Genomic DNA, 62,397 nt, shown 5'->3' with positions numbered 1-62,397 from the left:
GAAAACAATAGTGCGAGGTTACAGAAAACCCGACATTACCAGAAGTTCCTGCCGAGTTTACCATTTTCCAGGAAACCGCTCGATGAGGGGGGTTTTCGACCCTATTCGAGCAACATGGCGGCGGTTACAAGGCGGACCAGCAACGGTCTGTATCGACTAATAGTCCGGGTATTGACTAATGGTTGCTGCGCCAAGTAAGTAGTACCAGTCGGTGTCAGGACGGGCACAATCGAGACTAATAACGACGCTTTCTTTTATTTACCACGCTCCCTTAACAAGCTAAAGTATCATTCGCGATGTTAATTAAAAATGTTTCTTTCAAACACCAAGACATAACATAACGGTCCAACTTTACACGAAAGATCAATTAAGTTCTACGTTAAACGAAGTAATAACGACAACATGCGTTATTACTTCGAAACACGGAAAAATTGTTTGCAATGTTCTGAATTATGAAATTAATGAAAGTATCGTCTAGTAGCAAACTAACTATTTGGTAAGAAATTAATTATGTAAGCACTATTTGAGATAAGAATTATTATATTTTAACGGAATATTAATGCAGTACTATATCGAATAGTAAAAGAACTATTTGACGAACAATTAATTATGCGAAGAAGTAAAAAGAATTATTTTATTTAATGAATATTGAATATAATGAGATATTAATGCGATGCTACATAATATTAATTATGCGCGTAATTCAATGTATCGCTGAACCGTTTTGAATAGCGTAAATACTTTGGAAATATTTAAAAACAACGTCTTCCGGATTAGTATAGTTTAATTTGAGATTGTTTCTAATTACTCTGATGTGTCATTTAAAACGAAAGGCGGTCGATCAATGAAATCGATCGATGAAAGAGAGGTAAAGGATTATAAATAATAAGTTATGCCAGCGGTCATATTAATCGCGTGTTCACGTAAAAGCGAGGGTTAAGGCGGGTTTATGTAACCACTGGCTTGAAAACTCCTTCGTCGCGTGACCTACATTTCCTGGCCAATGTCTAGGGAAAAAAGGGGCCACGAACGCGCGCAACTTTATAGGCTATAAGCAAAGAAACTACCCCAGACGATTTTTAAATAATCATTTTTAGCATCAATCAGAGTGCTATGAACGAACCGAGAATTATATGCGAGCAAAACGTGTACAAAAAAACAAGATAAACTAGGACGAGCCCTTCGTTTCATCTGGATCCTAACGGAATCACTTTTCGCAATTAATTCTTTCCAAATTTATACTCGCGTAATTGATCAAATCTAACGACGTACCTCTAGGAAATCCATTTAAACTGTTTAAACGCATTTAAACTATTGCGCTTTCATATGGGAATCTTGCACACTATTAATTTTAAAATGTTAACTCTCGTAGTACCTGCGGTTGGGCGTTCACGCAGAGCCTCACAGTCGAGTCCTTATATTATTACTACCATTATTACCATTATTATTATTATTATTATTATTATTATTATTATTATTATTATTATTATTATTATTATTATTATTATTATTACTATTATTATTACTATTATTATTACTATTATCTTACCGTACTTTTTTTTTAAACAAACAACATACAGCATCGAGCGTCGAACGGTTATGTCAGGCCTCGAGCGCTGGGCCAGAGAAAACCCGGGCCCGGTACGGCGAGGGTGGAAAACCTCGGTTGTTGAGTTTCCGTGCAACATCTGTCACTATTGAACGACGGCGAGATTCTTCGTTCGCACCAATAAATACACCATAATTCGTTTAATAATGTATATTTAAAATTTTATTGCATTATATTTAATCAAAAAATGGCACAATAATTGTAGACTTTTTCTGGAGAGAAATCATGAACGATTCGTTGCTGATCAACAAATAAACGTTCTACGCCGCCGGCCCGATTCCGATATTTCACTGTAATAAGGAAATGAACGTGTCCGTAAAAACATGTGCTCGCATCCAACGTTTATCTTTGCGCGGTCTGCTAACAAGGATAGGATAAATGAATACAAAGCCTTCGAGTCGCAACATCGAGTGAAATTTGCGATATCTACGATCTCGCCGTTTATTATTGGAATATCATCTTACTATTCTATTCGCTAGGACAATAATCGTTAATATTGTACCGTTATCGTCAAAGTCATATCACGACGTATCTAGTACACTCGTTAATGCGCTCGGACAACCAGAATTGATTCCATAATCCTCCACCGTCTCGATTCCCGAGTCCCCTTTAATCGTTTCCCGCTCCTCGCAGATTTCTCGTTTTTTTTTTCTTTTTTTTTAACAGTGTCCCAAGGATGAAAGCACGCGGTTTCCGCATATTTACAACGCGCACGTTTCCCTTCTCTGCGTATATTTACATAGCACGGTCGCTGAAATTCAGTTAATCTCGTTCGAACGGCAAGACATACACCGCGCCGACGCGACATATTCTCTGATTTAACATGTGTATAAATATAACAGGTAACATCTCGCTTGCAACGCATGCTTGCATCCTATACAATCCGCCTTATGAATTAATTCATGTTTTGATTGCTTACGTGTGATCGAACATTTCAGCGATCAAACGAAATCTTCGTGGTTTCTAACGCGCTCGCTTGCCTCGGATCTCTTCGTTTTATCGTTCACTTCGCAACCGATATAACAAGGATGCCTTTCGTTTCTCGTCCGTATAGCTGGAGCGATTAGCGTGATTATGCAGGCATCTTTGCCTCTCCGTGTAGATATTGTCAAAATTATAATTATCGAACGTCGACGGCGACTGTTACAAACACACACACAGAAATATCTCGAGGATAATGTGTTGCGAGATACGCCTCCCTTTGCGACAATTCCTGGTTACATGGACCATATGTTACACCGGATCGAAGTTGTCGCGCGACCAACGGAAACGATCGATTCGTCTGCATCGTTATTATAATAATAATCGAATTGATTTCGACAACCAGGGTCGAAAGAAATACTTTCGGAAGAGGCATGTGTCGCAACACTTTGGACAACGTCGTTTCACCAACGAGTACGCGTGTCGCATACAAAATCAGTAATTTTCTCGATTTCGATAAAGACGAGCAAGTGCGTTGCGATACATTTGAACAAAAAAAGATGCTTGCTTATTCGTACGGAATCGTCGGCCACCGTATTTGAGTATCCGAACGTGAGCGGATGAAATCGTACGTCGTGTAACACGAGACAGCTCGCTCGCACGTTCCGTGTCCGATTCGTAAGATCCACCATGTATAATTATAATTTCAACAATACGAGTCGCTCTGTAGATAACGAATTCGATCACGCCTCTATCGTTTCCTCATTGTTTCCTTCTTCATCGCTGAAATGGTTCGTCGGAGCATCCACGATCATCTCAGGTGGAACCTCGATACGCCGCTTTGTGATCTGCAGAATATGATAATCACAACCGAAAATATATACAGGACGCCGGGCCGCCGGTGATTCATGGTGGAAACATACATAATGTCGCGTCGCGCGTGAAATCACGGGAAAAATACAGTAATGTCTCTCTAACTGACGCTCAGATTGTCCACAAGAATGGACAATTTGGGAAGAGGAGATACGATTATTCGAGCCTTGTACCATTTTTCAGCACAATTTCGGCGTCAATTAGGGAGACATTACTGTACTTTCTCAAATACTTTTCTAAATAAAGTCTCAAATATTCTTAGTTTCGATCGGTCAACGTTGCTGAAATATTCGTTTACTACAGTGATAAATCTTCGACACGAATGATCGAATTCAAAGACCATTTCGAGAGCGAATAACTATAAACACTCCCATGTTCTCGGTCAATTAATTCATTTAGTTCAACGTCAAACGTCAAATTATTTGTTATCTTATTTCGGGAAAGTACTTGAAATAATTTATTCGAATTAACTACAAAACGTAATCACTTTTGTATATATCATTTGTGAAATGAAAATAATAAAATATTCGGAATAGAAAGAAATTATTTCAAATTACAGTAATGTCTCCCTAACTGACGCTCAGATTGTTCACAAAGATGGACAATTTGGGAAGAGAAGATACGATTATTCGAGCCTTTTGTAGCTCGTTTTTATAGTTATTGACAATCGGTAATTATCAAAAAACGAGCCGCAAGGCTCGAATAATCGCGTCTCCTCTTTCCAAATTGTCTATTATAGTGCACAATTTGGGCGACAATTAGGGAGACATTACTGTAGCTCGTTTTTTATAGTTGTTGACAATTCGTAACTGTAAAAAACGAACCGCAAGGCTCGAATAATCGTATCACCTCTTCCCAAATTGTCCATTTTTGTGGACAATCTGAGCGTCAATTAGAGAGACATTACTGTAATTCGTAATTTAATACAGAATCGATATTACAGCGATGGACAAAAGATCGGACAAATTTAAAACGTAATAACGTTTTTGAAACTGGACCGAATGACTTGAATATTTTTGAGACATTAGAGGGTCTAGTTTACTGTACAACGATTGAAATGCGGTTCGTTTATTATAGTTACGAATTATCAACAACTATAAAAAACGAGCTACAAGGCTCGAATAATCGTGTCACCTCTTCCCAAATTGTCCATTTTTGTGGACAATCTGAGCGTCAATTAGAGAGACATTACCGTAATTCGTAATTTAATACAGAATCGATATTACAGCGATGGACAAAAGATCGGACAAATTTAAAACGTAATAACGTTTTTGAAACTGGACCGAATGACTTGAATATTTTTGAGACATTAGACGGTCTACTTTACTGTACAACGATTGAAATGCGGTTCGTTTATTATAGTTACGAATTGTCAAGAACTATAAAAAACGAGCTACAAGGCTCGAATAATCGTGTCACCTCTTCCCAAATTGTCTATTTTTGTGGACAATCTGAGCGTCAATTGGAGAGACATTACTGTAATTCGTAATTTAATACAGAATCGATATTACAGCGATGGACAAAAGATCGGACAAATTTAAAACGTAATAACGTTTTTGAAACTGGACCGAATGACTTGAATATTTTTGAGACATTAGAGGGTCTAGTTTACTGTACAACGATTGAAATGCGGTTCGTTTATTATAGTTACGAATTGTCAAGGACTATAAAAAACGAGCTACAAGGCTCGAATAATCGTGTCACCTCTTCCCAAATTGTCCATTTTTGTGGACAATCTGAGCGTCGGTTAGAGAGACATTACTGTAGTACCGGCCTTCGAATGTCGCTTGATTTCTCGCGATCTCGGGTGACGCGACACGTTGGCGTATCTTTCCACCATTGGTCTCCCGGTCCGGCGTCTCGCGCGACCCGTTTCTTTTCCCCTCGATTGTATCCGAACGAAACCACGAAAGACGAGCGTGAACGCGACAACAATGCCGCGCGGACCGTGTCGCGGTTTACCCTAGGAAAATCGTATCGACCGATTACGAGTAAAATACAACTATAGGCGATAATTGACTCGGTGTGTCAAACTCCTCGAACCGAAACGCAAAGAGAATGTTAACGTAAAACTTGTTCACCGTGTTCCGGTCGTATTTACCACACAAAGCAGAGGCTAGCGTCGGGACGATCATCGATTCTACAACCGCATCATGACAGCGAGCACGTGCCAGTGATCGACCAACCTTCCGTTTTAACAACCACTTAAAATATGCAATAACAGCATGTCCGGTGGTGAGGTAAGTTACAAAACTAGTACAAAACTAGCAGCTAGGTACAAAAATGTAATTAACCATTAATAATGGAGGCCGCCCGGAAAACTGCCAGGGACCAGCTTCGCGTATTTTTATTCTTTTTCTTTTTCTATCCCCCTCCCTCAACCACCTCGTCACAGACCCCGTTCCCCCCTTGCCATTTTCATTCGCGTTGCATCTAGATAAAAAAAAACAAAAACAAAGAAAGAAACAACGCTTCGGTACTTCTTTGTGTAACAACGCGAATACCCGTTAACCCCTCTTCCGCTTCTTCCTCGTCCGTCTCCGCTTTTTCAGCGCGTTTCTTTTCTCGAATTATTTTCTCCGCATCCCTCGTCCTTCCTCCCACCCTTCCATCGCGAACCCCACACCCAACCGTTCCCCGCTTCTTCTTGTCGCCGCATCGCTCTGCTCCCATTCCATCTTTCCCCTTGAGCGACATTAAAATATTTAGAATCTCGTTATCGCTGAGGAATTTAATACTGCTCGGTTTGGCGGTTTCCCGGGTGCACAGTGGCGCGTGGGCGTCGCTTTACCGTTCGATGAAATACCGCGGAAGCGGTGCCACGGCTTTGATAAATACCTAAACCGTCCATTTGAAAAGCAAGCTCGTCGCAAAGGCCAGACATTCTTACTTACGACGCTTTAGCGCGAGTCGCGGATTTATGGGTCGGTGTTTGGCTTCGAGATTGTTTCGCCGCTGAGAGTGTTTGCGCGCAGAATGATGGAGTGGTTGCGTTTGGAGACTGCATTTGTTCGACTGAGAAACGATAGGTCAGATTAACGCCGGAAACGGATTTGTATCGTTTATTTTGCGACGAGAGATGCCTCGTCGCTGCTATCGTACTTCTACGTGTTTCGCGCGAAATTCGAGAAACGAGGGCCAGTCGGATCTATTGCAGACAACGTTTTTACGCTTTTAGCAACGTTTTGTTTTTTGTCATTTGGGAAATGGATCGCTTGTTTGCGTTGTTCGACAATTTTGATATCATGTTATTACACTAGAAAGCGCAGAACGCGTAGAATCGAACGGAAATTGAAATAAATAAGTGTTTAGGAAACTTCTGTTTGAACATGCACGTCTAAGAACGTTCCTGTGAGATTTTTATGAAAATCTCCTTGGAACCGTTTTAAAAAGTGTTCCCATGGATTACACACTTTAAAACTTGTATAATAAAAATTCCACGGTAGCAAATTATTTCATGTTCGTTGAAACATATTCCATAAGAGAAACACAAAGAACACGAATAGAATGGAAATAAATAACATAATTAAAATATCAATTTAACCGTAATAATCGTTTAATATCGAATACACTGAATGTTCGATATCAATGAACAATTTGTTCGTGTTACGAATGAATTTGTATTTTTCTATTTTGTAAGTTCTGTTCAAACTAAAATTTTCACTTTCGATCATTTTTCCTTGTTCGTAATGTAGAAATGTTTTTTCAAAGAAAATTACGCGAATCTTTAAATTACATAAAATAAAAGATACGACACGAACATGAACCAGTGATTTCAAATTATTAACGAAGAACGATGCACGTTCGACGACAATCAATTTTAACAGTGTACAAAATTTGTTGTTTTATAAATGTCATCGGTAGACTTCAGATTTTGCGCATTTGCAACAAAAACGAGTATATATGTAATTTCAAGCAAGAGAAAAATTTGAATGATCGAAGAATATGTACCGATGTACATGGTAGTACTTTCAGCTTGCAAAAACGATCGGAGGAAAAATGAGATGCATATACAGTAATGTCTCCCTAATTGACGCTTGCATTGTCCACAAAGATGAACAATTTGGGAAGAGGAGATACGATTATTCGTGCCTTGCGGCTCGTTTTTATAGTTATCGGCAATCGGTAATTATAAAAAAACGAGCCGCAAGGCTCGAATAATCGCGTCTTCTCTTCCCAAATTGTCTATTTTAGTGCGCAATTTCGGCGACAATTAGGGAGACATTACTGTGTGTCTCTTACGTCCAGCAAATGAGGCAGGAAATTGTTATTCAGTATAAAGATTAGCAGCGATCGGAAAAAGACGATACTGTACGATCTCGCGTAATCCGATACAAATTGTTTCTACGTAAGTTATTCGTTACGAAGTTCGCAAACTTCCCATCCCTCGTTGAATTCCCTCCGAAGAATCAGAGCCCGTAAGCTTTCGATATGAATAATTGAAGCGAAACTATTTTCCAAGTGCTTCATCGATTTATCGCAACTCAACCTCAAACAACCTTCCAAGCAGCCACCCCTGTTTTCCTGCGAAAGAAATAAGTCTCGGAATCCGTCTATTAGCCTTTAAACACTTCGAAAGTTCCACGACAGCGAAAAAGGAGAAGTTCGAGAAACTCATAAAATCTTTCAGCCGACCGTCGCGTCGACAGCTTGGAGATGAATACATCTCGATAGCGGCAGAGAAGGATCACGGCATCGATCATGACGCTTTCGCAGGGTCCGGCTTCCGGTTCGGCCCAGGCCACAATGTGCACCCGAGAGATAGCATTATAGAAGTTTAAACGAAGTTTAAACTTGCAACGACGGATCTGGACGAAGAACCGCGTCACGCGCGATCTAATATGTACACACGCACACAACGAAGAGACGTTCGAAGGTGAAATCATAGTGTTCTTTCTTCTTTGATGCACCGCGTCCAACCCCGGCTAAAAATTCACGCGAATTCAAGGAGATCGGATACTCGGTGAAACGGAGAAACGTGTACACGTCACGATCTTTTTACATTGCAATTTCTGCTTTGTTTCCCGATTCGTCGACCCTTTTTTCTTCGAATTGGACATTTGTCACGCGAATGTTCAAGAATCGAGGGGGTGTTCTCTGTGGAAGCGTCGTTTTCAAATGATTATTAAAATGATAAATTTACAGAAGAACGATTTAAATCAGGTAGTTGCGAACAAAATTTGGTTCGAACTTGTACGTTTCGTTCAACGAAATATTTGATCCTGTGGAGCTTTCCGAAATGAGTTTGGAACATTTTCAAAAAAAGGTTCTCGTGGAACATATATTTTAGAACAAAGTTAACGAAGTTTAACGAAAGTTAACAGGAACACATTTTTCTATAACGTTTATTTGAAAGGCCTCTATAAAATTAATAAACCACTGAATTGTTATACGCTGGATTTATTTAATATTATAATATTATAATTTTTGGTTTATAACCAGAATAACTATTTGATATCATTATAATAATTCGTTTATATAAATTAACGAAATATCTGCTCCTGTTACGGAAGAATTTTTATTTTTAAATCTCATCGAATTTAATAAAATCAAAATAAAACCCTGATGCTTTCAGGGCATGTAAGAAGACTGCCGATGATTATAATACTTCGACAATTAAAAATTCTTGTTTAATATGATCTGTATCAATGCAATCTTATATCGCGTTATGCCAACGTTACGCTTGCCTACAAAAGTTATGAAACTTCGCATATAGTTAACATTTGACTGAAATTTGATATTTTAATAAATATACGTCTTATCAAATTGAAAGTACATGTTACAGTGATGCATATAATGCATCGTTTACATTGCAATATTGTTTTATTTTGTGCATACAACAAATGAAAGAAGTAATAAAAATAACAAAAGAATACAGAACAAGGAAATAAAATAAAGATAGAAAATTCAAAAATTATGAAAAAGTAAAATCAAATTTTCGTTGACACGATACAAATTTTTATCGCAAAAGGTTCACTACACCCAAGAGTACGCATCTGTTTTTCAGATGTTTCATCATTATGTTTCTTAATTTCTGTCGGTAAGCGTATGACATCTTATACTTTATTTAAAGCGTTAGTTACTGCTTCGCGAGAGTGAATACTTAAATCGGGAAGGTGTGTAATCAGCGTGAAAATTAATTTTCAAATTCGAGCGACTAGTTCCAATATGAGCGACGCGGCAGTCAAAGTGCGACGAAACTGTCCTAAAAGAAATTCTCCAGAGAACACCCCGTTGAAAACAATTTAATCGACGAGTCTGAACGAAGGTAGATATCGCTGCCAGTCGATTGATTTAATTGCCAAGATGCACGTTGGATTCGCGAAAGTCCGGTTAGTCGCGTCGGTATAGTTTGTTTTTAGCCGGGACACTATTTGTATAGCTAACGTTTCAACTATAACACAGTTAAAAGTTTCCTTTGATTCAGTTCTATAATTACGACATCGTAACACCAGAGAATATTGCCAACACATTCCCTCGTTATTTCGTATACGTTACCCATCATCCCCCGACACGTACCGCCTCTTTTCTCGACCTACTTAATCCGTGTTTCCCGGCTCGTTCCGATTTCTTCCGGTAAAATATCGAGAGAACGCTTGACGATTCGCGCGTCTATAGTCGTCCGCGTTTTGTCGGACCACCTCCGGGCACATTAACCCTTCGATCACCCTTCGTATATCAAAATGGCACGAGAAAATTTGTTTACCGTCGCGCAACTAAATACAGTAACCCACGCGTCCCCTGTGCGGGTTTTTCGCGTTTACCTCACGATTCTTTTTATTTGTTAGTCGAAGACCCTTACAGATTAGTAAAACACGAAGGCTAGGAGTAAAAAATAGAGTAGAAGCTGAGACTTTCTAGACACCGATTTGCGTAGTGGAGTTCTCATTTTTAAAAGGGTTAACGTTCACCACATCCAGGAGTTCTCAAGATCTGCTCACGTGGCTCCGTGAACGTCATTTCAGAGCGTAGCGGGAACGATCTTTTTGTTATGGTTTCTCTGTCCAATTATCTCCCCTCTCTCTTTCTCTTTCTCTTTCTCTCTCTTTCTTTCTCTTCCATTGTCTCTTTTCCGTTGCGCACTTACACTACCGTAAGTGTCCGGACACCTAGCAAAAAATAAATACGGTATTAATGATACATTAAACGTAAATACTATTTATCGCAATTTGTGACGTTAAACAATAGAAAAATTCGCACCATTTTAAATATAAACGTTTGTATACATATATATATAGAGAGATCAAACTCACAGGTATCCACATAAATGGACGCAAATAAACAAATGAAACTGGTATATATAAATAGAACAATGCCAATGTTGTCGGTTAATATCAATTATTACTAGACTGTGAATTTTATGCATTTATGACAATAATAGGCAAATTAAAAATAAGGAACATCACACTGCCTTCAAGTTGTTACATGCGGATAACTTTTATGTTGCACAAAGATCCGCAGTCTAATAATTACTAACATTATCTATTAGTAAATATTACTTGCGATGTTCGATGATAACACAATGTTTGTCACACGATAAATAATCGATATCAATGATATCGGTAAACAAATAGGTGTCCGGAGACTTTTAGGCGAAGGTGTGCTTTTCTAGGGCAGGAGTAAATTAAATATTAAATTTTGAAATAGCAATGCAGATATTCAAGCTTTGCGTATGATAATTTACTAAATAATCATTTTTCTGTTTCACGCTTTCTCTGTCCAAACCGAAAGTAAAATACGTCTGAAATGGAACATCCTTTTCATGAATCGACGATCGAACTGTTTCGTCGCCGCGGTTCTTCTTCTGAGAATGTTTTCAACTTCGAAAGGTCGTACGGAAATTGATAAAATTCACTTCGGCATTCGCGAGCCTTCCAGCGAGCTGAACGTACACAATACGATTTATTGGTTCGAGCCGAGATCTAGCATTAAATGTTAAAGTTCGCCGCGCGGCAACAATGGGAGAAACCGGGACTTAAAACTCGGAAATGAAGCTGATCGAAAACTTTTAATTATGTGCAGCGTGTTCGACGCGCGAGCTTCGAAAACTGTTGCGCGGTTTGTAAACAATATTCTCGAATAATGGAGGTGACGTGTCCAACGTTGCCCCGAGTGATTCAACTTTCTTTCCGTCGCCGAGCGAAATGTTTCGTGATTCATCGAGTCATAAATAATCTTAGAGTTATCGCGTTGTCTCTCTTATGGACAAATGTGTTTGTGCATTATGAATCGTTTCTCAGAGAATTGCTGCGCAAACATCGGTCCTATAAATCCGTTCCACAAGATTGTCCGCGTGTCCCTGTTAAATTGAGGTGACCCGGTGCATGTTCTACAAGCTGTTTCAAAACATATCGTCGCTACAGTTATGTCTCTCTAATTGACGCCCAGATTGCGCACAAAAATGGACAATTTGGAAAGAGGAGACACGATTATTCGCGAGCCTTGCGGTTTATTTTTATAATTATAAATTGTCCACAATTATAAAAACGAGCCGCAAGGCTCGAATAATCGTATCTCCTCTTCCCAAATTATCCATTTTAGTGGACAATCCGAGCGTGAGTAAGGGAGACATTATTGTGTATAGAAATCCCAAAGATACGAAACTAGAGACACAACGGATAAACTGCATTTAGATAATCGAATCTCGACGAGCGAACGATGCGTTTCTTCTACAAGCTGTTTCGATGAAACTGTTTTCATACCTTTCCTATCTTGCGTACGGTGATAAATGATCAGCAGATTTTATACGTTCATATGACATCCCATTATTATTAATTTATCCAGATTATTAACAAAAAAGAAGCATATGTCTCTATTCCAACGTTTTTCCTAGAAATTAAATAACAACTATTTTATTTTGCATAAAGTTCCGTGGTCTAGCTATAATACACGTTGACTGTCGCGTTATCGACACGTGGACGACAGAATTATTCGTTCACATTTAAAATGCCACTGTATTCCATGTACCAGGTAGTCTTATATCAAATATAAGAAAGTTAACTTTTCAATTTCTATTTCGTCGAGTAAATTGCTTCGATTTTATAGAATTTTTGTGATTATTAGATCGAAGTGTAACTGTGCTTTCTCTAAAAGAAGTTCAATCATTATCTCGTAAATATATATATAACAATGAAAATATGAAATTATTGATTTATATTATACTATTTATACACATATTATACCATTGATAATCGAATCAAAATGCTCTTTATTATTATATTAAATTTTACTTTTAACGCGCAGCGAGCGTGTTTCGTATCCTTAAAGCTATTCGAAAATTTGTCGAATTTTTATCAATTATACCAGGACTCTGGCAAACAATGTTAATAAAAAATTGTGTTTTGAAACAGAGATTCGAGATCATATTTTGAGTGAAAGTGTCCGAACAACATCAACCGTTTCATCTAACCTCTTATTTGCGTCGAGATATTTGCTCGGCGTTGTAACAATGATAAATTCCAATGGCCGTTTTACGATCGCGAACACACGGTAAAACGCAACGTAAAACAACATTTATGAAACAGCTTCTAAGGAGAGTCGCGGTTATAGGTGCAGCGTTTGTGCCTCCGCGACTTTATTCGCTATAGACCGTCGGGTTATAAATGAACTGCGTGTTTTATTTATAGCACTGCTTTCTCTCCACCCACGGAAAACCGTTTTCACCAAGTTTTTTCGCCTCCTTGCATTATCCCGCGTTTCTTGCAAGGTGATTGCCGTTCCAGTAGGAAACACCGGCAGCTTTAAAATTAGATTCCCGGTCAGCAAAAAAAAACTACGTTCCGATAGAATCGCTCGAATCGAACGGTTTCCTTCGTTCATCGATTCCTCGACGACGAAAATATTTTTCCCGTTCACCTTTTTTTCTGTATCGCGTTGTACACGTTCCAGCTATTTACATTGGCAATGTTATTAAGGAGAACGATTTTATCGATATTTACGAAACGATCCGAAATGTACCAGAGAGAAGCGAGCGAGTAAAAAAATTACGAAACGATGATTTAGATCGATTTAACAGATTTACGTTTGCGTCGATTCATTTTTAACAGAAGAACGAATTATACGTATTCGTCTAGCCTTTGTTTAAACACGTTTCAACTTCTTTGGGAACTTAAATAATTCTTCACGATGAAAATTCTTTTCAGACAGCGAGTTTCAGATTTTCGTTAAAATCGTGAACGAGACTAGAGCCGAACATTATTTCTTCGGAAACCATGATAAGAAACATAGAAATAATCTCTAAACTTTAAAGATTTCAAGAATTTCAATATAGACATGTTCCAAAAATTAAATATGCGGTCATTGAATTGTGAATACTTTCCAACGAACGAAATATAATAAAAAATAATAAATTGACGAAATACATTTATCACAGAGGCGGACACTTGAATCATCGACACTCTTTCGATTTATTCAAATTCATGATAACCTAACAAAAATTGATCTATTTTCGCTTATTATTATTATTATATTGTTACTATATTATATTTATTATTATTATTATTATTATCACTATTATATTTAATTCATGAAAACCTAACAAAATTAATCCATTTCCGTTGTCGCGAGAAGAATTTAAAGAATTGAAAGAAAGGAATGATATGAAAATAGCATATATATTTATTTCAACGGATTACTATACTCGAGATGGAGTCTAGCACGCATAATAAAGGACTGGAAGCTAAGCGCAGAAAAAACTTCAGCACTTCGGTGTAAACGGGCACGGCAGTTTGCCTGTCACTGTAAACATTTCGCTTTTACTCCGTGGGACCCTTTAATCGACGGCAGCATCGACCGATAACAACGTTCCCTCAGTGGTTGTACTTTTGTCATCAAAAGGTCAAAGTATTTATATACTTCTTGGCTACATACCGGCGACGGTGTGTGTGTGTGTGTGTGTGTGCAAGCGGTGAATATGTATGCGCGTACGTACGTCTTTCAAAGTTACTGTCGATCGATGTTGTCGATTAATATTGGTGTCGGTCAAACCTGCTTTCGGCGAATTCTTGTCGATCAAAACGGTGTCGGTGATATCGGTGTAACCTTATCCGAGAATACCTTCATTCGAACATCGAAAGTCGTTATACGTATGTCCTTATTAAGCCTGGTTATTTACCGTAACAGCTGTCTATCCACACCATAATCACTGCGAAACGATAGATAGCAATTGTATGTATCGAATTTGGTGAATAGGCTATTGCGATTGTCAGCGTATCACAGTTGTTTATCGAAAAAGCAGCACAATTCCGACATTCAGGGCTGTAGAATGTTGTACACCGCTGTCCGTTGAGTCACCGGACATTTACTTACTCCTCAAAATAAGCCTGTTCGTAGAATTTATTCTTACAATGTTAATATAAATTATTCATTTTAGCACCTAACATTTTTTCCAAAATATTTTCATAATTTTTTTCATAATATGTAATATTTTTGAAAGTTTCTAAATAAGTAATTATACCTAAAATATTTAAATAAAATATTCCCATAAAAAATAATATCCCTTTAAAGAATAAAATTAATATTACTAAAAATTTACAAATAAATATAAAACAAATACGAGATCCTGTTATATATTCGTATGTAAATATATTTATTTTTATTAATCAAAATTATAAGAGTTGGAATTGAGTAGCTGATAGTAAAAATTGTTGCAAAATATACCAATAATGCACCTATATATAATATCACTCATTATATAGAATAAAATTCTAAAATAATATGTTTAGAATAAAATCTATATAAATCTGGAGAACAGCATAAATTTATAATACAAAAAATTAAAACAATTCATTTTAATAATGCACCTATATATAATATCACTCATTATATAGAATAAAATTCTAAAGTAATATGTTTAGAATAAAATCTATATAAATCTGGAGAACCGCATAAATTTATAATACAAAAAATTAAAACAATTCATTTTAATAATGCACCTATATATAATATCACTCATTATATAGAATAAAATTCTAAAGTAATATGTTTAGAATAAAATCTATATAAATCTGGAGAACCGCATAAATTTATAATTTAAATAATTTAAACGATTCATTTTAAAGGATTTATATCAAATATTGCATTCAGTATCTGTAAATCTTGTGAATTTAAATTTGTTTAAATAAATCTACCAATGCACCATAAGTAAAATATCTGGTGATTTATGGACAGGGATGTACGTCAATTGTTTCAAACTTTCGGAAATCATTAAGCTGTGCAGTATCATGTAAATTCGAGTTTTTATGAAATAGTTACTTGAAACAAGAATCGTATAGAATATAAAAAATACAACTAATAAGTTTAATGAATATTTTTCTTTCGTTTGGACGAACCTGACGCTTCATTTTATTTCAATTAGAGAAGTGTATTGAATTTCTAAGGCATAGTTACCTAATGTTGTCGATATCACGCTACGGATTTTCCTTGTTCAAAACACATGGCAGTTCGATCGAGGAGTCGACGTTTTGGCAACTTTCTTCTATTGTGTAAGCATTTACACGATTTACTCACATACAATCTTATATACAATCTATATTTTAACTATCTATAATACACAACTATAATCTTATTGTTAGCGTCACTCAAGCGCTACGAATGAATTAGGAAGGGACCCATATTCGATTTTACTTACTTCCGTTACGTCAGCTTAACACGTTTCGAACAATTTGATATCTTTACTAAAATAATACCAGTTGTGTGCCAAGTTTATATACCGTGACGTAGATTTGGAGTTCAGAAATCATTCTCAGAAGCGAACCTCTTCGTGATATGAAATTTTGGGTCGGGCTCGAAACAGATTTTTAAGTGGATTGCATGCGATCTTTAAATATCTTCTCGTGATTATAAATTATTACGTTTCGTTGATTTCGATTGAAAATTGTATACAGTTTTGCGTGAAACTTATAAATGATGCGATTGAAATCGTAGCGTAAACGAACAGGAGGCGCTTAAAATTAATAAATTAAGTATTACTAAAGAGAACGAAATAAAATTTTGTTTGCTTGAGATTTCGACTTCGCGATAATCGAGTACGGAAGAACGCATGCTCGATGAATCTTCCGGTTCACTTTCGGTTACACGTTCTATAAACAAAAATGAAAATTATCACGAAAACAAATTAATTTATTCAGCAATAGATCAAGTTGAAGAGTGGTGACCTATTTTCTCGATAACATTAATGCATCGTGAATTTAGTTCATATCTATACTAAAATAAATAGTTGCAAAAGTAAATGGATGCGCAATTATAAAATTAAGCTACGAATAAACGATTTTGCGTGAAACTTATAAATGATGCGATTGAAATCGTAGCGTAAACGAACAGAAGGCGGTTAAAATTAATAAATTAAGTATTACTAAAGAGAACGAAATAAAATTTCGTTTGCTTGAAATTTCGACTTCGCGATAATCGAGTACGGAAGAACGCATGCTCGATGAATCTTCCGGTTCACTTTCGGTTACACGTTCTATAAACAAAAATTAAAATTATCGTGAAAACAAATTAATTTATTCAGCAATAGATCAAGTTGAAGAGTGGTGACCTATCTTCTCGATAACATTAATGCATCGTGAATTTAATTTACATCTACACTAAAATAAATAGTTGCAAAATTAAATGGATGCGCAATTATAAAATTAAGCTACGAATAAACGAATTATAGATTTTGTGAGCAAAAAAAAATAGAAATTGTTGAGGCGATCCATAGTTTAGAATATAGTGGCCTGTTTTAATATTCAGCAATATCTTTCTCTCTCCCTCTCCCTCTCTCTTCAATAATCCGAAGGAACGTCAAGATGGTAAAAATTTGTTTCCTAATTGAAATATCCGAACTGAAATTAAGAAAAGAGAACAATTAAAGATATGAATTCTGAAAATTAGAATTTGATTATAATATAAACCGGAGACAGAAGAGATCTGTACGTTGAAAAATTTGACACAGTTTCGCATTTCCTATTTTATAAATAAAAGAGAATTGCGGTGCGATTTCAGTAGGTTGCGATACAGTGCGCTGCGTTCAAACCAAACGAGCGAATGGTCGTTCGCCTCCACTTTGAAAAAATTGGTGCTCGTAACACAAGGCGAACGGTAACGAACTATGTACGCGAGCGAATGTTCGTGTTATTTAAATAGAGCATCGATTAATAAATTTTGTCGCGGCCGGGGCCGAACGAGCGTTCGTTCGTTTCGCCTAAACGCACCATTGTAATCGTTTCGATCAAAGTTGACCTGAAAATTGAAACTTCTTCATAATGTATTTACACGAAATGGACTCGTCTCACCTGAAATTAACGTATCTAACGATAACATCGTTGCATTCCACCGGTGCAAAAGTTCATGCCTGATTTCAATGAATGTTACTACATTGTTTATTTAACAACAGAACCCACACGTCGAACTTCAATTTGACCATAGCATCGAAAATTCTTCCGATAGATCTATTATTCTTTCCGGTGTTTCCAGTGTAACAGCAATTTATTCAATTAAATTTTTTACTTAAATCGAGTAATTAGATGACTTTTAAAATCGGGCACATTGGGTCAAAACGTACCGATAACCGCAATTCAAAGGTTAAATGGAAAGAAACACGACGTTCGTCTAACCTTCAGTTTCTTGCAATGCTTATGCTAACTTGGACGATGTTTATTTTGCGTAAAGAAACACAGTCCAATGATATGTATTGAAATAGGACACGAACTTTCGCACTGATTTCGAACCAACAATTTTGACAGCTCTAAAATGAAAGAATCTTCACCTGTTAACCGGGTGTGACGAAATATTTCGTCACATCAGAAAGATAACGCCAATGCGTATGTCGGCTTTTTTCGTCATGGCAATTTTTAAAAGTTATATATGGAGGGCATTTCGTTTTACGTTAAAACCTAGCCTGACCATATGGCAACACTTCAAATTTGCATAGTTTCGTTTCAAACACCGCAACAACGGTGTCATTTTTAACAGTGTCATCCCTTGGACAGTCATCATCCAACCAGGAACCATCCAGATTAATCGAAAGACATTTCGCCTAATTCCTCGAGAGCAAACGTAACCAATAGTATGTAATATTAATTACAGAAATATTAAACTTAATAAAAGTACTATTGCTTCGAGAAATATCATACCGCGAAATAATTATTTCAATTTGCTTTGACGCCAGAACCATTCAGATTAATTGAAAGACATTTCGCATAATTCCTCAAGAGCAAACGTAACCAATAGTATGTAATATTAATTACAGAAATATTAAACTTAATAAAAGTGCTATTGCTTCGAGAAATATCATACCGCGAAATAATTATTTCAATTTGCTTTGACGCCAGAACCATTCAGATTAATTGAAAGACATTTCGCCTAATTCCTCGAGAGCAAACGTAACCAATAGTATGTAATATTAATTACAGAAATATTAAACTTAATAAAAGTGCTATTGCTTCGAGAAATATCATACCGCGAAATAATTATTTCAATTTGCTTTGACGCCAGAACCATTCAGATTAATTGAAAGACATTTCGCCTAATTCCTCGAGAGCAAACGTAACCAATAGTATGTAATATTAATAACAGTAATATTAAACTTAATAAAAGTACTATTGCTTCGAGAAATATCATACCGCGAAATAATTATTTCAATTTGTTCAATTAATTCTTCGCGCGATGTAAATATTCTATTTATATATTTTTCTAAATACGTCATCAAATATTTTGTCGAAATAAATAATCAACGAGCGAAAAGCGATTTCTGTTATTACTTTAATCGCGACGATGTAATATAACTTCTCACTGCGACGAAACAAGTCCCCCATTGTGAAACAAGCTGAACGAAAGTTAATTATTTCAATTTGTTCAATTAATTCTTCGCGCGATGTAAATATTCTATTTATATATTTTTCTAAATACGTCATCAAATATTTTGTCGAAATAAATAATCAACGAGCGAAAAGCGATTTCTGTTATTACTTTAATCGCGACGATGTAATATAACTTCTCACTGCGACGAAACAAGTCCCCCATTGTGAAACAAGCTGAACGAAAGTTAATTATTTTAATTTGTTCAATTAACTCTTCGCGCGATGTAAATATTCTATTTATATATTTTTCTAAATACGTCATCAAATATTTTGTCGAAATAAATAATCAACGAGCGAAGAGCGATTTTTGTTATTACTTTAATCGCGACGATGTAATATAACTTCTCACTGCGACGAAACAAGTCGCCCATTGTGAAACAAGTTGAACGAAAGTAAATTCCCCGGTTAACAGGTCAAGCGCTGAAGAACCTTAAAGAACTTGAAAACAATTGTTTGGACCGGTCCGGTAAATCCAGCGTCGTTTCGTAATCGTTTCGTAATCTCGAAGACACGGAGAAGACGCAAAGAAAGAGCGAGAACGGAGGAAGGGGCAGAGAGAAGGGGCGAAAAGGGGTGTCGATTACCGAATCGAACGAAGGAAGAAAGCGTGAGTCCGCGCAATCGGGTCCCCTTCAGTGAATATCCATGGGATGGGCGTTCTACGGGCGCGCAGATCGACGCATTCGTCGTCGCATTCGTAGAGGCATCTCCGTTAATTGACCTAGTGTTCTCTTCTTTTTCGTTTCTTTTTTTGTTTTTCAAGTATTTTTCGTTATTTTCCGCGCGCGTACGTAGGTATGTACGTGTACGTGTGCCTGCGCGCGCGCGTCTGTGTGTGTATGTGTGTTTACGTGTATCGTGTCTACTTCGCGGCGTTAAGTTTTTTTTTTGTTCGTCTCTTCGTAATTGATTCGACTCGCTGGAACGAAACCGCGCACCGCTCCGATTCCATTCGCGCGACATATTAGTGATTGGCAAAACAGCTCGTTTTTTCGTACGCTACGACATTTATTGAGCGTGATCTTACGACGTAGATAGGCAACGGTTAGTCCGCGTGCGCTCCCGCGAACGTGACCAAGAGCGCGGCGTCCATTACACGGAGAGAGAAGAAAGAAAGCAAACCATGAAGGACGAAAAGGAAACGCCGCCACATCGTATCTCCGATCGAACAGCGATCTTTAGCTTCTCTCTTGCGGTTCTGTCAGCGAAGCACGATCGGAGACGCGGCACGCTGTGGGCTGTTTGCCCGATCTAGCTGGCCAAAAGTCGATTTCACCGAAGTCTCTTCAGACTATTGTTATGCGTTCGATCCGATGGGGGTAAACGAGCTGGACGTATCAAAATGCAATTGGTTCATTCTGTTGCTGTGAAGCAAATAAGCGTTTTCAGAGCTCCGCGCATTAACAGTGTATAAATTAAACGGCTTTGTCTCGAGAACAACTGTAACTAAACTGCGGATTGGACGCATTTATGTCGCAAAATAAATTACAATGAAAACCCTCTTTAACCGAAATCTTTCATAATAAGTATAAAATAAGTTTAAGCAACTCGAAACCAGGAAATATCAATCTGCATATAAATTAACAACGAATTGACAACAAAAGGGATTTTGAATTTTCTCGACTAACTCGACTAAGAACTTTATGCGTTTTTTGGCACAATCGAATAGTTGCAATGTTAAACAGTGGACAGATAATAAGAATTTAAAAATGTCGATATCTTATTTCGAATCGATTGAAATAATTATAGAAGGAAAGAATTTATTATTTTAAAACGAAATTTGCATTTTAGTTATAAAAATTGGAATTGCGTGACTTGGGACCACCATGTTGACCCAGGATCGCACGTTTCACCGAAATTTTAATTTTCTAAACGTCAATTCAAGATGCCAGTTATTTATACTGATTCCAACGAGAAGATGACAATCTCGAAGAAGTAAGTTCGTCATAAAATCGTCAAAATTGTGGACGAATAACGAATGCAATTTCGATCGTAACAATCGAACAAATAATTGCGACAACTCTAAAATAAAAAAATCCCTTAAGCAATCGTTTCGAATTAGTTTCCAATAGTCCTCGTGTTCTGACATTATTCCTTGGCACGTCAAGTTCTGAGAATCGACTCCTCAAAAATCCCACAAAATCTAAGTAATACGATTAACGAAACTGAAACTAGAAAATTCATGTTTCTCATAGTGGATGATATTTTCACCCTTCCGCGTCCTAAAAATCCTACCAAAAATTCGGTTCGTTCGAGCATGTCACGTGTTCGTTAAGAAAGCGTTCAAGTATCATAAATAATCGAATATAGGCGCGTCTCGAACGAAAATCCCGCGTTAGAAAGAATTTTGGCCAACTAAATCGGTGAAGTGGCTGATATATTAGCGTCCGTCGCGCTAGTCAGCAAGCTCGAAGTCGTTCCTCGGAAGTTCTGAGCCTCGATTCTTTCTTTCGTTCGTCGCAATATGCCGACTCTCTCTGTTCCACTTTCAGAATAGCTTCTTTTAATTATAGACTGTAGACGTGTGTGTGTATATAATCAACTATATTTAACTTGAGATTGCATAGAAAAAGGAATACGCTTACGCTTATACGTTTACAGTGATTCGAATAGTTTTCTCCAAGAAGCAACGAACGTGCCCGGAACCGGGAACACCAGATCTCCAACGACCGGTGTGCCCCGCGGTTTCGCGTTCGATATTCCCCAGTTGTTCGTGAACGATACGGTCCACAGTGGTCCGAGCAAGAAGCGCGTTCCATGACCAAAATTCAATCTCTTAAATTTAGTATATCGAAAAAGCCTGTTTTTGCTATAAACTGAGAACCCTTTATAGCTCCCGCATGCAAAATATTCTTCGTATCGGATGATTCTGTACCGAGATACGGCGTTCTACAGTAATGTCTCTCTAATCGACGCTCAGATTGTCCACAAAAGTGGACAATTCGGGAAGAGGAGATACGATTATTCCAGCTTTGCGGCTCGTTTTCATAGTTACGAATTATTAAGAACTATAAAAACGAGCTGCATGGCTCGAAAAATCGTATCTCCTCTTCCCAAATTGTCCATTTTTCTGTGCAATCTGAGCGTCAGTTAGGGAGACATTACTGCAATTGGGAAATCATAAAATTCAAAGTAAAATGAAACGTTTTAATTTGAACGCTCGAAGTAAAGAATCTAGTTTTATTCATTCGATAATCCATTTACAAATGTGACGTCAAATTTATAACAATTTAATCTTTCAGGAGCGTTTAAAAAAATACAATAAACGGTTGTCAGCGTGAAATCTTTTTTATACGAAAGCTTAAACAATTGCTGAGAAGAGGATATCGAGTTTGGGTTCTTGCAACGTTCGCGCGTAGAATAATATTAACAAATACGTGTCGACGGTATTTCGACTCCTCGGTAAACAGTCGAACGGTGAGCGCGTTCGTCACTGCAGGGTTCGTAGCCAATTTCAAAACAAACTACGATTTCTCAGACATTTCCGACGATCTGGTGAAAGAAAATGTTTCCGAGACCTCGTCAATATTTGCTTCGCTAAAAATTCGAATACGAAAACTTGGAGAGAAAATGTTTGTTTTATAACAAATGCCGGCTGTCTCGATTTCTTTCAATGTGTAAATACACATTTTTGACTCGATTAGTATTCTAGCTGGTATCGGGGCGAATTCAACGACCTGCTAAACTTGTAACCTGAAACCTTGAATTAACGCTGGAACAATTTTGGTCACGGAAAGCGAACTCCCGGACCACTGTGCGGGCGTTCGGTGCAAGTAATCGCGGGGGGGAGGTGTTCGATCAGTAGAACCGAGAATGATGGTTGAATTTAGTCTTTGTGGTCTGGATTTATTATCATAAGAGTGCGATTTTCTCGTTGATCAGGAGAAAAACATTTTTTATTGTACTTGACCGAGCTGCCCCGATCGATCGCGCTCGGCTAGGAACGCGTCTCTCTCTCTCTCTCTCTCTCTCTCTCTCTCTCTTTCTTTCATTCACTCTCTTTCTCTCTTTCTCTCACTCCCGAGGCTATATAAAATCGTTATCGGAGTGAAACTCTCTCGCGTAAAACGGTAATATATTCGAAGCGTCTAAAATTGGCTAATGCCGAAAGCCGACGGTTGTATAAATCCTCCGAACCCGGTCGGTTCCTCGACGAATCAGGCAACCAACCCTTTTGTTTCGGATCGCTTCGCCCCTTAGAATTTGTCGCGTGTTTCGTTTTTATCTCGCGCTTTGTTCGTCTCGTTTTTCCTCTGTTTCGTTTTGCTTTGTTTTTCTTTTTCCTCTCTTTTCTTTCTTTCTTTCTTTCATTCTTCTTCTTTTTGTTTGTTTGTTTGTTTTTTTTGTTTTTGTTTTTGTTTTTTTTGGTTCGCTTGTTCGTAAACCGGGATACGATCGATCATCGCGACCCGTTCCACGGGAGGGGCGGGCGAGTTCTGGATGGCGGCCCGACGTGGAACCCGAAACGGCGGCGCGTCGCGGCGGTTGTTTCGGAACAAAGAATCTCAGTCTCAGCCCTCGAAGAAGTGTCCGAGAGAACGTTGGCGGATGCAAGAACGACCTCGAACCGAGACAAAAAGCGATGCTCTAGGAATGGTGGCGCGTGTGGAACGGTCGCGCGCGCGCGAAGAAAAGCGTTTCTCCATCGTCTGGTTCTCGTTGGCGTCCCGTCGCTCGGCTTCCTAATCATCGTCGTCGAGGCCGAGCAGCTCCGGTGGAAGCCGCCTGTGCCGGCAGCACAAGGTCAGGCAGAGCACGCGAACCGCCAGACGGAACTGGGGGCTCATGGTTCCCAGGACCACCGCCTTCCAGAAGCTGTTCGTCACACCCAGCCACACCACCGCGAAGTGAAGGAACGGTACCTGAACAGAGTCACAACAGATCGACGTGTTTCAAAGAATTTCGTTACGGCGCTCGATATACTTGATAGATAGATAAGCTTCTGAAATCAATTCGTCTCGCTTTGTTCCTTACTGGAACGCCAAGTGCTACACCACTCTAGCTTGTACGATAACTACATTCGGTTGCATTGCTGTGTGACGGATACATTGCTCTCTGACGAAAAGACCGTACACGATACAAATTCGTACACACTTTATGGTGTAAGCCGGTTGCTGGCTAATTTCGCTTGTACAAATTTCTCGATTCTAGTGCGAAAACAGCTGACTGATTCTAGTGGACAACTTTTGGCTGTCAACGTTTAACCCACAAGGACCGTCGTTGCTTAGGCTTGCGCGAGCGACTTCGCGCGGGGTGATTCCTACTCCGTTCGCGAAAACTCCACATATCTGTGCACGCTTTATATCCGGTTGATGGATACGAAATGTCGAACTTTGATTACGTGTAAATGTTTGTCTCTCTGCTCACGTTGTATTGTTGTTTACGATGTAACCGCTTTTACAGTCTTATTGCCTATCGCGTCGTAATTTTTGCTGAAAAGAATTTATTCATAATTGTGATTCTTTTTAGTTGTTTATTTTGAGTTTCGTGCGAGCATGAATTCTGAGGATGTTCGTGTAATCTTTTTTATAAATCGAGTTTATTCGTTCAAAAGATCGGAATTTCTTTAACGATGGAATTTATACGTTAAAAACTCGTTGGGAAACATGGGAGATATTTTGATTAAGTGAACATATTTAAAGAAAAAAACTGAAGTGAAAAGAAATGAAGTTTCTGCACTATTTGTTTAAAAATCCGACATTTCATATGCATCAACCTAATATTTAGAAATAATCGTTTTGAAAATAAAAGATTGATATGTATTTCAGAATACGACAAAATATAACATAATATTTATTATATACCCGATTATATATTTTATTTATTTACCCGAATAACAAAGCAGGGTTATGTCTACCCCGCGAAAGTCCTCGAGGGTTAATACTAGAACTATCTGACCTTAAAAACGCGACTGATATATATATTTTTATGTTCTTTGATATCAGTAACAAGATTAGATTTATCTGAACGTTGTACGACAAGATTAGATTTATTTAAACTCCGTACGACAAGATTAGATTTATTTATTTATTTATTAATGCTTTAAACCAGGTGGTTTATTTAACCAATACAGATTTATTTGAATTTCGTATGATTTCTATTAAAATATACGATTGAATAAAGATGTTTCTATAAAAAAATTCTCATAAAAACATTTATGTAATATGTGAAATTGTAAGAGAACATTTATTTTATTTTATATACTTCATTAAAACTTGGTATAACTTGTCTCCATTAGTTATTCATTCAACTTTGACGGCCGAAATAACAATTGAAAACTTTAACAGTTCTGTTTCTAATTAGCAAAATTTTTTAACAGAAAAGTTCATTGTTTTTTTGTAACTTCGACGCAACATTGTGGCCCGGAATCAACCCTTCCGCTACTGGAGTCGAAATACTTCGTGTCGTAATTATGTTTGTGCAATGCTATAAGCAATGTATTTTGCAATAATGCTTGTGCGAAGTTATGAATGAAACATCGGAAACAGAGGAACTCGTTCGCAAAACTTTTCGTTGTTTATTAACGATGAAATGTTTAGCAAATAAGTTTTGTGTACTAATTAATGGACTGCGGATCTCTATGCATTTAAATTGTATTATTATTCTTGCATTCATCGCGAGGAATTCTCTGGTTGGTGTAAGAAATCTTTTCTTACTTCAGATTTCACGAATAAGCTACTCGATTAATACGAATAAGTATTAATATTAAGTATAATATAAGTATAATATTCTTCTTATACGAATAAGTGTCTCGTCCATAGTGGTGCACAAACGTTATCGCAATGCGAAACATCTCGTCCAGAAATTCGTAAAGAAATTAATTTATAACTGCGTCGCGAGGACAAAAATGTAAACGTTGACATGAAATATTTCACGTTCTGACCGAAAAGCATGCGAAGTATCTCGCCTACAGCATCGTACGAACAACGTCTCGTGGCGAAATATTTCATTCCTCGGCACGAAGGGATTAACAATGCACCAGATTGTAGTTCATGATAAAAAGCCACTTCTAATTAATGGAAACATTATTTTTCAATAAAAAAGAATATCGAATGCACCCCAATGTTTTTACGTTACGACCAAATAATTTTATAGAGGATGACTCATCGTTCGTTAAAAATCGAGCTTCGTTAAACATCCAGAGAAACGAGCTTCGTTGTTCGAAAAAAAAATATTTCAAGAGGAACCTGTTTACAAACAAACGTACACTTTGTAGAAAGATTATTTAGTTATACGTCAATGATCAAAAGTAGCAAACTATTCGATGCGAACATTCGATTTGAGAAAAAGTTAATTTTTAAATTTAACACGAAAGAAATTAATTAATAAATTATGGAAAGAAATTGTTTTCATCGTATCGTTTTTATTCGAATCAACAATCTTACCGACGAATTTACGTATAAATTTGTATCCGAATAAAATATTATTCGAATAAATTCTTATTCGGATAAATCGTTATCTAGATAAAATTCGATTAGATATTTATTCGATAGTATCGAATATATTGATCTCTATCTCCTATTCCTTGGCCGAATAAAATATTGCCTAACTTTACTTCAACGATTAGGCGATTTTGAAGTAACTGTAATTGTATCGTTGAAATACTCTCTTCAACTGATTGTAATGTTCAAATACTTTTTCGAATTACGTGTAATCCAGAAGAAATGGGACATCCTGTATAATAATTACTTAAGCCACAAGCAAATTCTACTACGATCAACGAATGCGAGGTCCATTCGGACACGTATAATACTCACCTATTTACATCCCTTTAAAAAATGCGGTAGTCAAGGTTAAATTGCGTATTCTCTGCTCTCGTAGCGAAGTGGAAAAAATTCAATGAAGCAGTGAGCATAATATAGCGTTTGTGATCAAGCTACACATGGCGAATATACGCATTATTCTCTAATTACTACAAGCAAGATACGATTATTAGCTGATAGATTAACTCTAATCTTACGTCGGTTCGAGTATAAATATTGTCCTTCCACATTTAAAAACGACGACTATGCAATAAAGACGAGTTATCGTATTAGTATTATGTCCTATATACTACACAACTGACAATACACATATAAAGATGGATCCGAATGGAGCCTGCATTCGCCAGATGAGGATTAATCAATAATGTATGTATGTATATACCGTTTCGTTGTATTACCTTCTCCCATCCTTTTAAGTATTACTTCACTATGCGAACATCTCGCTTCTCTTTGTACGATTTTCCATTAACCCTTTAGATGCTAAATATCTTCGGCTTATCGGCTGATTGGCTGCGATTATATGCCGCAGCTGTGTGAATAATTTGAGTTTTCACACGCTCCTCGGGTGAAAATTGACTGGCTCCGATACCGTGAAATGTCTGATCGCTCTCTGATTAGTGCTACAACTCGATGGGAACTTACTCCAAAGGTGTGAGATCGTGAATGAAATGCGATTCGATTCGATGAGAATGTCGCTCAATGATGATGTTACGTTACGATTACTTCCGAGGAGAGTATGCGTGTCCCGACACTTATAAATCCATTCGTTAAGTGTTTCTTAGCACCGAAAGGGTTAAAGAAATCTTGCAGTGCTCAAAATACAGTTGGTCGCAAAGATGTTCGACCAGCTTAGCCATTCGACGAACGTTCGCGTCGGATCGTGGATTCGCAAACGAACGAATCAGAATCCGTTTCCGATGAGCGTTGCGAATCGTTTATTTTGCCGTGGGCTTTCGTGTCTCCGTGTACAAAATAAACGGACATCGTTAAGAACAGATACTGATTTACATTGCGAATTTGCGAGCCTGCGATTCCGCGCGAACTTCGGCCGATCGTGTGCTTAAGGTGGCCGAGCGGTCTTCCGATCAGCTGTAAATGAAAAACAGCCGGAGCAAACCGAGTTTTTTTACCTGAGGAGGTCCATTAACGACAGCGTATATCCGTAGACCGGCGTACGGTGCCCATGAGACCCAAAAAACCATCACCAGAACAAAGGACATGATGTGACTCGGATTGCTCAGGTTTTCCGAGAGCGCAGTCGCGTACTCCTTGTCGTGAATCAGTACACCGGACCGCAGTCGCCTCATCATTGTGAAGATGTAGAAATAAGTGTAGACGATGGTGATGACCGACGGGCCTAGTACGAGGATCGACAATGTGATGGTGTATGCGGCCATGTTGCCCCAGTCGAGCATGCAGATGAACGCCTCCCGATCGAAAATCGGCTTTTGGAAACCTAACAGGGGTGGGCAGCACATCATCGCCACACTGATCCACGTGAAGACCATCCAACACTGACATCGGGTTTTCGTTTGCACGGTCTCGTATCGCAACGGTTTTCTGGGGAACGGAATCGCTCGATTATAGAAGCAACAATGTTATCCGAACGGTGTTCGAAGTTTTCATTCGAGGATTACAGCAATGTCTCTCTAATTGACGCCCAGATCGCGCACAAAAATTGACAATTTGGGAAGAGGAGATATACGAGTACTCGAGCCTTGCGGTTTATTTTTATAGTTATAAATTGTTCACAATTATAAAAACGAGCCGCAAGGCCCGAGTAATCGTATCTCCTCTTCCCAAATTGTCCATTTTAGTGGACAATCCGAGCGTCAGTAAGGGAGACATTACTGTATATTCGTACGAATATTTCATTTTCTTTGCTACAGTAAAGTCTCCCTAATCGACGCTCAGAATTTCCACAAAAGTGGACAATTTGGGAAGTGGAGATACGAGTACTCGAGCCTTGCGGTTTATTTTTATAGTTATAAATTGTTCACAATTATAAAAACGAGCCGCAAGGCTCGAGTAATCGTATCTCCTCTTCCCAAATTGTCCATTTTAGTGGACAATCCGAGCGTCAGTAAGGGAGACATTACTGTATATTCGTACGAATATTTCATTTTCTTTGCTACAGTAAAGTCTCCCTAATCGACGCTCAGAATTTCCACAAAAGTGGACAATTTGGGAAGTGGAGATACGATTATTCGAGCCTTGCGGTTTATTTTTATAGTTATAAATTGTTCACAATTATAAAAACGAGCCGCAAGGCCCGAGTAATCGTACCTCTTCTTCCCAAATTGTCCATTTTTCAGCACAATTTCGGCGTCAATTAGGGAGACATTACTGTAATTTCTCAAATACTTTTCTAAATAAAGTCTCAAATATTCTCAGTTTCGATCGGTCAACGTTGCTGAAATATTCGTTTATTGCAGTGATAAAGCTTCGACACGAATGATCGAATTCAAAGACCGTTTTCAGAGCGAATAACTATAAACACTCCCCTGTTCTCGACCAATTAATTCACATTTAGTTCAACGTCTAACGCGTCAAAATATTTATCTTATTTCAGGAAAGTATTTGAAATAATTTATTCGAATTAACTACAAAATGTAACCACTTTGTATATATCATCTGTGAAATGAAAATAGTAAAATATTCGAAATAGAAAGAAATTATTTCAAATTACAGTAGTGTCTCTGTAACTGACGCTCAGATTGCGCGCAAAAATGGAGAATTTGTGAAGAGGAGATACGATTATTCGAGCCTTGCAGCTCATTCTTATAGTTCTTGACAATTCGTAACTATAAAAGTGAACCGCAAGGATTGAATAATCGTCTCTCCTCTTCTTAAATTGTCCATTTTTCTGCCCAATCTGAGCGTCAATTAGAGAGACATCACTGTATTATTTCTTGTCTTATTTCAAATAAAGTATGCCCAATTCTGATGTATACAGAGAACGTATTACAATACCGTCTCGAAGTACTCACGAAACATTTGGAACTATGTACCTAGAGCTAGATTTATGCCTACTTTATCTCATCTTTAGTTTTAACATAAATAGACGAACACCGACGCGAAGCGACGAACAATTGCGGCCGGTACAGTAATGTCTCTCTAATTGACGCTCAGATTGTACACGAAATTGGACAATTTGGGAAGAGGAGATACGATTATTCGAGCCTTAAATCTCGTTTTTATAGTTGTTGATAATTCGTAATAGTAAAACGAGGCAGAAGATTCAAATTAATCGTATCTCTTCTTCCCAAATTGTCCATTTTTGTGCGCAATCTAAGCGTCAGTAAGGGAGACATTACTGTATTCCGCGTTCGAATCCAAGCGGACCCAGTGGTCGTGCAGCGAGGGTTAATAATGAGGACGCGTTACGATGTGGCCGCAAATGAATTCACGAGTCTCTAAACTGGCTGACCGTGATGCAGCGTGGTCGTACAGAAGCTATGGATCCGAGGTAATGTTGCTACGAAACTTGAACGTACCTGATGGCTAAGTAACGATCGACGGAGATCCACATGAAAGTGTACACGGATACCGCCCAGAGGGTAACCTCCAAATAACCAACGAGACGACACACGATGTCCCCATAGACCCATCTTCGAAGCAGCGCTGGATACACCGAAAGCGGAACCACCAGCAGGCCGCAGAGAAGGTCCGCCGATGCGAGAGACAGCAAGTAATAGTTTATCACCTCGGAGGGACCTGCGCAATGTAACGATCGATTATAGTTATCTAAGTAAATGAAACTTACAAATAGACTGGGAATTTTAAACGTTTCTGGCAAAAATGGGAAAATGAAATGCGGAATAGTAAAATCGTTAGCCGGATGTGAAAATGTCGTTACGCTGTTCCGAATAAATCGAATTTCGATTGAACTGCATTTATTCTCAATAAATTGAGAACAAAAATTGAATAATTTGAATTTATCGAAACTCTTGAGAAAGGAGTGTTTACGTAACACTTCTTTGGTACAATTGATGCGAAATAACTTTTATTTCGCACAAAGGTCCGCAGTCTATTTCTAAATGTAACTTAAACTGTCCAAGCACAAATAACCAATAGCGATCCAAGCATTTGCTTAGATCGAATACCAGAATATTGTAAAATTAAGTGCTCGTATAAGGGAATCACGCTTATACGAAGCAAAAGACAAAGAAATAATATTGCGTCCGAATATTAATGGGAACTTACTGTATTCTTCGTTTTCATTCCAAATAAAATTTACCCACATCGGATGCAAGGTAGCGGAGCCGGTCACTGTGTGGTGACCAATTGCTGTGCCTTTGGTTCGGTTTGTTAAAAGATGGACAAAATAAAAGAATTAAATCGTTTCACTAAAAACATAAACAGAACGAAAGAATACAAAAATTTGATACATCTTATTCGACGGATATAACCCGACAGTAATCGGCTCCGCTATCCTAGTATCTCCCCTACTCGCGAAACATACGACACCGTCCAGCTAGATTCGCACCTACTTGCAACATACTCGATCCCATCTCTACTCGTTACACGGCAGGGTTTCGGAAACTCTGCTAATCTGTTAAAAGAGCAGCGTGCAGGCTATCGTCGGTAATTTCGTTTCGCGATTAATCGCTTCGGTTTCTTTTTGCATGCAAGAGCTCCGTCGGAATCGTTGGGTACTTACCACGGAAATTAAGGTAGGTGGCGATGATAAGGAGATTCGACACGATGATGGCGACACCGACCACGAAGATGAGGCCCGCCTGCATGTGAGCCTCCAACGAGTGCTCCTCCATGCCGCCACCCTTTCGAGCTGCATCCCCCCCACCCGCCCTTAGGTGCTGTTACCCGTCACCCCCCACCCCCTCTGCTCGAAATCCACCGAGAGACAGGTGCTAGGGCTTCCTGGTAGCTCGCACCTGATACGTCCTCGGCTCCTGGACCACCTTTCCACGATACCAGTCCAGCCGGAGGCTGTCAACCCTCCACTGGTAACGACACACTTCTCCCGAGATCTTACGCGAGCGTACCTTCGATAACGAGGTCGTAACTTCGAGGATCTTGATGGAGGATCGATACAGCTACGTTGCTGCAAGCAGAAAGTAAAGCCACTGATGCCTCGGTTTATTTATAGATCAGCCACGAACCGCTGATCTTAGCTGGAAGCGACCGGCGCGGCGCGGCAACGATGATCGCGAATCGAGGGATGCGAACCCGCGCGGGCGACGAAGCGGCGAATAGCGGAATGAAGCGCGGCGCATTCATCGCGGTTTACGTGGCACTTTGATTCACGGGGGCTCGAGCGAAAGCCGCGACGCTGCGCCGACTGCTGAGTTTAATATGTCATTGCGACGTGTAATTGTAGACGTATAGATCGCGCGAACATTTTGTATCGCAGCTGTCTGCTACTTGATACTTCCTTAACACGTTGACTGCCGCGTCACCCGTATTCGGGTGACAGTAAAAGTTCTCATCAGGCCACGTCACCCGTAATTCGGGTGACGCTGATTTGACTACTTACAAAGGATTTCCGAAAATATTTCGACAAATATTCTACAGGAGGTAATGAAACTATTGAATTCTTACAAAAATGGTTTATTAAAAAAATTATTCGCAGTGTATAACATTAAAACATTCTCTGCAAAGTTGAGGTTGATCAGGACAGCTTGGACAAAAAGTTGTTTGTTTTTTCAGATATGCTCGTGCCTCTGATCGGTCCATTTCGTATCTTTTATTTGAACTGTAGCTTCCTCGGTATCATCAACATTTCTTTCTTCTTCCATGACCAATTCTCGTAAAATCTCGTCAATAGTATCGTCATAACATTCATTATCACTAAGATTATATTTATCAGTATCCAAATCAGAATCTGACGATGTAATTTTATTTATGCTTCTCCTTCCGGGCAATCCGATCTCTTTCCATTATTGAAAAAAAATAAGGGCAGAGATTTTAAGTTATACCATTCGGTACTCGGCAAAGAGTTAAGAGAGTACTCTGCAGGAACAGAAACAGATATGAATTAACAGCGCACGCTTCCTATAGCGGCACGGGTGGCCTGTAGGAGATTTTGTTGTAAATACGCGTGACAGTCAACGTGTTAAACGGGGCGGGTCGCAAGCGAAACGGTAAAAAACGGTGTTTATTAATTTTCGAGTGCGATCGAGAGTGTTCGGTGTTAGATCTGCGAGCATGGTGCCAGGCAGGACCGACGACCTCGAGATTGAAATGTTTTAAACCAAGATTCCGAGTTCAACTTTATGCTTTTCAGATTTGCCAATGCAATTGTTAGCTTTTTCTGGTTAAAATAAGACCAAACACGATATAATTTTTGTAAGATTATAATACATTTTATGAAAAATATAATTAATAATAAAATATTTTAGAAAACCAATAAAACGTCAACCTACACAACATTTTTATATTATTTTTGTAGTTTGTAGTATCGACACGATTGTCCGATTTACAAATTTGTAACAAAATAACACATGCGCCGTTTAATTATATAAAATAAAAGTTAAATAAATACTTATTATACTCGTATAGCTGTATCATAGTAAATTATGCTTACGCCTTGAAATGAATGAGAGAGCGAGTGCAAAACATTATTCTTTAAAATGGGACGTCTTGAACAATACAGTTATACTTTTTGAAACATATGTATATACTTCACTTATATATACTTACTTGTATATACTTACTTTTTGTGTAAATTCAGACTATTTAGTAGAATGTAAAAGCATACTTTGTATTTTAGCAGAGAAATAAATTTGTTACGTAAATTCATCCACTAATAACATCATTGAAAGTAACACGAACTGGTACACACAAAAGTAATAATTATAAAAATCGCATGAGTTTCTTTATTTATTTTTTTGCCATTTCAAATAATAGTAAAATTTAAGAGAAAGTATTGTAGTCACTTTCTAATTAGACTAGTCCCACTAATAAACGTCAATTGTCGGCGCAGCGTCCGAAGGTCGCCGTGGAGGTTTCAGTGGGTCGAAACACACACTATCCCCTGCCCGTTCCCCCCGGGCGGGCCAGGGGTGTCTGACGAGCAGATATCCTCCACGTAGGAACAAAAGAAGGGTTATGTCAGGGTTATGCCAAGGTTATGCCAAAGTTATGTCAAGGTTATGACAGTGTTATGTCAGAGTTATGCCAAAGTTATGCCAAAGTTATAAGTTAATCTTACAAAAATTATATCGTGTTTGGTCTTATTTTAATCAGAAAAAGCTTACAATTGCATTGGAAAATCTGAAAAAGATAAAGTTGAACTCCGAATCTCGGTTAAAACATTTCAATCTCGAGGTCATCGGTCCTGTCTGGCACCATGCTCGCTCATCTAACGTGAACACTCTCGATCGGGCACGCTGCTAGCACGACACGAGCCTAGCACGTAGATGTGTATCGACCCTAAATCTGCAATCTACTAATGATAGTCATTTTATTACGAACGTAAAGAGGTACGATTCTCTATTATATGTATTTCGCTCGGCGCACCGTTTACGTCAGCAAGTTTCGCTGGTAATCATGAAGCACGCACAATTGCAGAAGGTAAGATCGAAATATCTCAGGGGCGGAGTCTGCGAATTGAATCCCGGAGGGTAGATGACTCGGATAAGGCTGGGGCTGTGCGGGGGTGTCGCTCGACGTCGGCATTGGTAAAAGCCACTGCAACTTTGCTTAATAGCTTTTTCATTCTCCAACACATTCTTTCGAAAGCCACGTAACGCTGACGCTCTACCAGCAGAAACTCGCATGGTCAGTACACATGTCCTCCCTCTAGCTATCGACCGTCATTCATAATTCAGCTGTGTCGATCCTGAATGGAAGGCTATTATGTTGCACAGTGCAGACAACGCAACGTCGTGTCCGCAAAATTACCGAATATTTCTCACCGCGTTTTAGAAGTATTTTCGGAACAGTTTTTCGGAAAAGTTGCGCTTCAAATTGTCGTTTCTTTGTATCTCGCTTTGATTAATGTTCCAACTGTGATTTCATTTATTCTTTTACGAATAACAGTGAAAATGTTCCACGACAGCTTAGTAGTTTTGCAAATTGATAAATCAAGTGTTACTTATATCGACGAAATTATTTGTTTACGGTTAATATAGATGGAATGAAAATCGCTTAAACAAACGTATTTTGTCGTTTTTTAAAAAAATGTTTTATTATTCTAATACTGTTCAGTGAAAACAGATAATTTCTGATTTCAGGAATTGAATTTATAAGAAGTTAAAGTGGATTGTTTAAATTCATTAATGTTTATTTATTTATCTCACTGTACACAGAAAGTATTGTTTCGATGATTTATTATATTATGTTCGATGGTTTGTTGTTATCAATAGCGTTTAAGATGTTTGTATTGTCGTAAAAAAGAGATCAAGATGTATATTATCATAATTTGCTACTATTTACCACTGTAAAAAAATGTATACTTTTTTCTCCATATCTGCATATGCAAATGTTCGTCACTTTCGTGTACACAAGTTGTAAGTAAAATTGCACGAAGTGAAAAGATGTAGGTCAAGTATAATACCGCAAAGTACACTTCAAGTTACAACAATTATGACTTTTTTCTTGCATTGAAGTATCTTAAAATCCACTCCACACGTTTGTAATACCAAACACTTAAGAAGTATATAACAGAATAAAAATTATACACGAGATCCTTCGCTCGTGTTATTGATACAAACTGTAGAGATTAAAAATTGCTCAATAATTATTTAATAATTCATTTCTACCGATACCTTAATCAATTGTAGGTAGTAATAAATACTATTGTGAATTTTACTATTTTATTATTGTTAAACACAAACAATCCACTGCACTCGATAAATTCAATACTGATCACCGCGGACAGAAAATGTACAATTATCTTAAACAATTGTTCGAAATAATTATAAAATAAAATAATATATTATTTCAGACAATATATTTCAAGTAACGTTATTTCAAAAGTGATCACAGGCATGGAAGTAATTATGAAATAAAATAACACGTTATTTCGAATAATATTTCAAATATGCCCAGATCTGATTAGTATTAGTATTACTATTATTATTATTATTATCGTTATTAATCTCTCGACCCTCCTAACCCATTAATGAAACTAATATCGGTTCAGGGAATTCTTCGTTCATCCCTTTTAGCATGTTTTCGTGTGCAGTAGAAGCTAGGTTAACCGATCCTGCGATGTCACACAATCGGCTCAATCTAAGGCAATCCAAATACAAAACGATCTACCGTATGGATCAACAAAGATTGACACTGTAACCAATTGTGTATTATCTAAACATTCGTGACGCTCTGCTTAATCGAGACAATCACGACTCCGCTCTATCAGATATCTCGCACAGAATCGCTCGTACTACCATCGGTACACCGCAAACGTTACATCCCGTTAATTCTATCGGTCTATCGGCGTCACGTGTAAAATCATTTATCGATATCCACGGTTCTCGGTCGGAAAATAAACGTAATCGGAAACTGTCAACGACGCCACTAATACGACAATTATTAATCTCGGCTCGCGCGAGTCGACTGTAGATGCGTATGAAAGACAGTCTACCGCGAAAAAGCGCACTCGACAAACGATCAGCCTCGAGCACCAGCCCGCAGGACACAGAATGATCCTCGACGGAGTCAATCAAATCGACTGTTAGACCTAATGGTCCCGCGTTACATAACGCTACGTAACGTTTACGAGTATCGTAAAGCAACCGGTCTGCGAGTATCGTAAACCCTGGCGTATCCTTCGACAAAAGTTGATATCCCGATAGATTACTGCAGCGATGTCCTGTCGGGTTATCGCGCTTTCTATCGGATTGCCTTTCAACGGAAACCGGCGGTTGTTCCAGAATCAACCCCCGACGTGTAAATCGTTCGCGAGCACGACGCGCCGGGTGGCCACGGGTACACGTCCTCGCATTTTATGGCGTGTCACGTCGTACACGTTTCGATCGCAACGGAATTAAAGGCACCAGTGATTAACGGATGCCTCTGCGAAATCCTCCGTCTGTAATTTTACGGACCCAAATTAACCCTTAGCGCTCGGTTGGCTCCGCTATGCAGACATCCGTCATTTGTTCCGTAAATCCGAAGGCTCTGCTGCGGAGCCCAATGTTTTTAGCATGATTACACCGAAGATGCTATGTTTTTGTCGACGTTGACAATTGTTATTTGTAGTGAAAACGTGCTTAGCGTGCGTACCATTACGATTAAAACATTTTTTACCCATTTTTATACTTAGCAACGTAAAATGAATAAAATCAAACGCTTTCGCAAGGACGTGTAATCTTTTCCGCTCGAAATAAGACTTCCTTTATCTCAGGCGCTTTGCTCCAAAAATGTGCCGGAGTTGCTGGTAGTGATATTTTTCAGAAAAACGCTGTTCAACTTTATTTTAGAACGTCCGAAGAATATTTACTAATTTTTAATTTGATTTAATTATCAATTGAGCCGATTCCAGTGAAGATTAACAATAAAAAAATTCCGGCAAACTCGCGCAAAAGACATTTTTGTTTCAATAATTCCGTATCCAAACATAATTCAACGGACGATTCGCAATGCTAATTTTATAATAAATCGCGTCAAAGAACACGAGGGATATATTTATTTATGAATTGCGAAGAATATCATTAATAGTAAATTTACCCATTTCGATGAGGATGCATTTGCTTCTTGGAAATTTCGGTCACAATTCACGATGTCGATGCACCGACTTCGCACAATGTTAAGTAGATACCATTATGATTAAAACATTTTTTGCCCATTTTTATACTCAGCAACGTAAAATGAATAAAATCAAACGCTTTCGCAAGGACGCGTAATCTTTTCCGCTCAAAATAAGACTTCCTTTATCTCAGGCGCTTTGCTCCAAAAATGTGCCGGAGTTGCTGGTAGTGATATTTTTCAGAAAAACGCTGTTCAACTTTATTTTAGAACGTCCGAAGAATATTTACTAATTTTTAATTTGATTTAATTATCAATTGAGCCGATTCCAGCGAAGATTAACAATAAAAAAAATTCCGGCAAACTCGCGCAAAAGATATTTTTGTTTCAATAATTCCGTATCCAAACAGAATTCAACAGACGATTCGCAATGCTAATTTTATAATAAATCGCGTGAAAGAACACGAGGGATATATTTATTTAAGAATTGCGAAGAATATCGTTAATAGTAAATTTACCATTTCGATAAGGATGCATTTGCAGTTTGGAAATTTCGGTCACAATTCACGATGTCGATGCACCGACCTCGCACGATGTTAAGTAGATACCATTACGATCAAAACATTTTTTGCCCATTTTTATACTTAGCAACATAAAGTGAATAAAATCAAACGCTTTCGCAAGGACGTGTAATCTTCTCCGCTCAAAATAAGACTGCCTTTATCTCGGGCGCTTTGTTCCAAAAATGTGCCAGTGTTACTGATAGGTAGTACTCGAGAAACGCGTTGAGCGCTAAGGGTTAACCCTCTGTCGGGCAGTACATTACGCAGGGTGTGTCAAAATTGTTGCGAACTGTTTTCTTAGAGTACGGTCATTTCTTCCGGAAATGCCATATTTCGGATTGCTGTGTATTTCACTGTGCTAGTCCTATGTCGATGCTAAGGGTCGACGGAGTCCGTCGAGCGTGAACGACACGCGACGCGAATTCCCGGAAGACGATACAAAATGGTCTGTTTCGGCGTGAGTCGGATAAGAAAAATCGGGGAGTTACAAGGTACGTGGTAGGTAAAAGATACGCGATCGTCGAATCATGGCATGTGGCCTCCAAATTGCCTTCGAATCGCGGCACGCGTCCTCTGAATTGCCTTCGGATTGTGGCATGTGGCCTCCGAATTGCCTTCGAATCGTGGAAAAAAATTATAAATAAAAAAGTTCAGTCATCGTTTTTATTCTAGCATTATTATGTATTCGTATTAATGTACGCCGGCTTGCTGGCCGCTGTCCTTTTTGACGATTGCCCCGAGTTCCTATAAAGACGAGCCGCGAGGCTCGAAGAATCGCGAATTAGTATTATCAGATCTGCCAGTTTTTTTTCGATTTTGATTACCGAACATTTCTAGGAGAAATTACTGTACGTATAACGAGGATACCGACCTGGGTGTTCCGTCCGAGACAGTGTTTACAAACATTGACAACGATGGAAACATTCCGTTTACTGCACAGATCGCCGATTAGTGTTCGTAAACACTGTCTCGGACGGAGGCAGCTGCGGTCGAAGAATAGACGACAACTAAATTCTATACAAAGATGTAGAAACTTGAAAGTCGATTTTCTCGAAAACGGATAAAACAATGTTACACCAAATTTGTTTTTTATTTTTTCACATAGAATCACCCTCTGCTCGATCGTATTACAAATTCCGATCTTCCCTATATATTACATTTCATTTCTTGTTTTTAGTTTCATCACTCACTCATACCGTATCATATTTTTTACTATTCGTACTTATGTATTTAATATTTCCCTTGTAAAAATTTCTTATTTTTCAATCACATTTTTGATATTATTGTACACTCCGAATATATATAACGTCGCAAAATTGACTTTATCCGAGGGAAATGAACTGATGAATCTTAAGTAGTGTTTTCTGTTTATTTCAATATACATAAATAGTAATAAAACAGCTACAGTAATGTCTCCCTTACTGACGCTTCGATTGTACACTAAAATGGATAATTTGGGAAGAGGAGATACGATTATTCGAGCCTTGCGGCTCGTTTTTATAATTGTGGACAATTTATAACTATAAAAATAAACCGCAAGGCTCGAATAATCGTATCTCCTCTTCCCAAATTGCCCATTTTTTGTGGACAATCTGAGCGTCAATTAGGGAGATTACTGTATTATGATCCGATCCTTGCGGTTCATTTTTATAGTTCCGAATTGTCAATAACTATAAAAACGAGATGCAAGGCTCGAATAATCGTGTCTCCTCTTCCCAAATTGTCCATTTTTGTTGTCAATCCGGGCGTCAATTAGAGAGACATTACTGTACTTAGCTGTAGCGGTGAATTCAATCGTTACTAACTTGTGCGATACGTAGCGTTGAATACAAATCGTCTTAAATTGAGCAATTTGCATGCGAAACGTGTTCGCATAACTCAGAATTCAGATATCAAAGCTTCAGATAATCGTGGTTTTACTGTACAGCGAAGCCACGATTATCCGGGTTGAGCGGGGTGACATAAATGTTCGAATAATAGAACAGTTACATAGTCACAGTGCCAGATTTCATCTTTATTGATTCGTGGAATAAATCGTTGTACATATGGGTTGCGTTCGATTGTGCAGATTACATGTGAAACGTATCCGGACAACAGAGGCTTCTGATATACCAGAACTGGATAATCGAGATTCTCATGTACGCCAGCGTCGGAAAGTATGTTAACACCTTTTCAAACGGAATAACCTTTTCTGAAATTTGTCCAAATAACTTGAATCTTTCTGCGATGTTAAGCCGACTATAATCTTTAAGCATCAATCAGATTACTTTCGCCCGATTATTATAAATTTGAGATAATAACGAACGAGAGTTACAATCGTCGATCATCGATCAGATTACTTTTTGCCCAACTCTGAGTTGAAATTAAGAAAGTGAAACGTACATCTGTAAACGAAACAAACTAAATAAATAAGTATTAAAATAACAGTTACATAATACACAGTAAATTCTCTCTAATTGTCCCTCGGCTTGTAAAAAAGAAATTGTACTTATAACTGACATTAAAATTCATCGTCTTAAATATACGTATATCTTTAATATACAATATAATTTAATATCTTCAGCTGGGGTAAACAGAAATGGACAATTTCGGAAGAGGAAATACGATTATTCGAGCCTTGCACCTCGTTTTTATAATTGTGGACAATCGGCAACTGTTAAAATGAGCTGCGAGGCTCGAATAATCGGATCTTTGTTTACACTTTGTTCACATTCTTGTTTACAAGCTGAAAGAAAATTGAAGAAAATTTACTGTATTACGTCACTTATCAAACTGTTTCAAATGTTTCTTGAATATTGTAGATGCTACCACTGGGTTTTTATGCCGATAATTATCGACGAAATTACCATCAGCAAATGGCCAGGGTGGCATCGAACAGCTGTTTTCATGGTGAATGCATAGTTAAGCAGATCTCCTGCGAAACTCGAATAATCGGATCTTTGTTTACACTTTGTTTACAAGCTGAAGGAAAATTGAAGAGAATTTACTATACTACATCACTTATCAATCTGCTTCAAATGTTTTTTGGGCATTGTAGATGCTACCACTGAGTTTATATGCTGATAATTATCGACGAAATTACCATCAGCAAATGGCCAGGGTGGCATCGAACAGCTGTTTTCATAGTGAATGCATAGTTAAGCAGATCTCCTGCGAAACTCGAATAATCGGATCTTTGTTTACACTTTGTTTACAAGCTGAAGGAAAATTGAAGAGAATTTATTATACTACATCATTTATCAATCTGCTTCAAATGTTTTTTGGGCATTGTAGATGCTACCACTGAGTTTATATGCTGATAATTATCGACGAAATTACCATCAGCAAATGGCCAGGGTGGCATCGAGCAACTGTTTTCATAGCGAACGCATAGTTAAGCAGATCTCCTTTTCTGCATCGGCTTGCAACCGACGGCGACGGTCAAGTCTGTTATATAAAAATGCGGGGGCTTAATGAAGCCCCGTTCGTGTAACGTGTTCGGATTTAAAAATCACGTTAGGGTTCTGCTCTCCTCTGCCATTTCCTCTGTTGCCTTGCAGCTGTCTTATCGTTCCCGGTCTTCGATCGCGTGCGACGTAAACTTTTCCAAATGAAAACAAAGTTAGTTTGGACAGAATAAAAATAAAACTTCGAGCGGTACAAGCATGGAGAACTGCGACAACGAGTCGGAAACTTTAAAATGGCACCGACTAATTGACTCCAGCAGCCTTGCCACGCGACGATCTCGCTGGTCGTCTTTGGAGAGTTAATTCAGTTCCTAGAAGTCGTCGAGCGATCATTATAATGTATTCTATTTGAAATTGTAGCAGTTTCTCAGGTTAAATGCTCGAGCGAAATTTTACGTATTTAGAAGAACCTGCGCCCTCGGTTTACGCGACTAAAACGTATCGATTACGCCGCTAAATATACCTAATATTACTGATTTCAATCTTCGTTAGTCCTTGGTTCTTTAGAGAAAAATATCTGAATAGTGCTCCTTTATTTCTGGAATATCGAAATTCAATGTTATCTTTATAAATATACGATTAAAGTCCGTTTAAAAAATACCCGAACTCTTCTTTATCTTTAGAGAATCTAAATTCACGGTATACACGTATAAAACTACGATTCGATTTACTGCAGTTGTATTCTAAAAGAGTTCAATTCTAAAATAGTTCTCGCTTGAAATGTCAGTTTCCTCTTAGAAAAGAAAATTCTAGAATGCCGAAACGAACGTTTACAAGGACTTTTATTCGAGTCTGAAGTTTCATCTGTACAAACAGATGCGGTTGTTAACACGTTCCGTGCCACGTGTACCATCAATGGTACACGCTTGCATGTTTACTTAGTGAACCGAACAAATTGTTTACAAGAAATTTAGAACCGAAGAATCAATTTCCACCGCAAGAATGGGCGTTGATAAGTTTTTGTTACGTTGTTATGTGTACGAGGATTAATAATCGCACGTAATACATCAAGTTTTAGTAAAATATCAAAGTGTGAAGATTCGAGTAAAAAAAGCTCGGCACGGAACGTGTTAAATAGAATCTTGCTTGGAAGAGTGTAAACATTGATTTCACTAATTGCCGTAACAAAGCGTCGCAATAGGATCCTTCAAATGATACCTTGGCAAAGTACACGTCAGCTTGACGTCTTTTGAAAGTCAGTTGTCTAGAAAATGAGGCTGTGTGGAAAGAGAAAATTTCGTTTCATCGTTTCGATTCATTATTCCGTCCTCTTCCGAGGGAAGTTCTATTTCTGCTCTCCGATTACACGGATTCAATGAAACGTGTGTACGTGTTCCGCAATAATCGAGTTTTATTTAAAATCCATCGCTAATAAAATTTGAACAATACACACCATTGAGTCACGATGTGTGCTTTGTTATTTAAAAACAACGGGGCCCTCTTACTCATTATATCCGATAACAATAAATCGTTTTGTTCGATATTTGTTGTACGCGGTACGTATTATTTGATGAGAAACGACATTAATTCGGGAAGAATAGAACATTTTAGCCCCCGCCGGAGTACAATATGCGACGGCGGAAGAAGAACAAGGAATATGAAGTATTCCATCTACTCTTTTAGAAGATTTTTAAGACTAACGAGTGCCTCCATATGAAAGGCGCAATACAAAGGACAAGCCGAGCCCAACGAGGATCTTGTTAAGCTGAAAGTTACTATCCCGCTTGAAAATAATTTTGCAGTTTCTCACGTGGACATACGCGAGATTTAACCTGTTCAATGAACCATTCGTATCGTTTATGTTTAGCTGTTTTAAACAACATTGAAACAAACAATACAAAATAAGTCTCGATCTTAGAAAATATGAACGTATCGTTTCTAATTTTGATTATAATGCCATAAAGGGTCTATTTGTCCAAATTCTATTTAATGAAATATTTATAATTATTTAATTAACATATTTAGTTGCTTTCAACAACGTTGAAAAAACGAATAAACTGAATACATTCGATTCTTAGAAAGTATTTATATGTCAAGGTTATTTTTAAATTATCTATTTACGTTTATTGCTTTCAACAACATTGATAAAGAGACGAGGACTAAATTGCATCGTTAGAAAGTATGAATATGTTATTTAATGTAAATTATAATGTAATAAAGTGTTCGTTTATCTAGATAACGAGATTCATTATTTTTAATCTGGTGGCAAAGTGTTCTTCCAGTGAGAAAATAATTGATATTCGATTTTTAAAGCAGACTTCTTGCGATTATCTCGCGTTACACAACGAGTATCGTTTGCGTAGCAGATATCGCTATAAACGATACCGTATTTAAAATAATTGGGCCAATTAGAAATGTAAATAACAAAGTCATTTCTGCCAAGCTTCTTTCGTAATTATTGCTACAGGTTTTACGCGTTCCTGTTCCGTAAAGCACGACGGCGATGCCAGAGAATCGATCGACTAGATTACAAGATCTCGCGAAAATTACCGCTGTAATTAGCGACTGTTTTCATTCAGTGGCTACAGTATCGACCGGATGGAAAGTGGTGTAATTTACGAAGAAACAATTTCACCGCTGAACACGCTTCTCGATTGACTTGTGCGGAAACATTTTCCTTCCCTGCTACGAAGTTTCATACCGGCGAAAGTGGCAACACTGTTTTACATTGGCAATTTCAGACATGAATTTCAAGGGAGATGTACACTTTTTATATACATCGCAGGCTTTTCCGCAGGAAACTATTTCGTGATAATTACGTCCAATGACCGATGAGGCGTTATAGCAACGAAAGATTACGACGAACGATACACAACCGTTAATGAATTCCAAAATGGCATCCAAAAACCGTGGTTTCGGATCAGAGGTGCTGCAGAAATGTATAGACTCGATGCCGCAAACTGTACTCGAGATTATAAAAAAACAATGGAGGAAATATTAAAATTTCTTCGTAATTAATTAATTTCGAATTGCATTTATATTAATTTGCTCAATCAAAATACAAAAATATTAAATGGACCTATAATTATTTCGCACGAAATTTCCAAATGTTTGTAATATCGATATAATAATCATATTGATAAAATTTATATTATTTAACAGTATTTGTACGCAAGGTGTCAAAGACGCCTTTTAGTCATTTTGATTTAATACTATTTTTGCCGAAGAGGTTAATAGGCGCCTTTTAATAATTATTAATACAAATTATTTCTTATGTTTTACGTTTCCCATGTGTAATCAGTTCTCGACTTTTGCTACAAAATTAATTCGATAAATTTTATAACACAAAATACCGGTAAATATAGTATTAAGTACCCATGTGTTTCGCTAAATTCATTGTAACGAATAACTTTTACTAATAACAAAAAAAAAAAGAAAAAACAGAAACGTTACGTAAAACACACTGTTGTATCGCAGAAATAAAATGAACCTATCATTATTTCGACAAATTTTATAACACAAAATACCAGTAAATATAGTGTTAAGTACCCATGTGTTTCGCTAAATTCATTGTAACGAATAACTTTTACTAATAACAAAAAAAAAGAAAAAACAGAAACGTTACGTAAAACACGCTGTTGTATCGCAGAAATAAAATGAACCTATCATTATTTCGACAAATTTTATAACACAAAATACCAGTAAATATAGTGTTAAGTACCCATGTGTTTCGCTAAATTCATTGTAACGAATAACTTTTACTAATAACAAAAAAAAAAGAAAAAACAGAAACGTTACGTAAAACACACTGTTGTATCGCAGAAATAAAATGAACCTATCATTATTTCGACAAATTTTATAACACAAAATACCAGTAAATATAGTGTTAAGTACCCATGTGTTTCGCTAAATTCATTGTAACGAATAACTTTTACTAATAACAAAAAAAAAAGAAAAAGCAGAAACGTTACGTAAAACACGCTGTTACATCGCAGAAATGAAATGAACCTATCATTATTTCGACAAATTTTATAACACAAAATACCAGTAAATATAGTGTTAAGTACCCATGTGTTTCGCTAAATTCATTGTAACGAATAACTTTTACTAATAACAAAAAAAAAAAAGAAAAGACAGAAACGTTACGTAAAACACGCTGTTGTATCGCAGAAATGAAATGAACCTATCATTATTTCGTGTTCAATGTATACGTGAAAACAATAAATATAAACTAGTAACTTCCAGTACGTTTAGTAGTTCAAGCGTTAAATTGAACGGTCACGATGTAATGTCGAATTAAATACGCGTCGATGTTACAGAAGCAGTTCAGGGTCAACGGTGGCACCGAAAAAGTAAGAAGAATAGCGAGCGATTCACACAAAATCGAATTATCCAACGCGATCAATCTTCTCGGGGATTTTGGTGAGGCCACAAATCATTTCCGTGCGCGCCGCTCGAAAACGAATTAATCCACGTGGCTGGCTTTATTAAACCTTTAAATCACGTTACGGCCCAGCCAGCGCCTCGCTTTCTGAATTTTGGCCTACATATATATATGTATGCAGGAAAAGTTATTGCGTTTTACGTCACGCCGCTTTCTCGCTGTGTCCTTCAATTAATGAGAAAAGTTTCGCCGTAAGGGGTTCGCTTATCGGTATCCTTTACACCCGCGAACGCTTCCGCAGCTAGTAATTAAGCATCCGGGCACCGGGGTGCAACAAATATTGAACATTTTTTTTTGTTCCGTCAGGGAAAAACCCGAAGCAAAACAAACGAGCAGAATCGAGGAACGCAGAAATGCACATCGAATTAAAACTTTCCCGTCGTTGGCTTACGTAGCGATCTCCCGTTTGTTCCGCTGCGGAAATTTGATCGCTTCGAATGCAATGCCGACGTGCAATTTAAAAAAAAAAATAGAAAAAAGAAAAAGAAAGGAAACAGAGAAGAAGGGATATGAATAATAAAACAAAATGAAACCGTTCCGACCGCTCGTTAAAATATCAATTGCGAATATTGGTGATCGTTCAACCGTATCCTTCAGAATTTATGATATTCTTTACTGCCTGCGCGAAGTTTGTCGACGATTACCAAAGAATGAAACGGTTAATTACGTTCAACGGAATATGCGCGCTAAATAATTAGAGTTTTATCCGAATTAATTGCGTACGACGTTTGATAACCCTGTTTTTAACGACCGAAATAAAAGATTCTTAATTGATTCTGTTTATTCTAGCATGTTTTCAGCGGTTATCGTGATATGTACCGCGTGTACAATCTGTTCGCAAATAAATTTTCTTCTGCCGGAGTGTGAAAAATATTTGCGGAGAGTGTTATACATAATTAAAAGTAAAATATTAATCGCATCTATATCAAACTCGCAGAAGGAGAATATAAACAAGCGTCTAATTAATCTTCAAACTAATCGGATCACGGTTTTCATTTTGTTACAGGTATTAGATTGTTTTCAACGCGTTAGTATAAGAGCTATAAATAAAACACAGTTTTTTTGTGACAATATAAGTTCAAAAAATAGTATATTTATCATTTAAAAGTAACGCAGAGATAAAGAAACATTTGTTTGTATAAATACTTATCGTTTGTACAAGCTACAAAAAATCCATTCGTAAGTGTTAACAATTCATTTCAACGATAGTTTAGACAGAGTATTAGTGCTCGAACAATAAGAAATAATATTTCATTTTGTTAGTTAACATGATAACATAATAAAAAAAGATTTTCATTGATCAGAACAGATTGAAGCAACTTGAATTTGTAAAATTAAATCTATACGAAGCAATTCATTGAAAATAACACGTCAAAAGAGGAACAAATTATTCTTTCGAGTTGAAAGAAAACAGTTCAGTCGCCATGACAGTTTAGTTCCTAACTAGCAAATTTTTCGCATCAACATGTAACCATAAAACTATTTAGCGCTAAAACTGACTATTAGTACTTTATAAAAATGACAAAGAAGAACGAATTCATTTGAATTCCTCCGAATTTCATTTAGAACATATAATTGAATTAATCGTCCATCGTAAAAGCATCTATGCGATGTAACCAATAGCAAAATAAACAACCCAAGACCGGTCATTCGACTGGAATCGAATAACAAGTGTTACAACACAACCTTGAAGCTTATTTCCTACAAAAAAAAAGAAACAGATGCCGAACCACGAATAGATCTCCGCTAACCGGACCGTCGAAATCAACCCCATGCCAACTACAGCAATGTCTCCCTAACTGACGCTAAGATTGTCCACAAAAATGGACAATTTGGGAAGAGAAGATACGATTATTCGAGCTTTGTGGCTCGTTTTTTATGGTTATCGATTGTCAACAATTATAAAAACGTGCTTCAAGGCTCGAATAATCGTATCTCCTCTTCCCAAATTGTCCATTTTTCGTCACAATTTCGGCGTCCATTAGGGAGACATTACTGTAATTTCTCAAATACTTTTCGAAATAACGTCTCAAATATTCTCAGTTTCGATCGGTCAACGTTGCTGAAATATTCGTTTACTACAGTGATAAATCTTCGACGCGAATGATCGAATACAAAGACCGTTTCGAGAGCGAATAACTATAAACGCTCCCATGTTCTCGGTCAATTAATTCATTTAGTTCAACGTCTGACGTTAAATTATTTGTTATCTTATTTCAGGAAAGTATTTGAAATAATTTATTCGAATGAACTACAAAATGTAACCACTTTGTATATATCATTTGTGAAATGAAAATAATAAAATATTCGAAATAGAAAGAAATTATTTCAAATTACAGTAATGTCTCCCTAATTGACGCTCAGATTGTCCACAAAGATGGACAATTTGGGAAAAGGAGATACGATTATTCGAGCCTTGTATCTCGTTTTTATAGTTGTTGACAATTCGTAACTATAAAAACGAACCGCAAGGCTCGAATAATCGTATCTCCTCTCCCTAAATTGTCCATTTTTGTGGACAAACTGAGAGTCAATTAGAGAGACATTACTGTACCCCGAAAAACTGAGCGCGCAAACGCCTCCTCGGCCAGCTGTAAGCATCGAAACACTTTCGCGAGCCACTGTATTCGATTTCCGCTCGAATAGCTGATCGCGGCGTCGTGCTAACGTCATCCCTGGTTCGGTGGTTCGTGTGCCGGTTTCGCGGCGATTAACGGAGAACGAACGCGACGCGACGAGGAGGAACAAACGAGGAGCAACGAAAAAAAGGGGGGTCGAACAAAAGACGAACGCGGCGCGAACCGCTGGCAAAAAATTGCTGATCGAGACAACGACGAATCCCAACAACGGCGCACAGTTCGGCGATGATATTTCCCGGCGAAACCCTCGAATCATCATCGAAGCCGACGAAGAAAACCTGCCGCAGTTTCGCGAGCGGTGCAACTCCGTTCGCGTTGCAACGCCGCGCTGGTTCTCCGCGAGCGAGCAGCCTCGTGTCGCGCCACGATGTAACCGCGGTGTGCACGGCATCGTGCGCGCCACGTATGTATACATACACAGTCGCGCAGGTAGACGCACACGTAGCCGCGCGTAGGCACACACGTATCGGATAGCCTCTGTTGTTTAGTTAACCGAATATTTGCCCAATGATGCGCATGTCGCGATAAGCTGACGGGAGCGCACACGGACGGCTCCGAGTCAATGTACATCCGGCGTCGATGTGGGTGTACCTATGTATTTTCCGCTCTCCTCGCCTCGTGACATCAATTTTCGAACGGAGGTGTATGCTCGCGCGCGCCAGCATGTCTTTCTGCCTGGAGCTGTGTACCTGCGCGGTGGTGTACACGTGTGTACGTGTACGCGTGTGTGCATGTGTACGCGCGAGTATGAGCGCGCGAGCCGAGTATGAAAGGAAGCCGAGCGCGGGCCGCGCTGCCTGAACCAGGCATGAAAGGGTTCCGCGGACGAAGGGATAGGAGACCGGAGGAACGCGAAGAATCGAAGGGACGACAGAAGGAACATCGGGAGGACGCATTGTCCGCGGGATGATCCCCTCGGAGATGCCCGTTCGCGTCCGATCGGGGATTCGGAAACTGGTCCACGACGATGGACCGACGGCGGACGAGCCTCGACCCTTCCCGCCGTCGCGACGCGTTGGTTACTCGGACGAGGCTTCGAAAGCATTGTTAACCCTCCGCGAACCACCGTCGCATATACGCGTTCGACGGAAACCAGCGACAGGGCCGAAAGACTCGCGTGCGCGACCCACAAAACAAACGCGTCGCTGTGGCCGACGAACTCGTACACGCGTTCCGCGCGATGCTGTAACAGGGAAAATCTGTGACAGGGAAAGCGACTCACGATCGGCCGCTATTCGACGACTATCGCGACATTGACCAGTCGCGAAGTCGACTTCGAACCGTCCCGTCCGCGAAGGGTTGCAACGGTGCGCCGTCGATGCCCGCGAGAAGGGTGAACAGTCGCGGCGGAGAAGCAGAATGGATGTGAATGAAGAGAATCGCGTCCGGTCCACGCAGCATCCACACGGCGCGCTAGCGCGACTTAGCGACTGCCATCTTTGGCGGAGAAGAGCGTGTCGCCGCGGCACGTACCTCCTCGGTTTCATCCTGATCTCGCGCACCAGCCCTGCCAGTGCCTTGAACGCCGCCAGTCTCCGTCTAGGTCGGTCCGTGCTCGCGCCACTTTTAACCCTCTCGATCTCTCGAGAGTGGGAGCGAGAGGGAGAAAGAGATGGAAAAGGGCAGGAAGAGAACGAGCGAGAGAGAGAGAGAGATAGATAGAGGGGGAGGGAGAGAGATTGGGGCGAGGGTGGCAGCAGAGCGAGAGGGACGGAAACGCAGAGATAGAAACGGAACGAGCACGATGGAGACGGAGGAGGACACCAGAGCACACTGCGACGATGTTCACTGAAAAACGTCCTCCCGGACTTGCGACGCGATCGACGGGCACAGCACCGCTTCACGCTCGGCTGGTGGACACGGTCTCGCGATCGCGGAACGATCTGCTCGGGCAGACACTCGTACGAGACGCGACGATCACCACGCAGAGAGCGCACGTTCGCGCTCGGTCGACCCGAGCTGGGCTTTACTACTACCGTCTGATTCCGCTTCTTTCCCTCGGCCCGGGAACCGAGGCGTCGATACCGCGACGACGCTTGCGCGCCACCCCCGATCCACCCTTTCCCACCCGGGCATTTTCACAGCGCATTGGCTCGAAGTCTGCCGGCGCGACGCTATGGCGCCCTGCACGAACGCTCCTGCCGCGCCGCGCCGCGCCGCACCGAATGGAAACCCATTCGATTTCAGGGAAATTCTCGAGCCTCGAGCTGGGCCCTTCGCGAAATCTTCCCGCTTCCTCCCTCTCTCGCTAAACGAGCTCTCTGGCTCTCGTTCTCGTTCTCGTTCTCGCAAGGGGGATACTCGCGATCGTGGAAATCGCTTTCGGAACGAGACACGTACGGAATATCAAAAAAAAAACTGTAATATGATTTTTTAAAACGCGCCCTCGTTCGTGAGATGTTTCGATTTAAAGTTTGTAGAAAAATGTTCTATACTATTGTGTTGTAAATATTTCGAAAACACCACGTTTTCGAGAAAAATGTTAAATACAAATGTTTGTCAACTTCGGGAGGGAAATACAACTGTTTTTATTTATTTATTTATTTTTTTAATCGCTTTAAAAATCGTTCGAATTGTATCCTTTTCATTTTATTATATTTCCTCGTAAGAGATAAAGTCTGATCAAACATATTTCGTACAAAAGTTTACCCTTTTTCCGTGTAAAATGTAAATCTGTAAATAAAAATGTAGGTCTCCGTTTAAAGGAAGAAAGTTGCCCTCCAAACAATCTTCGAAGCGATCAACGACAAAAAATAAATAAAATAGTTCTATGTATTTTCCTCTTGAAATCGAGTAACTTTTGTATTTAACATTTTTCTCGAGAACGTGTTGTTTTGCTAGATATTTATATTTATATCTAAATCGAAACATCTAAAAAACGAGGGTCCATTTTCAAAAATCTGTAATGGAGCTTTTTAATGTTAGGGGAATGTACTGTAATTTTAATCCATTCTCGTTTCGAAAGCGATTTCCACGAACGTAAGTTCTCTTGTCAGTTCCGCGCCTGTTCTCTTTCCCTTTCTACAGTCCTCTTTCTATCTTTCTTTTTCTTTTTCTTTTTCTCTTTCCCGTTCCCGTTCTCGTTCTCGGTCCCGCTCGGTCAACCGCGTTTAAGGGACTCGAGCAGTGCCGGCACGTGCTTCGCGATCTCGGTCAACGGGGCTGTTTCGGGTGTTACGTTGTCGATGCGACGCGGGACCCGCTTTCCACGCTAGCAAGCTGGAGAACCGAGGTGGTACCGCACCTGCGTCACTCGATGCTTGCTCTTCTTTTTCAGCGGACGGCGACGCGGTAACGAGGGTGCCCGCGACCCTCCGGCCCACCCCCGTGGCCTCCACGGAATTCGGCGACGAGGGGCTGGAAAATATTGGGTTGCTGTACGTGAAATGTCGGGGCTTTTCTGGAAGTAACAACAACTTCCGCGTACCCGTTTATATAGGGTGTCCCATTTAAATTGTGATCGTAAAAAATCTCGTAGTAAATCTCCTTAAGTATTTCGAGTGGGGAGCCAAATGGCATTACTGGTTTCTCAATGCGTGGGCGTCTTCGAGGTTATTTCAAGGTCATCTTGCCTTTTTCTCAGCTTGCTTATTTTTATTTTTATTTTATATAAACCTATCTTTTTTTATTTCGGAATAATATTCTACGTAATAAAATACACAACTTTTGTTTGAAACATTTTTTTGTAATATGAAAATTATCCTTGAAATAAACATGAAAAATCAGCTAAAAATATCTTGAAAAATATTTTTAAAAAATGTTTCAAGCAGGAGTTGTGTATTTTTTTACGTAGAATATGATTCCGACTGTAATCTTGACAACTGCATTCAAGTCGATCATACCCAGATAATTGTTTGCAGTGGTTTTAACAAATATTCGAATATTATTTATTTATTTCGAAAACTGTAATTTTCATGTAAACTTGTTGTTCGCATAATTGAAAAACTAATGTAAAAAATAGGTAAATTAGAAAATGTTTTCTCTGCAAATAGATAGTAAGTGCACAAAATATTAGAAATACAAAATATAAATTATTATTGTCCGAACTGTGCTCTTTTTATTCAACGATATCGAGATCGATAACGACACCTAACCACCCGAAAATTAAAATCCCATTATTCAAATTCCTTATAACACTTCGTTTGCATCCGATTACCTGCTTCCGAACTTACCCATATATTACTGTCAAGCTGAAATATTAATGAGGACAGCATTTATCAATTTTGGCACTGATTGCTTCAAAGTGACAGTATAAACATAATGGAACCGTTGAAATTGGCACATGATGCACGCAACGTCATAATGACCTATAGAAAACCAGAAAGTAAATCATTCTAATAGGTTTATAATATCTACAATCAACTGTTCGTTTTCAATATCTCTTATTTAAAGCAACAACAACACGGTTAAAACAAAAACCACTCAATTCGTACGCGCATTAATTATATAAATATACAAGACATTATTTTTCTATAATTTTGACCGCGATAATTAATCGATTGCGTGGCTTTTTTTATTTTACAATTGAACGTTTGTAACATTTCATCGATACTTTTTAATCGAAACAATGAATGTTTCCGCTTTCCGAAAATACAAGCACCGAATTTAATAAAACATAATGGTTAATATAATATATATAATATAATATAATATAAAATTAATATAATATAATATAATATAAAATTAATATAATATAATATAATATAAAATTAATATAATATAATATAATAACAACTTGTTAACAGCAAGTTAATTATTGCAATGCTTTGTTATTAGGTTGTTCGGAAAGTTCGTTTCGCATATCGTAGAGCTTGTCTCATCGGATTCGTATAAAAAATTTGAAACGTACTTTCTGAACAACCTAACAGCTTTTTACTTTATGTTTTCTCGAGCTATAAAACCGTGAATGTATTAATCGGTAACGCGTAAACGTCTTCTCTAAAAACAGCTTCAACGAACTACAGTAATGTCTCTCTAATTGACGCTCAAATTGACTACAAAAATGGACAATTTGGGAAGAGGAGATACGATTATTCGTCCCTTGCGGTTTATTTTTATAGTTATTGACATTTCGGAACTATAAAAATGAACCGCAAGGGTCGAATCATAATACAATAATGACTCCCTAATTGACGCTCAGATTGTCCACAAAAATGGACAATTTGGGAAGAGGAGATACAATTGCTCGAACCTTGCAGCTCGTTTGTATAGTTATTGACAATTCGGAACTATAAAAATGAACCGCAAGGATCGGATCATAATACAGTAATGACTCCCTAATTGACGCTCAGATTGTCCACAAAAATGGACAATTTGGGAAGAGGAGATACAATTGCTCGAACCTTGCAGCTCGTTTGTATAGTTATTGACAATTCGAAACTATAAAAATGAACCGCAAGGGTCGAATCATAATACAATAATGACTCCCTAATTGACGCTCAGATTGTCCACAAAAATGGACAATTTGGGAAGAGGAGATACAATTGCTCGAACCTTGCAGCTCGTTTGTATAGTTATTGACAATTCGGAACTATAAAAATGAACCGCAAGGGTCGAATCATAATACAGTAATGACTCCCTAATTGACGCTCAGATTGTCCACAAAAATGGACAATTTGGGAAGATGGGATACGATTAATTTGAGTCTTGCGCCTCGTTTTTATAATTACCGATTCGCGACAATTATAAAAACGAGGCGCAAAGCTCGAATAATTGTATCTCCTCTTCCCACATTATCCATTTTAGTGGACAATCTGTATGGGCGTCAGTAAGAGAGACATTACTGTACATACAGATGATGCTAATCAAACTTAATTAATCGGATAGGAATCGGGAGCCGCGAAGCGTGTGTTAAACTACACCTTCAGAAATCAGGACGATCTATCGCTACGCGGAGTCACGCTGAAAATATCGCAACGCACGCACAATGTTCTGTTGACAGCTGATGCCATCTGACCGTAATTCATCTGTAAAACGATCATGACATTTACGACTTCGCATCGCACCGTAAATTTTCAGAATTTATCACAACATTAAAGCGCGTTTATATACGGGAAATCATAAAACAAAGGTTTTATAGAAGTTAAACATACATCTCTGTAGAAACACATAAATTTCATTGGCTCTCTCTCTCTCCATCGCTGAAGATTATTATTAAATGTATCACAGTATTTAAGTAGCTATAAACGAGAAGCCATAAACCAATGATTTTCAAGAAACTAAACATAAATTTGTCTTAGAGACACATATTTCTGACTTGTTATCGATAAAATCATCGTTGAAAGTAATAAGCGAGTTATTCAATTACAAACCTGTGGCAACATTAGAAAAATTCAAGAATTATACAATAATATATCATATAATTCTAATTTAATTATATAATATAAATATCGATAGAAACGATAAAAAGCAGTAAAAAATGCTCGTTAAAATATCGCATTTATACAAAAGTTATAAAATGTCAATAAAATTACAAAAAGAGATATATATACATGAAAAATATGCAGAATACACGAAGTATGTAGCTATATGTAACATAACAATATTATTGAAAATTATTGCGAATATTTTTGTCAAATCGTTAATCGATGACGTTCGTTTGTCAAAATTAATTTTCACGCAGAAAATGACCGCCCTATTATATATTATTGCAATATGCTTTTAAATGTAAATATGCAAAGTGTATGGATTATGCAAAAAGTGTAAAATAAAAAATACATTCTTTAAATCCTCGAATCACAAAACAAATTTCTATCCGGATCCAATTCTTTCAACTATTCTCTATATAAAATATGGATTTGCACAAGCTACCGCAGTTTAATTATAAACATTCACGCTCGTCTCGATGGAACAACTTTCTGAACGGGCGAACTTGTCGAGTGAAAGTAGGTATTAACCCTTTGCACTCGAGTGGTGACTCTCAGACACCACTAAAATTGTTATATCGCGTTCCAAGATAATTTTTGTGCTAACAAAGTTTAGCTTTTAAAAAAATTGCTAAAAACTGTTGCACGGATCACCACAAGACACAATTTCATATGCATAAAATGCGCTTTGTCATATAAAATGGAAATACTATAAGTCAGAGGAATTATTTATGATTTACAGAGTTAAAATGGTTTCGAGTGCGAAGGGTTAATTTGACGGCGAGGCACCGATTAAGGGACTGCCGCGGACGAAGATTAAGATAGAACTCGGTTCGCGTTAATCCAGTCCCGGCGTGGCCTGAGAATTTTTTTCGTCCGGTCATTATGCAAATCTGATTGAAAATTCGAGGCGCGAAATTGAAATCGAAATCGAAACGGGCGAGGGTGTTTCTTCATTCATCGCCGGGCATAAATAACTGATGGGAAACACGCGAGTGAGAGCCAGAGTGAAACTACTAGTGAAACCACTTTGTAAGATGTGCTCCGCCGCGATAACAGAAACGCGAGGAACGCTAGGAACGCGCGTCCATACAGATACGTATACCGATTCAATTATTTCTGTCATGTTGCGAGCCACCCAAGAAGATGAATCCTACGCTGGCTGACTGTTTATCTTTCACGCTCACGTTCCTCTCGCAATTGAGATGCTGTTATCGTTCTTCTCGACACGTGTTTCGCTATTTTCGCAGAATCTCGTTAATTTTAGAGATATTCCAAAAAAACAAGATTTGAAAAGAATCAAGATTGGAAAAAACGTATAAAAGGAGTAGTAGACGTTACAGACTCGTTTAACAAAGTTTCGTCGATGTATTTATAATTTTATTGATTTTTCTTATCCAGCATCTGTTATCGGTCTGTCGCATCTCTCATTTTTATCTAAATATGAAATGATAAATTTAACGAAGCAATAACTTATAATATTTTAACCAAATTTCGACTCGTACTCTTTTGCCTGTCCATCGGAGTATTGTGAAACAAATCGTGGATTTTATTAGAACAAAAGCGTGAGCATTAGAAACTTTTTCGAACGATTGAAGAATCTCAACGTAACACTCTCGACTTGTAAATATAACTAGAGAAAGAATCAAATATATATCTAGCTTATAGGTCTCGCAAACGAGGAAATTTTTATTTCGCATAAGGATCCACAGTCTGATTATGAACAACAAAGAATTTCTAATCACGGTAACTGTAAAAGAAATTAACGCTGTTGAAATTTCTTTGAAAAATGCCTGTTATTGCGATATATGTAAAACATTTATTTATTTTCTTAACTTAACCAATTAGCTGTTTTCGACGAGTATACTCGTCGTAACACAAAATATTGCCATTTCTTCGTGACGAGTATACTCGTCGTAACACAAAATATTGCCATTTCTTCGTGACGAGTATACTCGTCTTAACACAAAATATTGCCATTTCTTCGTGCCGAGTATACTCGTCGTAACACAAAATATTGCCATTTCTTCGTGACGAGTATACTCGTCGTAACACAAAATATTGCAATTCCTTCGTGACGAGTATACTCGTCAACAACAGCTGACAGGTTAAAGTTATTAATCGATGCGAGAAAACGAGGTAACCGCGATGAAAACTAAACGAGAAACACAGTTGAAAAGAGAACATAAGAGCTATTTTGAAAGATTTTCTATTTTGAAGGATTTGATATTGTAGAAGATTTTCTATTCCGAAAGACTTTCTTTTCTGCGAGATTTTCTTCGCCGAAAGATTTTTCCATTAGTTGAAATCGCGTTAGACGCGCCGGTTAAAAATAGATGGACGCCGGAGTCGTTACATAAAAGAAAATGTTAAGAGGGAATTACTTTCCGATGAATCAACATTATTTACTCGATATAGGAGATCCCCGCTGTAGAAATTGACGATCACGTAATTCAGTATAGGCAAGGTCTTGCGGCGACCTTTCAGAAGCCCCATCCCAACGTCGGTCTATTCAAATCAGATAGGACCTTCTTTCATCCACTCACGCTAGACAAGCTGATTAAGTCTTCCCCGGTGCTATTTTCGTACACACTTGATTAAAAAACAGGAAATTCACGTCCATGTTTGCCGGGCACCCTCGCCGGCGACGTAATAAATGCGGATTCATTTGCGTCCCTACAAAGATCTTAATCGAGCTTACGGAATTTCGTTAGTTAATTTTGGCTTTATCGGGTCGTTGCCCCTTTGTTTACATAGACACGATGTCCTCATAGTGAAATTGAACGAATGGAGGACGTGGTTCGAAATTAAAACAGTTGTATCATCGATAATTATTCTTACGCTACAGTAACTATTATTATTATTATTATTATTATTATTATTATAAAATGTTAATCATATTATTATTTAAATCGTGTTACTAAATTCTGTTTGTTAATATCAAGTTCGTTCGTAGAGCTAAAACATCAACAGTTTTCGAAATGTCCTGATACATTCCGTTCTTTCGTGAGAAAATGAAAGATTTTTTAATGTCGGAGTAAGAAACATCTTTCTGAAATTTGTCTGGCAGCTTCGAAATCTTATGCTCGTAGAAGTCTTGCTTTTTGGGGGGCAAAATACCGAATCAAGTGCTTTTTCAACGTCTTTACAAAACGAAATTTTTTTTGATAATCGAAACAACTTTTCCAACGACGATTTTTGTTAACATACTTAAATTCGTTTATCGATTTTATAAATTGGAGAATACGAATATTTATATTGTATATGAAATATTTTGTATATCCGACAATATGACCGATATTTAATATAATATAATAATATCCGATATTTTGTTCACTTTCCGAATTGCATACGAAAAATATTATGTCGATCATTATATACTCGACTTTTATAATAACTTTCTATATTTTTACTGCATACTCGATTCCTGACAACATTGTCGATTGTTTCATGAATAGTCGACATATCTGACACAATTTAACAATTTTCACAATGAATATTGAACGTTTGAGAAAATTCTGAATCATTTCGATGAACACTAGATTGTCGAAATCTAATGATAATAATATCGAAACTGTTCAAGGAATATTCGACTTTAAAAAATCCTCATCCATTTCGACGTATAAACTGGTCTATCTAATAAACATCTCCTTCAATAACGATGTCACAAAAACTTTTCTTATATAGAATTTGACCGATATAAAGAGACGAAGAGGATGCAAAAAGTATGTTTTTACGAGGTTATCTTTCTCGGAGTTTTTTTAAGATCATCGATGTCGAATCACACATAAGTGCATGTTACATATTTTGTTTCATAAAATACAAGTTTTCTGCACCAGTTTCAAGAAGCAGGTGTCGAGCACAATTCTGTTCTTTCTTTAATATTTCGAACGATGTTAAAACATAAAGAACGTATCATAACATCGATGCAAGGACTTGAATAAAAAGCATAAGCATGCCGTTGGATCGATGTTGAAAATAATACATCGATATTCCAGAATCGTTTCGATCTCCCAGCTGTTTTAAATTTCACCAAGCCAAACGATTTCATCGTTCGCAATCGCATAAAATCCGCAGTCCGCTTGCGAATTTTTTTCATCTCGAACAGCTTTATCGCGATATCAGTATGTCGATAGATTAGTTCGTAACATCCACCGGTCTCGAAGAAATGCTTAAATTGGTGTTATCGTTCCATTTTCGTACCGTCCCCTATCTGTACGTTCACGATCGAGGATCGGGGCTATTGTCTACCCTCAGACAGCTTCTATTTATAATTTCATCTTCAGCGATCGAGAACGCGGTTCAGGGTCTCGGCTCCAGAGGAATCCCCTGACAGTCAGTAGAGTAGGCTGGATACGTCGGACCGGTTGACAGTGACGCAACAGGGTACAGTGATGTCTCTCTAATTGACGCTCAGATTGTCCACAAAAAATGGGCAATTTGGGAAGAGGTGATACGATTATTTGTGCCTTGCAGTTTACTTTTATTGTTATAAATTGTTCACAATTATAAAAACGAGCCGCAAGGCTCGAATAATCGTATCTTCTCTTCCCAAATTATCCATTTTAGTGTACAATCGGAGCGTCAGCAAGGGAGACATTACTGTACAGTAATATTTCCCTAACTGACGCTCAGATTGTGCACAAAAATGGACACTTTGGGAAGAGGAGATACAATTGTTCGAGCCATGCATCTCGTTTTTATAGTTATTGACAATTCGGAACTATAAAAATGAACCGCAAGGATCGGATCATAATACAGTAATGTCTACCTAATTCACGCTCAGATTGTCCACAAAAAATGGGCAATTTGGGAAGAGGTGATACGATTATTTGTGCCTTGCAGTTTACTTTTATTGTTATAAATTGTCCACAATTATAAAAACGAGCCGCAAGGCTCGAATAATCGTATCTTCTCTTCCCAAATTATACATTTTAGTGTACAATCGGAGCGTCAGCAAGGGAGACATTACTGTACAGTAATATTTCCCTAACTGACGCTCAGATAGTGCACAAAAATGGACACTTTGGGAAGAGGAGATACAATTGTTCGAGCCATGCAGCTCGTTTTTATAGTTATTGACAATTCGGAACTATAAAAATGAACCGCAAGGGTCGAATCATAATACAGTAATGTCTCCCTAATTGACGCTCAGATTGTCCACAAAAAATGGACAATTTGGGAAGAGGAGATACGATTATTTGTGCCTTGCAGTTTACTTTTATTGTTATAAATTGTCCACAATTATAAAAACGAGCCGCAAGGCTCGAATAATCGTATCTTCTCTTCCCAAATTATCCATTTTAGTGTACAATCGGAGCGTCAGTAAGGGAGACATTACTGTACAGTAATATTTCCCTAACTGACGCTCAGATTGTGCACAAAAATGGACACTTTGGGAAGAGGAGATACAATTGTTCGAGCCATGCATCTCGTTTTTATAGTTATTGTCAATTCGGAACTATAAAAATGAACCGCAAGGATCGGATCATAATACAGTAATGTCTCCCTAATTGACGCTCAGATTGTCCACAAAAATGGACAGTGTGAGAAGAGGAGATACGATTAATTTGAGTCTTGCCCCTCGTTTTTATAATTACCGATTCTCAACATTTATAAAAACGAGCCGCAAGGCTCGAATAATCGTATCTTCTCTTCCCAAATTATCCATTTTAGTGTACAATCGGAGCGTCAGTAAGGGAGACATTACTGTACAGTAATATTTCCCTAACTGACGCTCAGATTGTGCACAAAAATGGACACTTTGGGAAGAGGAGATACGATTGCTCGAGCCTTGCATCTCGTTTTTATAGTTATTGACAATTCGGAACTATAAAAATGAACCGCAAGGATCGGATCATAATACAGTAACGTCTCCCTAATTGACGCTCAGATTGTCCACAAAAATGGACAGTGTGAGAAGAGGAGATACGATTAATTTGAGTCTTGCCCCTCGTTTTTATAATTACCGATTCTCAACATTTATAAAAGCGAGGCGCAAGGCTCGAATAATCGTATCGCCTCTTCTCAAATTGTCCATTTTTTGTGGACAATCTGAGCGTCAATTAGGGAGACATTACTGTACTCAGTCATTAAATTCGGTACGTACCGTTTCGTTCCTTGACGACGGCGACGACGGCGACGTATGCGCTTCCGATACGTCCGCAGATTCTGGTACCGCGGCCATTATGCTGCTCAAATTGGTACATCTCTGATTAGAAACTTGTACAGCAGTTCATTGTTACACGGTGCTCCGTCGACGTACGCGATCGCAGAATTCCTCGTTCCCGACGATTTACAAGGAACTTCGTGTTCGAATCTCGTCAACCCTTTGCTATTGACGACGTTCTCCTATTACCAAACGTACACGTCGCTTTAAACGCGCACAGTTATTAGTCTTGCAATCTAGCGGGAATTAATCTTTAAGCAAAATTTCTGATCCTGTAAAATGGCGCCGTCTCAAACTGCTTTTAACGCTATTGCCTGCCCGGGAAACCGCACCTAATTACTTATTCATGCGTGGTGATAATATAATCATAAGACAAATGATGGAAAAAAGAGATTTTTAATACATTTGCTTCTATTCGATCGAACTGTCCAAGTTATTGATGTACAAAGAATAATTGATTTCGATTTTTTATTTACCACGTTTATATCGATAATAACACAATAAACATCGCTATTAAGCAGTTACGTAAGTTTTAATGGATGTAGTAGTTAAGGGTTAAGGTCCGCTTCGTTTTCCCGTGTTTGGTTTTTCGAATGTTCCAGATTTGGTAGTTTCACTGGATTCTTTTCGAATAATAATTTTCTTTTCCGAATATATCGATCGTATCGCAGTGTTACTTAAGCGATATTAAATTTTATAAAATCAAACAGCACGACGGTACGAAAGTAGTATACATATTCGTTTTATCGTCAGTGTTCGCAAGTGAAAACTGTGAGCAATGCACAGACGTTCGCGACCTACGAGTGTTTAACAGTGCAAGCTATCGAACTGATTTTTCCTCGATCTTCCCGTCGATTAGGCTAATGTTGCATTTTGTACTTTCTTTGCAGAACTTGTTAAAAACTTGTTTAGATAAACGGTATCGTTTCCACTAAACAATCGTGCCTGACCTCAGCCCCTTGATCTTATATTGATAACTACCACACTGGCCCCCAACAGGAGATTACCCTGTTGCGATAAAAACGTGTGGCAATTACGGGATAGGGGAATCGCGTGTAAATTTACGTAGATCGTAATCGTTGCGTGAAATCACTTGGAAGGTAATACAATGTGAAATGAATCTTCCAGATCCGTATCTCTAATTGTATGTACATAAAAGAACGG

General features: G+C 38.2%; 1 protein-coding gene across 2 annotated transcripts; it reads right to left on the bottom strand.

The window, feature by feature from the left end:
• Positions 1-2,015: 2,015 nt before the first annotated feature.
• On the bottom strand, positions 2,016-31,829 carry DopEcR (G-protein coupled receptor DopEcR). Of its 2 annotated transcripts, XM_076520945.1 has the most exons (5): positions 31,672-31,829; positions 30,506-30,725; positions 28,160-28,568; positions 25,657-25,671; positions 2,016-24,116 (listed from the first exon to the last, which is right to left on the bottom strand). In XM_076520945.1, exons 1-5 carry the CDS (start codon positions 31,781-31,783, stop codon positions 23,928-23,930), a joined length of 945 nt encoding a protein of 314 aa, XP_076377060.1. In that variant the 5' UTR covers positions 31,784-31,829; the 3' UTR covers positions 2,016-23,927. The 2 variants fall into 2 exon arrangements, with proteins under 2 accessions (XP_076377060.1, XP_033322696.1); XM_033466805.2 differs by lacking the exon at positions 25,657-25,671 and having other exon boundaries at positions 2,016-24,107; positions 28,139-28,568.
• Positions 31,830-62,397: the final 30,568 nt, after the last annotated feature.

Source organism: Megalopta genalis, chromosome 4 (genome assembly GCF_051020955.1).
Source record: "Megalopta genalis isolate 19385.01 chromosome 4, iyMegGena1_principal, whole genome shotgun sequence".
NCBI lineage: Eukaryota > Metazoa > Arthropoda > Insecta > Hymenoptera > Halictidae > Megalopta > Megalopta genalis.
This window is presented reverse-complemented; position numbering and strand designations above follow the sequence as displayed.

Coding starts and splice junctions, on each gene's coding strand:
- DopEcR (XM_076520945.1), bottom strand. CDS start 31,783: ATGGAGGAGCACTCGTTGGAGGCTCACATGCAGGCGGGCCTCATCTTC. Junction 30,726..31,671: donor CACCTACCTTAATTTCCGTG/GTAAGTACCCAA, acceptor TACATTGCGCAG/GTCCCTCCGAGGTGATAAAC. Junction 28,569..30,505: donor GATCGTTACTTAGCCATCAG/GTACGTTCAAGT, acceptor TCCGTTCCCCAG/AAAACCGTTGCGATACGAGA.